The 60,961-nt window shown below is 44.4% G+C and overlaps 1 protein-coding gene and 3 gene segments (V, D, J or C); all 4 read right to left on the reverse strand.

The window, feature by feature from the left end:
- Positions 1-617, reverse strand: part of LOC115096365 (immunoglobulin kappa light chain-like) — an 87,948-nt gene extending 87,331 nt beyond the window's left edge. The window contains exons 1-2 of one of the 2 annotated variants that reach the window (XM_029610855.1): positions 514-617; positions 97-419 (exon numbers count right to left, since the gene is read on the reverse strand). In XM_029610855.1, the coding sequence (XP_029466715.1) occupies positions 97-419; positions 514-562 (372 nt within the window). In that variant the 5' untranslated portion in view covers positions 563-617. The remainder of the gene's footprint in view (positions 1-96; positions 420-513) is intronic. The other variant, XM_029610863.1, reaches the window with a different exon arrangement.
- A 2,151-nt stretch (positions 618-2,768) lies between these two features.
- LOC115097634 lies at positions 2,769-9,749 on the reverse strand. The segment is given in 4 exon segments: positions 2,769-2,826; positions 9,118-9,421; positions 9,514-9,609; positions 9,722-9,749. Coding segments are annotated over 4 exon segments (486 nt in total).
- A 3,461-nt stretch (positions 9,750-13,210) lies between these two features.
- LOC115097635 lies at positions 13,211-42,736 on the reverse strand. The segment is given in 4 exon segments: positions 13,211-13,268; positions 33,790-34,093; positions 34,536-34,631; positions 42,664-42,736. Coding segments are annotated over 4 exon segments (531 nt in total).
- A 3,317-nt stretch (positions 42,737-46,053) lies between these two features.
- Positions 46,054-46,597, reverse strand: LOC115097636. The segment is given in 2 exon segments: positions 46,054-46,415; positions 46,509-46,597. Coding segments are annotated over 2 exon segments (411 nt in total).
- Between the last annotated feature and the right edge of the window lie 14,364 nt (positions 46,598-60,961).

Raw genomic sequence — 60,961 nt, forward strand, 5'->3', positions numbered from 1 at the left:
AGCTCATCATGTCTAACACCTGCTCTGTGCTCTTCCTCTTTGTGTGACACTGACAGATCAGTCTGGGTTTTTGTCAGCCAATTTATCACAGTGGTATCCTGGGGGACTGTTATACCATTTCAGACAGTAATAGAGAGCGGTGTCTGTGACTTCTGCATTCTTTATGAGGAACTGATACTCTGTTCCAGCGCTGTTCACAGAGGCTGAGAAATGGGCTGATGATATTCCTGGCCCATACTTTGGTGCTGAGTAGGAGTGATGGTGATACAGCAGGAGCTTCGGTGCCTCTCCTGGGATCTGACTCAGGAAGAAAGTAGCATCTCCATCCTTTACTCCAACATTACAGGAAAAAGTTGCACTTTGCCCACGACTCACAGAGAGAACAGCAGGTGACAGCACAACTGTCTGAGACTGAACAGCTGGAAAACCAGAACAGAAAGAATTGTTAAATTAATATTTGCACCATTATTATTATGGGTAATTCAGTTTATAAATATCTCATGCCCCGCATACCTGCAATCCAGAGCAGGACAGAGAATAACAAGGTCTGTGGCAGCCTCATTGTGAGGGTGAAGTTCTCCTGCTCCCAGCTCTGATCTGTGCTGTAAATTGGCGGGAGCATAAATAGCAGCAGCAGGGAGACCCCCGGGGAGTGCACATGCACATAAGCAAATCATTATAGGTAATCATTACCATTCCTCTGTTACATATGAAATCAGAGTTAGTAAGATCCATGTCCCACCCTAGGCAGAGCTCTGCTGCCTCATTCTGTAGAGATTTTGTCTCTGAATTTTACTCCTGGGGGTTTGGGTTTCCATGTTCATTCTGTAGAGATTTTGTCCCTGAATTTTACTCCTGGGGGTTTGGGTTTCCATGTTCATTCTGTAGAGATTTTGTCCCTGAATTTTACTCCTGGAGGTTTGGGTTTCCATGTTCATTCTGTAGAGATTTTGTCCCTGAATTTTACTCCTGGGGGTTTGGGTTTCCATGTTCATTCTGTAGAGATTTTGTCCCTGAATTTTACTCCCTGGGGTTTGGGTTTCCCTGTTCATTCTGTAGAGATTTTGTCTCTGAATTTTACACCTGGGGGTTTGGGTTTCCATGTTCATTCTGTAGAGATTTTGTCTCTGAATTTTACTCCTGGGGTTTGGGTTTCCATGTTCATTCTGTAGAGATTTTGTCTCTGAATTTTACTCCTGGGCGTTTGGGTTTCCAGGTTCATTCTGTAGAGATTTTGTCCCTGAATTTTACTCCTGGGGGTTTGGGTTTCCATGTTCATTCTGTAGAGATTTTGTCTCTGAATTTTACTCCCGGGGGTTTGGGTTTCCACGTTCATTCTGTAGAGATTTTGTCCCTGTATTTTACTCCTGGGGTTTGGGTTTCCACGTTCATTCTGTAGAGATTTTGTCCCTGAATTTTACTCCTGGGCGTTTGGATTTCCATGTTCATTCTGTAGAGATTTTGTCCCTGAATTTTACTCCTGGGGGTTTGGGTTTCCATGTTCATTCTGTAGAGATTTTGTCTCTGAATTTTACTCCTGGGGTTTGGGTTTCCAGGTTCATTCTGTAGAGATTTTGTCCCTGAATTTTACTCCTGGGGGTTTGGGTTTCCAGGTTCATTCTGTAGAGATTTTGTCTCTGAATTTTACTCCTGGGGGTTTGGGTTTCCATGTTCATTCTGTAGAGATTTTGTCCCTGAATTTTACTCCTGGGGGTTTGGGTTTCCATGTTCATTCTGTAGAGATTTTGTCTCTGAATTTTACTCCTGGGGGTTTGGGTTTCCATGTTCATTCTGTAGAGATTTTGTACCTGAATTTTACCTCTGGGGGTTTGGGTTTCCAGGTTCATTCTGTAGAGATTTTGTCCCTGAATTTTACTCCTGGGGGTTTGGGTTTCCATGTTCATTCTGTAAGATTTTGTCCCTGAATTTTACTCCTGGGGTTTGGGTTTCCATGTTCATTCTGTAGAGATTTTGTTCCTGAATTTTACTCCTGGGGGTTTGGGTTTCCATGTTCATTCTGTAGAGATTTTGTCCCTGAATTTTACTCCTGGGGTTTGGGTTTCCAGGTTCATTCTGTAGAGATTTTGTCTCTGACTTTTACTCCTGGGGGTTTGGGTTTCCAGGTTCATTCTGTAGAGATTTTGTCTCTGAATTTTACTCCTGGGGGTTTGGGTTTCCATGTTCATTCTGTAGAGATTTTGTCCCTGAATTTTACTCCTGGGGTTTGGGTTTCCATGTTCATTCTGTAGAGATTTTGTCCCTGAATTTTACTCCCGGGGGTTTGGGTTTCCCTGTTCATTCTGTAGTGATTTTTGTCCCTGAATTTTACTCCTGGGGGTTTGGGTTTCCATGTTCATTCTGTAGAGATTTTGTCCCTGAATTTTACTCCTGGGGGATTGGGTTTCCATGTTCATTGTGTAGAGATTTTGTCCCTGAATTTTACTCCTGGGGGTTTGGGTTTCCATGTTCATTCTGTAGAGATTTTGTCCCTGAATTTTACTCCTGGGGGTTTGGGTTTCCATGTTCATTCTGCAGTGTTACTCTGCTTATCTTTCCCTGGTATCCTGAACATACTCATTATGCAGTGTTCCTCAGGCAATGTGCCCCGCATCATTCAGGATTTTCATTGTAAATTCCTGTGACACCCACCATAAGATAATCTGATAAGGTTTAGACCCACATGAAGTCTCCCTCCATCACTCAGTGCTTTCAGCTCATCATGTCTAACACCTGCTCTGTGCTCTTCCTCTTTGTGTGACACTGACAGATCAGTCTGGGTTTTTGTCAGCCAATTTATCACAGTGGTATCCTGGGGGACTGTTATACCATTTCAGACAGTAATAGAGAGCGGTGTCTGTGACTTCTGCATTCTTTATGAGGAACTGATACTTTGTTCCAGCGCTGTTCACAGAGGCTGAGAAATGGGCTGATGATATTCCCGGCCCATACTTTGGTGCTGAGTAGGAGTGATTGTGATACAGCAGGAGCTTCGGTGCCTCTCCTGGGATCTGACTCAGGAAGAAAGTAGCATCTCCATCCTTTACTCCAACATTACAGGAAAAAGTTGCACTTTGCCCACGACTCACAGAGAGAACAGCAGGTGACAGCACAACTGTCTGAGACTGAACAGCTGGAAAACCAGAACAGAAAGAATTGTTAAATTAATATTTGCACCATTATTATTATGGGTAATTCAGTTTATAAATATCTCATGCCCCGCATACCTGCAATCCAGAGCAGGACAGAGAATAACAAGGTCTGTGGCAGCCTCATTGTGAGGGTGAAGTTCTCCTGCTCCCAGCTCTGATCTGTGCTGTAAATTGGCGGGAGCATAAATAGCAGCAGCAGGGAGACCCCCGGGGAGTGCACATGCACATAAGCAAATCATTATAGGTAATCATTACCATTCCTCTGTTACATATGAAATCAGAGTTAGTAAGATCCATGTCCCACCCTAGGCAGAGCTCTGCTGCCTCATTCTGTAGAGATTTTGTCCCTGAATTTTACTCCTGGGGGTTTGGGTTTCCATGTTCATTCTGTAGAGATTTTGTCCCTGAATTTTACTCCTGGAGGTTTGGGTTTCCATGTTCATTCTGTAGAGATTTTGTCCCTGAATTTTACTCCTGGGGGTTTGGGTTTCCATGTTCATTCTGTAGAGATTTTGTCTCTGAATTTTACTCCTGGGGGTTTGGGTTTCCATGTTCATTCTGTAGAGATTTTGTCTCTGAATTTTACTCCTGGGGTTTGGGTTTCCATGTTCATTCTGTAGAGATTTTGTCCCTGAATTTTACTCCTGGGGGTTTGGGGTTCCAGGTTCATTCTGTAGAGATTTTGTCCCTGAATTTTACTCCTGGGGGTTTGGGTTTCCAGGTTCATTCTGTAGAGATTTTGTCCCAGAATTTTACTCCTGGGGGTTTGGGTTTCCAGGTTCATTCTGTAGAGATTTTGTCCCAGAATTTTACTCCTGGGGGTTTGGGTTTCCATGTTCATTCTGTAGAGATTTTGTCCCAGAATTTTACTCCTGGGGGTTTGGGTTTCCATGTTCATTCTGTAGAGATTTTGTCCCTCAATTTTACTCCTGGGGGTTTGGGTTTCCCTGTTCATTCTGTAGAGATTTTGTCTCTGAATTTTACTCCTGGGGGTTTGGGTTTCCCTGTTCATTCTGTAGAGATTTTGTCTCTGAATTTTACTCCTGGGGGTTTGGGTTTCCATGTTCATTCTGTAGAGATTTTGTCTCTGAATTTTACTCCTGGGGGTTTGGGTTTCCATGTTCATTCTCTAGAGATATTGTCCCTGAATTTTACTCCTGGGGGTTTGGGTTTCCATGTTCATTCTGTAGAGATTTTGTCCCTGAATTTTACTCCTGGGGTTTGGGTTTCCATGTTCATTCTGTAGAGATTTTGTCCCTGAATTTTACTCCTGGGGGTTTGGGTTTCCATGTTCATTCTGTAGAGATTTTGTCCCTGAATTTTACTCCTGGGGTTTGGGTTTCCATGTTCATTCTGTAGAGATTTTGTCTCTGAATTTTACTCCTGGGGGTTTGGGATTCCATGTTCATTCTGTAGAGATTTTGTCCCTGAATTTTACTCCTGGGGGTTTGGGTTTCCATGTTCATTCTGTAGAGATTTTGTCCCTGAATTTTACTCCTGGGGGTTTGGGTTTCCATGTTCATTCTGTAGAGATTTTGTCCCTGAATTTTACTCCTGGGGTTTGGGTTTCCATGTTCATTCTGTAGAGATTTTGTCCCTGAATTTTACTCCTGGGGGTTTGGGTTTCCATGTTCATTCTGTAGAGATTTTGTCCCTGAATTTTACTCCTGGGGGTTTGGGTTTCCAGGTTCATTCTGTAGAGATTTTGTCTCTGAATTTTACTCCTGGGGGTTTGGGTTTCCAGGTTCATTCTGTAGAGATTTTGTCCCTGAATTTTACTCCTGGGGGTTTCGGTTTCCAGGTTCATTCTGTAGAGATTTTGTCTCTGAATTTTACTCCTGGGGGTTTGGGTTTCCATGTTCATTCTGCAGAGATTTTGTCCCTGAATTTTACTCCTGGGGGTTTGGGTTTCCATGTTCATTCTGTAGAGATTTTGTCTCTGAATTTTACTCCTGGGGGTTTGGGTTTCCATGTTCATTCTGTAGAGATTTTGTCCCTGAATTTTACTCCTGGGGGTTTGGGTTTCCATGTGCATTCTTTAGAGATTTTGTCTCTGAATTTTACTCCTGGGGGTTTGGGTTTCCATGTTAATTCTGTAGAGATTTTGTCTCTGAATTTTACTCCTGGGGGTTTGGGTTTCCATGTTCATTCTGTAGAGATTTTGTCTCTGAATTTTACTCCTGGGGGTTTGGGTTTCCATGTTCATTCTGTAGAGATTTTGTCTCTGAATTTTACTCCTGGGGGTTTGGGTTTCCATGTTCATTCTGTAGAGATTTTGTCTCTGAATTTTACTCCTGGGGGTTTGGGTTTCCCGGTTCATTCTGTAGAGATTTTGTCCCTGAATTTTACTCCTGGGGGTTTGGGTTTCCAGGTTCATTCTGTAGAGATTTTGTCCCTGAATTTTACTCCTGGGGGTTTGGGTTTCCATGTTCATTCTGTAGAGATTTTGTCCCTGAATTTTACTCCTGGGGGTTTGGGTTTCCATGTTCATTCTGTAGAGATTTTGTCCCTGAATTTTACTCCTGGGGGTTTGGGTTTCCAGGTTCATTCTGTAGAGATTTTGTCCCTGAATTTTACTCCTGGGGGTTTGGGTTTCCATGTTCATTCTGTAGAGATTTTGTCCCTGAATTTTACTCCTGGGGGTTTGGGTTTCCAGGTTCATTCTGTAGAGATTTTGTCCCTGAATTTTACTCCTGGGGGTTTGGGTTTCCATGTTCATTCTGTAGAGATTTTGTCTCTGAATTTTACTCCTGGGGAGTTGGGTTTCCATGTTCATTCTGTAGAGATTTTGTCTCTGAATTTTACTTCAGGGGGTTTGAGTTTCCATTTTCATTCTGTAGAGATTTTGTCCCTGAATTTTACTCCTGGAGTTTGGGTTTCCCTGTTCATTCTGTAGAGATTTTGTCCCTGAATTTTACTCCTGGGAGTTTGGGTTTCCATGTTCATTCTGTAGAGATTTTGTCCCTGAATTTTACTCCTGGGAGTTTGGGTTTCCATGTTCATTCTGTAGAGATTTTGTCCCTGAATTTTACTCCTGGGGGTTTGGGTTTCCATGTTCATTCTGTAGAGAATTTGTCTCTGAATTTTACTCCTGGGGGTTTGGGTTTCCAGGTTCATTCTGTAGAGATTTTGTCCCTGAATTTTACTCCTGGGGGTTTGGTTTCCATGTGCATTCTGTAGAGATTTTGTCCCTCAATTTTACTCCTGGGGGTTTGGGTTTTCATGTTCAAGAAGTGTTGTGGGGGTGGCAGGACTTATCTCAGATGTAGGGATCTTCATTTTCAGTTTTTACTTTACTTGTCCTGGGGATTTTAATCTTATAACAAAAGAAATCAGTGTAAAAATGACTTTGTTATAACAAACATAATAAACATTAGTGGAAAAGTCATTCTCTTCTGTTTATTTTTTTGTTATTATACTGAAATTCCCAGGAAAAATAAAATAAAAGCTGAATACAGAGGCCCTTACTCTTGTGTAATGTCTGTCTTTTCCACGAGCCCTCCCAGGCAATTAACAGATGTTTACAATTGAGGTGCCATGCGTGGGACCCAGAGATTATAATAAGCGGGTGAGAGATCTCAAAACATAAATAATCCCAAGTTGAAATTTTGTGACTTCTGGCAGCCGATAACAATAGAAGCTGCTGGGTGCATAAACCGTATTTCACATGGTTTTGAAATGTTACTTCCAGACGTATCTGGTCAGAGAGAAACAGCTCAAGGTTTTTTGTTTGTCTTGTATCTGCTCTATTTATTGTGTGGTCAGTGTTGTTGCGAGCGCGAGGAGCGCGGTCGCCTCTAAAGCAGGTGTGGTGAGCCCTTGGGCCACGGCGAGACTCAGGGAGGAGCCCCAAGCCCCACCGTGGGAGGTGAACTGGTGCGAGCATGGAGAACCAGGCAAGGCATAGCTGAAGCAAGGAATAGGGAACAAGGTCTGACCCTCAGCCGGACCTGCACGCCCAAGACAACCAGCAACGCAATATTGATTGTTGGTCCTCCGCCTTTTCCAAGGCCTTTCGGAGCTGCCGCTGGGTAACGGCATTGGACGTCAGGCCGGACAGAGGACGAGGGCAGGCAGAGTCCTTTGAACACAGAAGACATCATAGACGAGGGCTGAAGCAAAGACATCACGGGCGAGGGCTGAAGCGAAGACATCACAGACGAGGGCTGAAGCGAGGACATCACAGACGAGACAGGAACTTGGGCAGAAGGACATTGGCACTGTCTCTCAGGCCGCCCTACTCAGCCCACCAACACGGGAGGACCCCATGGGCTGATCACGGACCACCCTGTCCCACTGTGCGCCCTACACAGGCCGAGGAGGCTGGTCACAGACCACGCTGAGAACGGGACGAGCGCAAGGAAGATAAGGTGCTGCAAAGGCAGTCTGAAAGGGGTTACTGCACTCCTGGCAGTCTGAAGCGGGTTGGGACATCAGGAACGGGAACTGGAACTGGAGCAGGAACAAATATCTAGGAACATCTGGAACCAACATCAAGGCAACAGGCAGAGACACAGGACAGGGAGCCATCTAGACAAGAGAAGACTACGGAGGACCTGGATCAATGAAGATGCACAGACGACTGTGAGACTCAATCCGAAGGCAAACAGAAACTGAAGTGAAGGTCCTTTTATGCTGCTGCATGCAGGCAACTCCCAGGGAGGAGCACACACGGACCGCCCCTCACTGGCCCTATAACTGAGGAGGAGTGCTGCGGGTCGGCCCCTAGGGAGAAGGGCCTGGCCCGAACCAGGAAGTCCAAGCAAACACAAACAGCCTCAGGCAGGCCCCAAGAACATAGAGGCCTCCAGGCCCGGGATCAAATCCTGGATTGATCGCAGGCGAGGCCCTGGCTTCGGAGCGGCCTCCAGAGGAAAAGGTGAGATGCCTCCTGTGGCACAGCAACAGGAGGGATTGTAACAAGTGTAACATTTTTTTTCAGTTTATTTTACTGTTGTATGAAAGATTTATGGAGGTGACATCATAACCCGCTCAGATGTTTCTCGATTGTGCAGGATAAAACTGTTTTAAATAAATAAAAATGATTCTGAAAATGCTACAGTTTATGCCATTGAATTGTCCATAGGATTTACCTGAATAAGTGCAATTTATGTGGGTGAATGGCTTTTGAAAATTGCTACAATAGTAGTTACATTTACACAAGTAAATCCTTCTGAAAATTACCCCCTAAATGGGGTGATCTAGAGGACGGTGAAAGTCCCTGAGCATCTACTGCCAATCCTTTAGTAGTGAAACAAGGAGATGTGTGACTGTCATGATTCGTAGTTTCCTGTTTTCATTCAGAAAGTCACAGAGGGTTAGAACCAGTAACCAATGGCAGGGCAGCTTTGAAAATGCTTGATGATATCACAGTCTGCTCTGACTTCCCTGAGATGTCAGCTTTACTGAACTCATCTGACCTGTCTGGCCTCTTTCCTTATTGGAAACTAATGTAAGATAGAAAGCAAGCAGTGAATCTGTGCTGGGGGCACATAAAACATGTGAACCGGGACATCACTGAATCTTCTACTACTTTTGGCAGCAAGTTGAATAAAATTGATTGAATTCTCTGACATTCAGGTTTTCTCCCTTGGATGCACATAGAGACTAGGGATGTGCATTTGTGTAAAACAAAACAGATAATTTCAACCACATTGTCTATTTTGTTTCATTTCATTGTAACCATGAAACAAAAGAAAAATGTAGAGATTTGGGGATTTTTAGTTTTGTGTCAGCATGTACTAAGTTCCATGGGATTTAGTGCACACTCAGTCTGGGTTGTGTGCACTAACAGAACTGAAAGGTGAATTTTAAAAGCAGCACAGCTCCCTCCCTCCTTCACTCTGTGCTTTCAGCTCATCATGTCTAACACCTGCTCTGTGCTCTTCCTCTTTGTGTGACACTGACAGATCAGTCTGGGTTTTTGTCAGGCGATTTATCACAGTGGTACGCTGAGATACTTGGATACCATTTCAGACAGTAATAGAGAGCGGTGTCTGTAACTTCTGCATTCTTTATGAGGAGCTGATACTCCATCCCAGTGCTGTTCACAGAGGCTGAGAAATGGGCTGAGGATATTCCCGGCCCATACTTTGGTGCTGAGTAGGAGTGATGGTGATACAGGAGGAGCTTCGGTGCCTCTCCTGGGATCTGGCTCAGGAAGGAGGTAATTCCGCTATCCTTTACTCCAACATCACAGGTAAAAGTTGCACTTTGCCCACGACTCACAGAGAGAACAGCAGGCGACAGCACAGGAGTCTGAGACTGAACAGCTGGAAAACAGAAGAAAAAAATAGTTAAATTAAAATTAACACTATTAATATTATGGGTAATTCAGTTTATAAATATCCAGTGCCTTACATACCTGCAATCCAGAGCAAGACAGAGAATAACAAAGTCTGGGGCAGCCTCATTGTGAGGGTGAAGTTCTCCTGCTCCCAGCTCTGATCTGTGCTGTAACCTGAAGGCAGACACTGGGTGGGAGCTTAAATACCAGAAACGGGGAGACCCCCGGGGAGTGCACATGCAAATATGCAAATAATTATAGGTAATTATTACCATTCCTCTCTTACATATGAAATCGGTATTAGTAAAATCCATCTCCCACTCTAGGCAGAGCTCTGCTGCCTCTTTCTGTAGAGATTTTGTCTCTGAATTTTACTCCTGGGGGTTTGGGTTTCCATGTTCATTCTGTAGAGATTTTGTCTCTGAATTTTACTCCTGGGGGTTTGGGTTTCCAGGTTCATTCTGTAGAGATTTTGTCTCTGAATTTTACTCCTGGGGGTTTTGGGTTTCCATGTTCATTCTGTAGAGATTTTGTCCCTGAATTTTACTCCTGGGGGTTTGGGTTTCCATGTTCATTCTGTAGAGATTTTGACTCTGAATTTTACTCCTGGGGGTTTGGGTTTCCATGTTCATTCTGTAGAGATTTTGTCCCTGAATTTTACTCCTGGGGGTTTGGGTTTCCATGTTCATTCTGTAGAGATTTTGTCTCTGAATTTTACTCCTGGGGGTTTGGGTTTCCATGTTCATTCTGTAGAGATTTTGTCCCTGAATTTTACTCCTGGGGGTTTGGGTTTCCATGTTCATTCTGTAGAGATTATGTCCCTGAATTTTACTCCTGGGGCTTTGGGTTTCCATGTTCATTCTGTAGAGATTTTGTCCCTGAATTTTACTCCTGGGGCTTTGGGTTTCCATATTCATTCTGTAGAGATTTTGTTTCTGAATTTTATTCTTGGTTATTTGGGTTTCCATGTTCATTCTGTAGAGATTTTGTCTCTGAATTTTACTCCCGGGGGTTTGGGTTTCCATGTTCATTCTGTAGAGATTTTGTCCCTGAATTTTACTCCTGGGGCTTTGGGTTTCCATATTCATTCTGTAGAGATTTTGTTTCTGAATTTTACTCTTGGTTATTTGGGTTTCCATGTTCATTCTGTAGAGATTTTGTCTCTGAATTTTACTCCCGGGGGTTTGGGTTTCCATGTTCATTCTGTAGAGATTTTGTCCCTGAATTTTACTCCCGGGGGTTTGGGTTTCCATGTTCATTCTGTAGAGATTTTGTCCCTGAATTTTACTCCTGGGGGTTTGGGTTTCCATGTTCATTCTGTAGAGATTTTGTCCCTGAATTTTACTCCTGGGGGTTTGGGTTTCCAGGTTCATTCTGTAGAGATTTTGTCTCTGAATTTTACTCCTGGGGGTTTGGGTTTCCATGTTCATTCTGTAGAGATTTTGTCCCTGAATTTTACTCCTGGGGTTTGGGTTTCCATGTTCATTCTGTAGAGATTTTGTCCCTGAATTTTACTCCTGGGGGTTTGGGTTTCCAGGTTCATTCTGTAGAGCTTTTGTCTCTGAATTTTACTCCTGGGGGTTTGGGTTTCCATGTTCATTCTGTAGAGATTTTGTCTCTGAATTTTACTCCTGGGGAGTTGGGTTTCCATGTTCATTCTGTAGAGATTTTGTCCCTGAATTTTACTCCTGGGGGTTTGGGTTTCCATGTTCATTCCGTAGAGATTTTGTCTCTGAATTTTACTCCTGGAGGTTTGGATTTCCATGTTCATTCTGTAGAGATTTTGTCCTTGAATTTTACTCCTGGGGGTTTGGGTTTCCATGTTCATTCTGTAGAGATTTTGTCCCTGAATCTTACTCCTGGGGTTTGGGTTTCCATGTTCATTCTGTAGAGATTTTGTCCCTGAATTTTACTCCCGGGGGTTTGGGTTTCCATGTTCATTCTGTAGAGATTTTGTCCCTGAATTTTACTCCCGGGGGTTTGGGTTTCCATGTTCATTCTGTAGAGATTTTGTCCCTGAATCTTACTCCTGGGGTTTGGGTTTCCATGTTCATTCTGTAGAGATTTTGTCCCTGAATTTTACTCCTGGGGGTTTGGGTTTCCATATTCATTCTGTAGAGATTTTGTCCCTGAATTTTACTCCTGGGGGTTTGGGTTTCCATGTTCATTCTGTAGAGATTATGTCCCTGAATTTTACTCCTGGGGGTTTGGGTTTCCAGGTTCATTCTGTAGAGATTTTGTCCCTGAATTTTACTCCTGGGGGTTTGGGTTTCCAGGTTCATTCTGTAGAGATTTTGTCCCTGAATTTTACTCCTGGGGGTTTGGGTTTCCATGTTCATTCTGTAGAGATTTTGTCCCTGAATTTTACTCCTGGGGGTTTGGGTTTCCAGGTTCATTCTGTAAAGATTTTGTCCCAGAATTTTACTCCTGGGGGTTTGGGTTTCCATGTTCATTCTGTAGAGATTTTGTCCCTGAATTTTACTCCTGGGGGTTTGGGTTTCCCTGTTCATTCTATAGAGATTTTGTCTCTGAATTTTACTCCTGGGGAGTTGGGTTTCCCTGTTCATTCTGTAGAGATTTTGTCTCTGAATTTTACTCCTGGGGGTTTGGGTTTCCATGTTCATTCTGTAGAGATTTTGTCTCTGAATTTTACTCCTGGGGGGTTTGGGTTTCCATGTTCATTCTGTAGAGATTTTGTCTCTGAATTTCACTCCTGGGGGTTTGGGTTTCCATGTTCATTCTGTAGAGATTTTGTCCCTCAATTTTACTCCTGGGGGTTTGGGTTTCCATGTTCATTCTGTAGAGATTTTGTCCCTGAATTTTACTCCTGGGGTTTGGGTTTCCATGTTCATTCTGTAGAGATTTTGTCCCTGAATTTTACTCCTGGGGGTTTGGGTTTCCATGTTCATTCTGTAGAGATTTTGTCCCTGAATTTTACTCCTGGGGTTTGGGTTTCCAAGTTCATTCTGTAGAGATTTTGTCTCTGAATTTTACTCCTGGGGGTTTGGGTTTCCATGTTCATTCTGTAGAGATTTTGTCTCTGAATTTTACTCCTGGGGGTTTGGGTTTCCATGTTCATTCTGTAGAGATTTTGTCCCTGAATTTTACTCCTGGGGGTTTGGGTTTCCATGTTCATTCTGTAGAGATTTTGTCTCTGAATTTTACTCCTGGAGGTTTGGGTTTCCATGTTCATTCTGTAGAGATTTTGTCCCTGAATTTTACTCCTGGGGGTTTGGGTTTCCATGTTCATTCTGTAGAGATTTTGTCTCTGAATTTTACTCCCGGGGGTTTGGGTTTCCCTGTTCATTCTGTAGAGATTTTGTCCCTGAATTTTACTCCTGGGAGTTTGGGTTTCCAGGTTCATTCTGTAGAGATTTTGTCCCTGAATTTTACTCCCGGGGGTTTGGGTTTCCCTGTTCATTCTGTAGTGATTTTGTCCCTGAATTTTACTCCTGGGGGTTTGGGTTTCCATGTTCATTCTGTAGAGATTTTGTCCCTGAATTTTACTCCTGGGGGTTTGGGTTTCCATGTTCATTCTGCAGTGTTACTCTGCTTATCTTTCCCTGGTACCCTGAACATACTCATTATGCAGTGTTCCTCAGGCAATGTGCCCCGCATCATTCAGGATTTTCATTGTAAATTCCTGTGACACCCACCATAAGATAATCTGATAAGGTTTAGACCCACATGAAGTCTCCCTCCATCACTCAGTGCTTTCAGCTCATCATGTCTAACACCTGCTCTGTGCTCTTCCTCTTTGTGTGACACTGACAGATCAGTCTGGGTTTTTGTCAGGCAATTTATCACAGTGGTATCCTGGGGGACTGTTATACCATTTCAGACAGTAATAGAGAGCGGTGTCTGTGACTTCTGCATTCTTTATGAGGAACTGATACTCTGTCCCAGCGCTGTTCACAGAGGCTGAGAAATGGGCTGATGATATTCCCGGCCCATACTTTGGTGCTGAGTAGGAGTGATGGTGATACAGCAGGAGCTTCGGTGCCTCTCCTGGGATCTGACTCAGGAAGAAAGTAGCATCTCCATCCTTTACTCCAACATTACAGGAAAAAGTTGCACTTTGCCCACGACTCACAGAGAGAACAGCAGGTGACAGCACAACTGTCTGAGACTGAACAGCTGGAAAACCAGAACAGAAAGAATTGTTAAATTAATATTTGCACCATTATTATTATGGGTAATTCAGTTTATAAATATCTCATGCCCCGCATACCTGCAATCCAGAGCAGGACAGAGAATAACAAGGTCTGTGGCAGCCTCATTGTGAGGGTGAAGTTCTCCTGCTCCCAGCTCTGATCTGTGCTGTAAATTGGCGGGAGCATAAATAGCAGCAGCAGGGAGACCCCCGGGGAGTGCACATGCAAATATGCAAATCATTATAGGTAATTATTACCATTCCTCTGTTACATATGAAATCGGTGTTAGTAAGATCCATCTCCCACTCTAGGCAGAGCTCTGCTGCCTCATTCTGTAGAGATTTTGTCTCTGAATTTTACTCCTGGGGGTTTGGGTTTCCATGTTCATTCTGTAGAGATTTTGTCTCTGAATTTTACTCCTGGGGGTTTGGGTTTCCATGTTCATTCTGTAGAGATTTTGTCCCTGAATTTTACTCCTGGAGGTTTGGGTTTCCATGTTCATTCTGTAGAGATTTTGTCCCTGAATTTTACTCCTGGGGGTTTGGGTTTCCATGTTCATTCTGTAGAGATTTTGGCTCTGAATTTTACTCCTGGGGGTTTGGGTTTCCAGGTTCATTCTGTAGAGATTTTGTCTCTGAATTTTACTCCTGGGGGTTTGGGTTTCCATGTTCATTCTGTAGAGATTTTGTCCCTGAATTTTACTCCTGGGGGTTTGGGTTTCAATGTTCATTCTGTAGAGATTTTGTCTCTGAATTTTACTCCTGGGGGTTTGGGTTTCCATGTTCATTCTGTAGAGATTTTGTCCCTGAATTTTACTCCTGGGGGTTTGGGTTTCCATGTTCATTCTGTAGAGATTTTGTCCCTGAATTTTACTCCTGGGGGTTTGGGTTTCCATGTTCATTCTGTAGAGATTTTGTCTCTGAATTTTACTCCTGGGGGTTTGGGTTTCCATGTTCATTCTGTAGAGATTTTGTCTCTGAATTTTACTCCTGGGGGTTTGGGTTTCCAGGTTCATTCTGTAGAGATTTTGTCCCTGAATTTTACTCCTGGGGCTTTGGGTTTCCATGTTCATTCTGTAGAGATTTTGTCCCTGAATTTTACTCCTGGGGGTTTGGGTTTCCATGTTCATTCTGTAGAGATTTTGGCTGTGAATTTTACTCCTGGGGGTTTGGGTTTCCAGGTTCATTCTGTAGAGATTTTGTCTCTGAATTTTACTCCTGGGGGTTTGGGTTTCCATGTTCATTCTGTAGAGATTTTGTCCCTGAATTTTACTCCTGGGGGTTTGGGTTTCAATGTTCATTCTGTAGAGATTTTGTCTCTGAATTTTACTCCTGGGGGTTTGGGTTTCCATGTTCATTCTGTAGAGATTTTGTCCCTGAATTTTACTCCTGGGGGTTTGGGTTTCCATGTTCATTCTGTAGAGATTTTGTCCCTGAATTTTACTCCTGGGGGTTTGGGTTTCCATGTTCATTCTGTAGAGATTTTGTCTCTGAATTTTACTCCTGGGGGTTTGGGTTTCCATGTTCATTATGTAGAGATTTTGTCTCTGAATTTTACTCCTGGGGGTTTGGGTTTCCAGGTTCATTCTGTAGAGATTTTGTCCCTGAATTTTACTCCTGGGGCTTTGGTTTTCCATGTTCATTCTGTAGAGATTTTGTCTCTGAATTTTACTCCTGGGGGTTTGGGTTTCCAGGTTCATTCTGTAGAGATTTTGTCCCTGAATTTTACTCCTGGGGGTTTGGGTTTCCATGTTCATTCTGTAGAGATTTTGTCCCTGAATTTTACTCCTGGGGGTTTGGGTTTCCATGTTCATTCTGTAGAGATTTTGTCTCTGAATTTTACTCCTGGGGTTTGGGTTTCCATGTTCATTCTGTAGAGATTTTGTCCCTGAATTTTACTCCTGGGGGTTTGGGGTTCCAGGTTCATTCTGTAGAGATTTTGTCCCTGAATTTTACTCCTGGGGGTTTGGGTTTCCAGGTTCATTCTGTAGAGATTTTGTCTCTGAATTTTACTCCTGGGGTTTGGGTTTCCATGTTCATTCTGTAGAGATTTTGTCTCTGAATTTTACTCCTGGGGGTTTGGGTTTCCATGTTCATTCTGTAGAGATTTTGTCCCTGAATTTTACTCCTGGGGGATTGGGTTTCCATGTTCATTCTGTAGAGATTTTGTCCCTGAATTTTACTCCTGGGGGTTTGGGTTTCCCTGTTCATTCTGTAGAGATTTTGTCTCTGAATTTTACTCCTGGGGGTTTGGGTTTCCCTGTTCATTCTGTAGAGATTTTGTCTCTGAATTTTACTCCTGGGGGTTTGGGTTTCCCTGTTCATTCTGTAGAGATTTTGTCTCTGAATTTTACTCCTGGGGGTTTTGGGTTTCCATGTTCATTCTGTAGAGATTTTGTCTCTGAATTTTACTCCTGGGGGTTTTGGGTTTCCATGTTCATTCTGTAGAGATTTTGTCTCTGAATTTTACTCCTGGGGGTTTGGGTTTCCATGTTCATTCTGTAGAGATTTTGTCCCTGAATTTTACTCCTGGGGGTTTGGCTTTCAGTTTATTTTACTGTTGTATGAAAGATTTATGGAGGTGACATCATAACCCGCTCAGATGTTTCTCGATTGTGCAGGATAAAACTGTTTTAAATAAATAAAAATGATTCTGAAAATGCTACAGTTTATGCCATTGAATTGTCCATAGGATTTAACTGAATAAGTGCAATTTATGTGGGTGAATGGCTTTTGAAAATTGCTACAATAGTAGTTACATTTACACAAGTAAATCCTTCTGAAAATTACCCCCTAAATGGGGTGATCTAGAGGACAGTGAAAGTCCCTGAGCATCTACTGCCAATCCTTTAGTAGTGAAACAAGGAGATGTGTGACTGTGTCATGATTCGTAGTTTCCTGTTTTCATTCAGAAAGTCACAGAGGGATAGAGCCAGTAACCAATGGCAGGGCAGCTTTGAAAATGCTTGATGATATCACAGTCTGCTCTGACTTCCCTGAGATGTCAGCTTTACTGAACTCATCTGACCTGTCTGGCCTCTTTCCTTATTGGAAACTAATGTAAGATAGGAAGCAAGCAGTGAATCTCTTTTGGGGGCACATAAAACATGTGAACCGGGACTTCACTGAATCTTCTACTACTTTTGGCAGCAAGTTGAATAAAATTGATTGAATTCTCTGACATTCAGGTTTTCTCCCTTGGATGCACATAGAGACTAGGGATGTGCATTTGTTTAAAACAAAATAGATAATGTCAGCTACATTGTCTACTTTGTTTCATTTCATTGTAACCATCAAACAAAAGAAAAATGCCGAAATTTCGTGTTTTTTTTAGTTTTGTGTCAGTATGTACTAAGTTCCATTGGATTTAGTGCACACTCAGTCTGGGTTGTGTGCACTAACAGAACTTAAAGGTGAATTTTAAAAACCCTGTGTGCGACAAAATGGGGAGATGCATGCACAAATCAGGCTCATGCGTGCCCACTGAATTTTAAAAGCCGCCCAGATGCGTGCAGATCTTCTATTGCGCACACATCTTATTCGATTTAATAGCAGCGAGGTCTAGGTGGGCATTGACATTTCAGGCTGTGGCTAAGCAATGTGCGTGTAAATACTTACGTCCCCAGCGCGTGCCCGGTGCTACTGCTGCGTAAATTTACTTCTACTGTGGAGGAGGTGTAAGTTGTAACCCTTCCCCCCCAAAAAAAAGCAGACATTTTGGAGGGGTTTAAAGGGTCTGGGGTAACTGAGGGAGTGCAGGCTATCAAACCAGGGGGGTGTGGGAGGACATAGCTCTTAACTGGGTGAATTGGTGGACAAACTGGCAAAGCTGACAAGGTGGATATGTGCCAGTTATAAAATACCCTGATTTATGCGATAGACTCGGGATTTGTGCACCCATTTAAGATGAGCTGCACATGTGTGCATGCTCAGGCCATGTTATAAGAGGTGCACATAACTTACCCCGGAGTACTCAACTTCGACGAAGGAAGTTTATTTCGATGAGGGCTGAAGTTCTTGGAAGAGGAGCTAAGTTTACACTCAAGTTTCCTTGTCGTCTGATTTTATATCAGAACACTAGGTATTAGAGATGTGAATCGTGTGCCAGATCGTCTTAACGATCAGATTCGGCTGGGGGGGGGGGGGGGGAAAACCTGATCGTTAAGATATGTGAATTGGAATCGTTTCCGATTCCAATTCACATCGCGAATTGTTTTTTTAGGGAGGCCCGCGCCGCTAAAAAAAAACAACCCACCCGACCCTTTAAATCGACCCCCCCCTCCTGACCCCCACAAAACCTTTTAAAATTACCTGGTGGTCCGGGGGGCCTCGGGGAGAGGAGAGATCCAGGGGGGCCTCGGGGAGAGATTTCCCGTTCCCAGGCATCAGCTGTTCTAAAAACAAATGGCGCCGATGCCCCTTTGCCCTTACCATGTGACAGGGTATCCGTGCCATTGTTTTTAACCTCCCGGAACAGTTGAGATTATATCTAGATTCCCACTCTTGAGAACCCCATAGGTTTGGAAAAAAGAAAATTAGGAGATGAGGAGATAACTAGGTTGTTTCTATGATTACCTAACTCTCTGCTCTAAGTGAAATACCTGCAGTGTCTCAAAGTGTTTTCCTTATGTTTAGGTATTAGTATAAAGAAGGAGTTTGTTGAATCCTTGGTTGTTGGTTAATAAAAAACGATTGCAATACCCTCTTGTATACTGTCTTACTGTATCCTGTAAAAATATGAAAAGTTCAATAAAAATTAAAAAAAGAAATGCACATATGTGTGCGCTAGTTAAGTAATTGCCGCGTCCCTGGGCATGAGCAGACGTACACGCGCCAATGTGCGCCTGCATGCCGCTTTGAAAGTTACTGTCCCTGTGCACACTAACCACGAAATTAGGGAAAAAGGAAAAAAAACAAAAGCAATGAACCTTTTTTAAAAATTAAATAAAGCAAAAAAACAAACAAACCAAAAACCAAACAAACCACGAAAACCATTAAATACATAAATATCTGGCATCTTTTGATTTCCCAGAAATTCTCTGGATTTGGGTCTCATACATACACGCAGGCTCTCTCGCATACACGTGAAGGCTCTCATGCACACATGCAAGTGCACTCTCTCTCTCTCATCCACATGCAGGTGCTCTCTCTCATACACATATGCATGGTCTCACTTCCTCCTGCACACAGGCAAGTGCTCTCTCATACACACATAGGGACTCACATGCACATATGCAATCGCTCTCTCTCTCTCATACACACATGCAGGCTCTCACTCCTTCATGCACACAGGCAGGTGCTCTCTCATATACATGGAGGGACTCTCCTGCACGTATGCAGGCTCCGTCTCTTTCATACAGACATGCAGGCTCTCACTTCCTCCTGCACACATGCAGGTTCTTTCTCTTTTACAAACACACACACACCTCTCTAAGGCATCCTCCTTTCTTCTGGGCCTTGTCTAGACCCAGGATGCTTCTTTTTTAGTGCAGGCGGGGAAGTGGGAAGAGGCAGCCCTGCTATCGCCAATCCTGGGCTATAGTCTTTATTCTGGCTGCGGTGGATTGGGCTCCACCATGGAGCTGCTGAGATCTCCTTCGGGCTGCGATGGGTTGGATTCTGGCTAGGGACGATGAAAATGAGAACAGAAAAAGCTGGACCCGGCACTGGAGCTCAGGTGCATTAACAGAAGGCATCAGCAACTGGGAAGAAAGGATGAGCAGATCAGACACTATCAGAGGGGGTTGTGAGGGAAGGATGCATCATCAGCAGGGCTGTTAGAGGTTGGAAGGTGAGGTGCATGGGCAGATCAGACACTATCAGAGGGGGCTGTGAGGGAAGGATGCATCATCAGCAAGGCTGTTAGAGGTTGGAAGGTGAGGGGCATGGGCAGATCAGACACTATCAGAGGGGGCTGTGAGGGAAGGATGCATCATCAGCAGGGCTGTTAGAGGTTGGAAGGTGAGGGGCATGGGCAGATCAGACACTATCAGAGGGGGCTGTGAGGGAAGGATGCATCATCAGCAGGGCTGTTAGAGGTTGGAAGGTGAGGTGCATGGGCAGATCAGACACTATCAGAGGGGGATGTGGGGGAAGGATGCATCATCAGCAGGGCTGTTAGAGGTTGGAAGGTGAGGGGCATTGGCAGATCAGACACTATCAGAGGGGGCTGTGAGGGAAGGATGCATCATCAGCAGGGCTGTTAGAGGTTGGAAGGTGAGGGGCATGAAATTCTGAAGCTGTCAGCACATCCTAGAACCTTGCACAATCCCTGTTTCAGACGCTTACTCTCTCCCCCAGCCCATCTTCCCATTTCAGCCTCTTAGATCACAATTCAGTCCCTCCAACCCCATCTTCCTTCTTAGAGCTGCCTGACCCCGCAGGCTCCATCACAAAGCAAAGGTCTCTGGTGTAGCCAAGTAGCAGAAAGAATAGCATCTCTGAAATGAAGCTTAGAAGATGGGAGGAAGGGCATCGCAGGGCAGGGAGCATGAGAATGAGACACAGATCGGGCTCAGAGCTGCTTCCCCAGGATAAACACTGTGCAGTCTTACTCTGCTTATCCGTCCCTGGTACCCTCATCATACTCATTATGCAGTGTTACTCTGCTTATCCGTCCCTGGTACCCTCAGCATACTCATTATGCAGTGTTACTCTGCTTATTCGTCCCTGGTACCCTCAGCATACTCATTATGCAGTGTTACTCTGCTTATCCCTCCCTGGTACCCTCAGCATACTCATTATGCAGTGTTACTCTGCTTATCCGTCCCTGGTACCCTCAGCATACTCATTATGCAGTGTTACTCTGCTTATCCGTCCCTGGTACCCTCAGCATACTCATTATGCAGTGTTACTCTGCTCATCCGTCCCTGGTACCCTCAGCATACTCATTATGCAGTGTTACTCTGCTTATCCGTCCCTGGTACCCTCAGCATACTCATTATGCAGTGTTACTCTGCTTATCTATCCCTGGTACCCTCAGCATACTCATTATGCAGTGTTACTCTGCTTATCCCTCCCTGGTACCCTCAGCATACTCATTATGCAGTGTTACTCTGCTTATTCGTCCCTGGTACCCTCAGCATACTCATTATGCAGTGTTCCTCTGCTTATCCGTCCCTGGGACCCTCAGCCTACTCATTATGCAGTGTTACTCTGCTTATCCGTCCCTGGGACCCTCAGCATACTCATTATGCAGTGTTACTCTGCTTATCCGTCCCTGGTACCCTCAGCATACTCATTATGCAGTGTTCCTCAGGCAATGTGCCCTGCATCATTCAGGATTCTCATTGTAAATTCCTGTGGCACCCACCATAAGATAATCCTTGATAAGGTGTAGACCCACATGAAGTCTCCCTCCATCTCTCAGTGCTTTCAGCTCATCATGTCTAACACCTGCTCTGTGCTCTTCCTCTTTGTGTGACACTGACAGATCAGTCTGGGTTTTTGTCAGGCGCTGTATCACAGTGGTGCGCTGAGACACTTGAATACCATTTATAACAGTAATAGAGAGCGGTGTCTGTAACTTCTGCATTCTTTATGAGGAACTGATACTCTGTCCCAGCGCTGTTCACAGAGGCTGAGAAATGGGCTGAGGATATTCCCGACCCATATATTGGTGCTGAGAAAGTGTGATGGTGAAACAGAAGGAGCTTCGGTGCCTCTCCCGGGATCTGCCTCTGAAAAGCTATACCATCGTCATCCTTTACTCCAATATCACAGGTGAAAGTTGCAGTTTGTCCGAGACTCACAGAGAGAACAGGAGGCGACAGCACAGGAGGCTGAGACTGAACATCTGGAGAACAGAACAGAAAGAATTGTTAAATTGATATTTGCACCATTATTATTATGGGTAATTCAGTTTATAAATATCCAGTGCCTTACATACCTGCAATGCAGAGCAGGACAGAGAATAACAAGGTCTGGGGCAGCCTCATTGTGAGGGTGAAGTTCTCCTGCTCCCAGCTCTGATCTGTGCTGTAAATTGGCGGGAGCATAAATACCAGCAGCAGGGAGACCCCCGGGGGAGTGCACATGCAAATATGCAAATCATTATAGGTAATTATTACCATTCCTCTGTTACATATGAAATCGGTGTTAGTAAAATCCATCTCCCACTCTAGGCAGAGCTCTGCTGCCTCATTCTGTAGAGATGTAGATGCGTGCGGATCTTCCATTGCGCACACATCTTATTCGATTTAATAGCAGCGTGGGTCTAGGTGGGCATTGACATTTCAGGGTGTGGCTAAGCGATGTGCGTGCAAATACTTAAGTGACCTAATGCGTGCCCAAGACTACTGCTGCGTACATTTACTTCTACTGTGGAGCAGGTGTAAGTTATAACCCCTCCCCCGAAAACCCCCCCAGATATTTTGGAGGGGTTTAAAGGGTCTGGGGTATCTGGGGGAGTGCAGGCTATCAAACCAGGGGGGTTTGGAGGACATAGCTCTTACCTGGAGGACAAACTGATAAAGCTGTTAATGGTGTGGATAAGAACCAGTTATAAAATACCCTGATTTATGCGATAGACTCGGGATTTGTGCACCCATTTAAGATGAGCTGCACGTGTGTGCATGCTCAGGCCATGTTATAAGAGGTGCACATATGTGCGCGCTAGTTAAGTCATTCCTGCATCCCTGGGCATGAGCCGATGTACGCGCGCCAACGTGCGCCTGCATGCCGCTTTGAAAGTTACCGTCCCTGTGCACACTAACCACCAAATTAGGGAAAAAGGAAAAAAAAGCAAAAGCAATGAACCATTTTTAAAAATTAAATCAAGCAAAAAAAAAAAAAAAACCAAACAAACAAACCACGAAAACCACATGAAAAAAGCCAAAACACTGCACACAGCTAATAGAGACTACAAGGTCTCCTTTCACCTGAGTCTGAATTTAGCTTTATTAGACACTTACATTACAGACAGACTGATAAGCATTAGGTAACTAAAAGCTCCTCTCATGGAAACCTCCTGACATTAAACAGTTTCCAGACTGTAGAAGAGCTGAGGGCAGTCAGACTCCCCGACTCTCAGCTAAGAGCAGGAGAGATCAGGCTAGGCTGGCTCAATGTGGAATCAATCATTATTCCAGAGGAAGCTTTCCCTAGATCTTCCTCCATCGCTGACTGCTTCATTTTATCAGTACAGCACTCAGCATTCAAAGGGTTTGTCCTGCTAACTTTTGGAGCAAGCTGGATAAGCCCCGGTGTTTAAAATCCCCCCTCCCCCATTAACCGGGTAAATTCTGTCTGGGGTAATCGTTGATAACTTCTAATACCCTGTCCAGGAGCCACTATAAACTGTCCGTGCATGCTTGGGCGTTATTGCCTCAGAAGTTACCTGAGAGCAGTGATTGTATTTATCAGTGTCTCCCAGCTAATCTCAGCCTGAAGCAGCCTCTGCCACACGTCTGCCCATCCTTGGTGCAGGTCATTTGCATGAGAAGTTACCTGAGAGCAGTGATTGTATTTATCAGTGTCTCCCAGCTAATCTCAGCCTGAAGCAGCCTCTGCCACACGTCTGCCCATCCTTGGTGCATGTCATTTGCATGAGAAGTTACCTGAGAGAGTGATTGTATTTATCAGTGTCTCCCAGCTAATCTCAGCCTGAAGCAGCCTCTGCCACACGTCTGGCCATCCTTGGTGCATGTCATTTGCATGAGAAGTTACCTGAGAGAGTGATTGTATTTATCAGTGACTCCCAGCTAATCTCAGCCTGAAGCAGCCTCTGCCACACTTCTGCCAATCCTTGGTGCATGTCATTTGCATGAGAAGTTACCTGAGAGCAGTGATTGTATTTATCAGTGTCTCCCAGCTAATCTCAGCCTGAAGCAGCCTCTGCCACACGTCTGCCCATCCTTGGTGCATGTCATTTGCATGAGAAGTTACCTGAGAGAGTGATTGTATTTATCAGTGACTCCCAGCTAATCTCAGCCTGAAGCAGCCTCTGCCACACTTCTGGCCATCCTTGGTGCAGGTCATTTGCATGAGAAGTTACCTGAGAGCAGTGATTGTATTTATCAGTGTCTCCCAGCTAATCTCAGCCTGAAGCAGCCTCTGCTACACGTCTGGCCATCCTTGGTGCATGTCATTTGCATGAGAAGTTACCTGAGAGAGTGATTGTATTTATCAGTGACTCCCAGCTAATCTCAGCCTGAAGCAGCCTCTGCCACACGTCTGCCCATCCTTGGTGCAGGTCATTTGCATGAGAAGTTACCTGAGAGCAGTGATTGTATTTATCAGTGTCTCCCAGCTAATCTCAGCCTGAAGCAGCCTCTGCCACACTTCTGCCCATCCTTGGTGCAGGTCATTTGCATGAGAAGTTACCTGAGAGCAGTGATTGTATTTATCAGTGTCTCCCAGCTAATCTCAGCCTGAAGCAGCCTCTGCCACACGTCTGCCCATCCTTGGTGCAGGTCATTTGCATGAGAAGTTACCTGAGAGCAGTGATTGTATTTATCAGTGTCTCCCAGCTAATCTCAGCCTGAAGCAGCCTCTGCCACACTTCTGCCCATCCTTGGTGCAGGTCATTTGCATGAGAAGTTACCTGAGAGCAGTGATTGTATTTATCAGTGTCTCCCAGCTAATCTCAGCCTGAAGCAGCCTCTGCCACACGTCTGCCAATCCTTGGTGCATGTCATTTGCATGAGAAGTTACCTGAGAGAGTGATTGTATTTATCAGTGTCTCCCAGCTAATCTCAGCCTGAAGCAGCCTCTGCCACACGTCTGCCCATCCTTGGTGCAGGTCATTTGCATGAGAAGTTACCTGAGAGCAGTGATTGTATTTATCAGTGTCTCCCAGCTAATCTCAGCCTGAAGCAGCCTCTGCCACACGTCTGCCCATCCTTGGTGCAGGTCATTTGCATGAGAAGTTACCTGAGAGCAGTGATTGTATTTATCAGTGTCTCCCAGCTAATCTCAGCCTGAAGCAGCCTCTGCCACACGTCTGCCCATCCTTGGTGCAGGTCATTTGCATGAGAAGTTACCTGAGAGCAGTGATTGTATTTATCAGTGTCTCCCAGCTAATCTCAGCCTGAAGCAGCCTCTGCCACACGTCTGCCAATCCTTGGTGCATGTCATTTGCATGAGAAGTTACCTGAGAGAGTGATTGTATTTATCAGTGTCTCCCAGCTAATCTCAGCCTGAAGCAGCCTCTGCTACACGTCTGGCCATCTTTGGTGCAGGTCATTTGCATGAGTAGTGAAGCATAATTCAGAAGAATGAGGCTTCTCATGAAATCTAAGTGTTAATTAAATTGATAAAAATTACAAAAAGATGCATACACGGATTTAAAGTGCAAAGCGAAGAAGAAGAAGAATTTTTGAAATAAAGCATTGAAGTATAGGAAGGTTGGAGGTTTTTGACCTATGATTATAAATGAGCAGATGCCTTTTGTTCAATTTCCAACAAGCAGGCATCAGCGCATTCTGAGGTCTTTTACTTTTATTGAACGCATTTGGGGTTATGGTCACAGGCACTGGTCCGTCAGTTTAAAGTGAAGAATATTTTCTTTTTGCTCTACTTTTTATTCCTTCACGTGCCTGTTTTTGATTAATTTATCAGTAGTGTGTGGATCCCCTGGTCGCCCACTAGATGGCTCCAGATCAGTGCCCAAGTTTTTCCACCTTAGTGGGAGAGACCATTTCTAAGCAGCACCTCCCCTTCAGGATGGCTGGAAATCGTTTCCCTTTAGTCCTCTTGGCGGGGCTAGGAGTAGGAGTAGTATGATTATATTGGTTAAGCATCTGAAGAGTGAGGAGCTATTTTTGCTTTTCCTTATTTGAGTGAGGCCTACCCACTTCACTCGATGTTTTGTCACTGAGGAGAATCCAAGCTGTGCACTCCCTGTCTATGAGATCTCCCTCATTTGCATGGAGACTGTGTTAAGGTTTTTTGCTATTTTTATAAGGTTTGACTGCTGTGAACCCTGCACCCATTTGGTGATGGTCTTCCCTGGATCCAGAGACCAGGGAGCTGAAGATCTCTCCAGAGAAGAAGCTGCAGTGACAGAGTGAGAGTTTTGGCTTTGAAGATTGTTTCTCCTGTGTTGTAAGGAGGTTTTTTTGATCCACCCTTCCTCCCAGAGAAGCTGGGCTGTGATAGCTGGCTTTCTGCTCACATCAGACTTGTCCTTCAGAGAAGTCACCACCATCAGAAGGTCGGGAAGAAGGAGCAAGATCTGGAGATCCCCAATTGGATCTCCAGCCCAAAGGACCAGGTCACAGACTGAGTTCAAGAGATGGAACATTTAGATTTGGGTAAGAGTTTTCCAAGATTTAGGGGTCTCCCCATCACTAGAATTTCCTTGGCCCACTGGGACAACTTAAGCACTCAGTAGAGGAGTGATAAGCCTCATCCCAGGAGCCTGAGAGACAGGACACATACCCAGAGCAAAAGAGAGCCGGGTAAACTGAGACAACTGTAAATCTCACATTTTGGATTGATTATTGGACATTGATCTCACTGTGAAGAATCAGTATATCTATTCTGAACACCCACATCTGTCTCCAGCCTGTCTATCCCTACAGCGGTACATCACAAAAGTCACCAGAGATACACACACACCAGGAGGAATTCACCTCACCGCCTGGGCCATGAAAGTTTGCCTTCACCCCACACCTTTGGGACCAGGACCTGGGGAAGGGAAATAGTGAAGGAAGTCCCAGAGACATAACTGGGATCTATTAAACCCAGGTCCTTCCTCCTCAGCGACAAGACAGAGGTTTGGGGTCAGTAGCAACTTAAGCAGATTCACAAGGCAAACACACAGTTCAGTCCAGTCCAGAGCAGCTTAAACAAGGCACAGATACACTTTCCTTATCTCTTCACCTGGCAGTTCTTCCTCCTGCTCCTTTGCACTTCCAGCTTAGTCAGACCCAGGGCTTGGATCTGGCACCATGAGCCTTCATTCACAAGGATCCAGTGCTTCAGTTTCCTTATTTTATACCCCCTCCCAGCTCACTTTTTGACCAGTCACTGTGTTTGGTCCGCGCCTGCTTCAGGAACGCTACAATCACGGGCCCTGAATTTGGCCACCAGGTGTTACCCTTAAGGGATGACTGAAAGGTGTCTGGACTTTTTTCTGGACAGTACTGATTTTTGCATCAATGTCCAAAAGCTAGAGCTAGCACTAAAAACCTAGAAATTGTCTGAATTTAAATCCTCTGAGTCCCGCTCTGACTGTAGGCTGCAGCCAGCAAATTTCTCCTCCTCCTCCTCCAATCCCAAACCCACTCCTCCCCAGCTTTGAACTGCTCAGTTAAGTCAATTTGTAGATTATTCCTTGATAACGGGAGGAGACTTTAATTCAATTATTAATGTCATTCCAGATGCTAAACCTTCTGCAAAGTATTCTGGACTGAGCATTTTAATGAAAGAGTTACGGCTGCTGGACGTTTGCCTAATCTCACACCCTGAAGAGCTTAATTTTACTCTTCCTTCCCAACCACATAAACGTTGCTTTCGCAGAGATTAGTTTTTAATATCCTCCTCCTTATTTAATAAAGTGTAGGACGTTGATACTGGTACATGCCCCATGTTTGTTACAGTTGCTCCTTGGTGAGGTTCAAAGTCATGCTTGTACATGGTGGCTTCATCCCTCTTTCTCTCATGATGAACAGTGTGAAGAAAACCTCTGTGAGAAATGGGAGGAATATTTAGCCATTAGTGACTCTGTAAAATCATTCTGCTGCCACGCTATGGGCAGATGGTAAAGCGGTCAGGAGAGAAGAGGTCATTGCTTAGGTTACAAGGAAGCACAAAGCCCAGGGCAGAGAAACATTCAAGCTCCGGGTAGAAGCGGGGAACTGACGGGACAATACGTGCCAATTCATGGGGAATTGTAAAAGCCCGATGCGCGCCTTAATTAGGGGACGCACGGATAGGTCGGGCTCACGCGCGCTGAGTGGATGCTGAAAGTCGCCCGGGTATGCGCACTCACATCTTGGAGGTTTTTTTAAAAAGGGGCGGGAATGGGCGTGGAATAGGCGGGGCTTGGGCGTTTCGGGGCACGAGGCTGAGATGTGCGCATGAATACTTACGCGACCCGGCGCGCGGCGAGGCCTCCTGCTGCCTAACTTTACTTCTGCTGTGGATGCCCTGTAAGTCATAAAATAAAGATCAATAGGCAGATCGGTGGGGTTTTACGGATCGGGGATACCTGGAGGGAGTGAAGGCTCTTAAACCAGGGGGGGGGGGGGGTTTGGAAGACCTCTTTCTTAACTGGGTGAACTGGAGACTAACTGGTAAAACTGGAAAAGGTGTTGGTGCGCGATCCTTTCCAAATCCTCTGATTTACATGATAGAAGCGCATTTGCACGCACTCGCTCGCACCCACATGTGCGCGTGGCCAGGCTATTTTATAAAATGCACGCCTAGATGTGCGCAAGTTATTAAATAGCCGTGTCCCTGGGTGCGGGCCGACGCCCATGCGCACCTGTCAGCCCACACGCTGGTTTGAAAGTGACTGTCTTTATGTTTCCTGCCATTAAATCGAAATCTGAGGATATGAAATACACATTAAATCAGTTAGTACAGCTGAGAGCCCTAAGAACCATGCGGAATTTCAGAAGTGAATTGTTTTGTGAGGGTAATAAAGCTGGTGAGCTTCTAGCTCAGATGGCTAGGAGTGCTAAATCTAGATGATATCTTACTTCCATCAAAGATCATCTTGGTGAGGAAGATACGAGTAGTTACGTGTGCTGTTTGACAACCAGTGACAACAGATATTTTTTTGAAACATTACTCTCAGCTGTACTCTCTATTTTAGTCTCCATTAACAATATGGGAGTGTTTTTTTCCAAGACACATCTCTTCCTCAGGATTCGGACTCTCAAAAAGAAATTTTACACCTACCTGTAACAGAATTGGAAATTGATTTTGCTATTAAAAATTTGAAATTGGGAAAGACTCCAGGCCTAGATGGCTTGGGGTCTGAATACTATAAGATATTGAGATCATCCATTTCTAAACCTCTGTTACAATATTATAAGTGCATATATTATATAGGGGCCTTCTTACCTGGGGATAATCAAGCCCTGATGTCATGCAAAAAAAGGTAAAGATTCTTAATATCTGACCTCTTGTCTTCCTATATCTTTATTGTAACACCCACTTGACCACTTACCTCGTGGGGCATTCCTGAGTCTGGCACCAACCTGGCGGGAGCCCTCCTAGGGCAGACTCCGTCGGTCCTCGCGTTCTTGGCACCTAATGCCTCTGCCTGGGGAAGGTGATTTCCCTCCCTTCACCCTAGGAAATCAAATGGGACTGTGATCAAGGTTGGTAGTATGTACAAATATATACAGGTATACTAGACTATATAAGTATATACATTTCTACATGACTGTGTACATCACTAATAGGATGTCAAACAGCACACTTATCTACTCGTGGTCAATAGTCTCAGGCCACACAGCTATATACATTTTTATAAGGTAGCAAAGACACTTAATATTTGACAATTTGGGATTGTTGGCCCCCACATATACCACCATATAGAAGGGACATGTTGCATTCCCGCTTAATAAAGTATTATTCTTATCCTCCCCCTTTTATTCCAAGTCTCACCCATGTGAAAAGATGCAACTGGGCTGATGGGCAGTGTTGGCCTAGGGGGTCAATTGTTTCTAAACCACTGCCAGCTCCTCGGTGCTGCTTCCGCATAGCTGATAGGTATGTGTCAATGCTGGAGTCAGTGCACACCCTTCTGGCGACCTGACTACACCTCATAAGAACATAAGAAAATGCCATACTGGGTCAGACCAAGGGTCCATCAAGCCCAGCATCCTGTTTCCAACAGCGCCAATCCAGGCCATAAGAACCTGGCAAGTACCCAAAAACTAAGTCTATTCCATGTTACCATTGCTAATGGCAGTGGCTATTCTCTAAGTGAACTTAATAGCAGGTAATGAACTTCTCCTCCAAGAACATATCCAATCCTTTTTTAAACACAGCTATACTAACTGCACTAACCACATTCTCTGGCAACAAATTCCAGAGTTTAATTGTGCGTTGAGTAAAAAAGAACTTTCTCCGATTAGTTTTAAATGTGCCCCATGCTAACTTCATGGAGTGCCCCCTAGTCTTTCTACTATCCGAAAGAGTAAATAACCGATTCACATCTACCCGTTCTAGACCTCTCATGATTTTAAACACCTCTATCATATCCCCCCTCAGCCGTCTCTTCTCCAAGCTGAAAAGTCCTAACCTCTTTAGTCTTTCCTCATAGGGGAGCTGTTCCATTCCCCTTATTTTGGTAGCCCTTCTCTGTACCTTCTCCATCACAACTATATCTTTTTTGAGATGCGGCGACCAGAATTGTACACAGTATTCAAGGTGCGGTCTCACCATGGAGCGATATAGAGGCATTATGACATTTTCCGTTTTATTCACCATTCCCTTTCTAATAATTCCCAACATTCTGTTTGCTTTTTTGACTGCCGCAGCACACTGAGCCGACGATTTCAATGTATTATCCACTATGATGCCTAGATCTCTTTCTTGGGTTGTAGCACCTAATAAGGAACCCAACATTGTGTAATTATAGCATGGGTTATTTTTCACTATATGCATCACCTTGCAGTTATCCACATTAAATTTCATCTGCCGTTTGGATGCCCAATTTTCCAGTCTCACAAGGTCTTCCTGCAATTTATCACAATCTGCTTGTGATTTAACTACTCTGAACAATTTTGTGTCATCTGCAAATTTGATTATCTCACTCGTCGTATTTCTTTCCAGATCATTTATAAATATATTGAAAAGTAAGGGTCCCAATACAGATCCCTGAGGCACTCCACTGTCCACTCCCTTCCACTGAGAAAATTTTCCATTTAATCCTACTCTCTGTTTCCTGTCTTTTAGGCAGTTTGCAATTCTTGCAATGTCAAAGATTCAAAGCTGCAAAAATCAATAGTTCACCTCCAAGATGTACATTGGCTGAAGTGGCATTCCCAAAGCTTGAATTAGAGGAGCAGCTTCGTGACGGGTGGTAAGGGCCCAAAGAAGCGATGGACCTGGAGGGCAGCAAAGGATTCCTGCAGACATCTACGGAAGGTCTCTGCTCTTTACCCATCCATAATAGCCTTCACTTCCGAAGGAGTTTAGAGGGTCCTGAGTAGGAAGACCGCTGACAAGCAGGGCAGGGAAAGTGAAGCTTAAGAAGATGGCAGACACATCCTTCAATTTGATTGGTGAGTAAAGATACTGTATCCCATAAACTCCTCTGGAGGAAAAGTAGCTATTGATGATGGGGTCACAAGATTGGTACTGATAGGTTTCACTTAAGGGAGATGCAGAGAAACGGACAGTGTTAGCCTTTCAAGGCAAGATGGAGATGCTGTTATTTAAGTCCATTGGCTGTCAGTGGGGAGAGCACTAGTTGCCATGATAATAAAACTGGAAGATTGATTTGTTTCCTAATCAGGTTTCAAAGTCGCGCCAACTCAGGAAAGGGTCCAAGAGGATGGGTGCTGAAAGGTGGTAGAATGGGAATAGCGGTAGTGAAAGTTCTTATAAGTTTAGAGAAAACTCTCCACATTGGTGTCCTGGAAAAGGTGATTGATGCTCTGCTGTGCTCTTGAAAAGATGGAATCCCAATTCTAGGACCCTTTAGAGCTGAGGTCCAGTAGAGTGAGCCATAAGCACTATTAATCCAGAGGTACCACTAGTTTTACTTCCTACCAAACCAGGAGCAGAAGACTGGGTTGAGCTGAAGAAATAAAACCAGGCCTTGAGTACAGGCGCCTCCTGCAGGTCTAGAAGAAAACCAGAGGACCTTGAACAGCTGTGGAACTTGAACACCATTAGATGCAGGCGCCCCCTGCAGGTCAACGGTACTATGATGAAGAGAGAATCAGGAGACTTGGAATAGCTATAGAAGTTGAAACCTGGGTGCAGGCACCTTCTGCAGGTCATAAGGATCCCAGGAACAAATGCAGACGCCTCCTGTGGGTTGTATGAAAATGTTCCAGGAAAGTTTGCAGGTGCTTCCTGCAGGTCAAAAGACGTTCCAGGAACAGACTGAAGAGCTTGAAATGAATCTTGGATGCAGGTGCCTCCTGAGGGTTGTCAAAAAAGAAAATTCAAACCCAAACATGCTTAGTAGGAGTTCTTGACTTGGAACAAGACACAAAAGTCCAGGAAACACGGGCCTGTCACAAGACACGCTCACCAAATTCATGGCCTTTGCAACCTGTTATGAGTGCAAGGTGTAGTCACTTGCTCGAGAGACTGAGCCCTTGGATCATTGCACAACCTCTCGGTGAGGCTTCAAGGAAGACATCATGGGAGGTGAATGTATCCAGGCTCAGGCTGGACGTGGAACATAGCTCTCAGACCTCTGCTGAATCTGCGTGCACAGAGTGACTCCCAGCAACGCAAGGCTGGTCTCTAGGGTAGTGTCCGGCCACTCAATAGTCCTTTTGAACCTGCCACTTGGAATGGCCAGTGCATGGACGAAGGCTCTGGAGACGAGGAACTTAGACAAAGGCTCCGATTCAGGTTAGAGTTCAGTATCCTTGGGCAGTGCATCTCAGCGTGCCCTACACACCCTGCTCTACCACCCCAGTTCCACTGATTTTTTGTCTGCAAATTAAGGCCCCTGAATTACCCCCTTTCATCCTCAACTTTCTCTGTTCCACCCCCTCCCTGCTAATCCACACTCTCTCTCCCACACCATCCCCCAGGGATGACCCCGGCTCTCTGTGCTCTCGCCCCCTTAGGAGTCACAGCTCCCAGGCTTGTGCACCCTTACTCTACCCCCAGAGCTGCCTGCAGGGAGTGCCCCAGGCTCCCTCCTCCCCCTACCTGCAGCCTCACTCAAGGGGAGTGGCGGGAGCAGTAAACAGAGGGACCCTGAGCTTTTCACTCTTTCCCTGGAGACCGGCAAGTGATGCAAATTTCCTGAGTCTCTGGGGTGAATCCAGAGAGTTCCCACTCCCAGCTCTGCTTATGAACCCCTGAGGAGCAAGCCCGCTCCTCAAGGGAGGAGTTCTAGGCCTGGGCTTGGGGAGCAAGCAAACGCTTTTTGTCTTCTCATCTTCCCTTCCATATGGCCATTAGGTGGCTCAGAGGCAAGGCCCCTGCCTCTCGCCCTGGCACTTTGAGACGGAGTTAAACTGTTTTTGCCCTGAACTCTGTAATTGCAGTTTCTATACAAGGAGGGTGGAGTAAACGGCACACACATGTAGACAACATACAATGAAAAATAATGTGTGTGGCAAACAATATACCCAACAATATCTCTTAACAATATAGAAATTTTAATTGTACATACAATCAGCAATGTAGTCTATATTTGTAAGTGCACAGTCACAGAAAATATAAAACATATAAAGCACAAAACATAAAACACAAACTATATGTGTGTTTTATAATTTCTGTGACTGTGTACTTACAAATATATACTACATTGCTGATTGTATGTACAATTAAAGTTTCTATATTGTTAAAGAGATATTGATGAGTGTATTGTTTGCCACACATTATTTTTCAGTGCAGTTTCTATGCCTTTCTGCCTCCCCCCTGCAATCTCTGCAGCTCTTATGCCAAGCGTTCTTAGTTAAGGCTGCAGCTTCTGATCGCACTGCTACAAGCCCTTTATTCAGAGGGTGTATAAGCCACAGAATGGCCCGGCCATCAGGTGGACTGTACCCTGTACTACAGGGGGCTGCGATGCTTCCTGAAAGAGTTCAGACTACATCGTATCATGCTGGCCAAGGGCCATCTGCAAGCTGAACTGCCCAAAGCACACCGTGCAACCTGCCACCCCACCCCACTGCTCCCCCAATCTCTCGGTGATGTGAAACGCCTCTTGCAGCTTTGGACCTCTGGTTTAGAGTCTGTGACTTAGGCTGGGCATTGGGGGTGGGATAGGGATAGCAGCAGAAATCAGTGACCCAGACTGTGCCTGCGGCTGGAATTATACAGACCCTGCAGTCAGTGACCCAGGCTATGCTCTGGGGATAGGATACGGGGTAGTTTCCTTCCCAAAGATCTCACTGAAATGTGACTCCTGGAAGAGGAGGAAGGACAAGGAAGCAGCAGGGAGGAGCAGTACAGCTCCCTCCCTCCATCTCTCAGTGCTTTCAGCTCATCATGTCTAACACCTGCTCTGTGCTCTTCCTCTTTGTGTGCCAGTAAGAGATCAGTCTGGGTTTTTGTCAGGCGATTTATCACAGTGGTTGGCTGAGATACTTGGATACCATTTCAGACAGTAATAGAGAGCGGTGTCTGTAACTTCTGCATTCTTTATGAGGAGCTGATACTCCGTCCCAGCGCTGTTCACAGAGGCTGAGAAATGGGCTGAGGATATTCCCGGCCCATACTGTGGTGCTGAGTAGGTGTGATGGTGATGCAGGAGGAACTTCGGTGCCTCTCCTGGGATCTGACTCAGGAAGTAAGTAACATATTGATCCTTTACTCCAACATCACAGGTAAAAGTTGCACTTTGCCCACGACTCACAGAGAGAACAGCAGGTGACAGCACAGGAGTCTGAGACTGAACATCTGGAATCCAGAACAGAAAATGTTAAAATAATATTTGCACTAACTAATATCACCTCATTCGTCAAAAAATTTTGTATGACTTATATTTTACTGATGTTGAAGACAATCCTCACAGCCTGCTAATACACATTACTTACCAAAAACATTTTTTTAGGATGGAGTGGAATGTTTCATACTTTCTTATGTTTCCTCTGGCACTGGAAATTCAACTTCTAATCATTAATGATGCACAGCCAACCACTTTATATATATATATGTACAGATTTTTTTTGCATGCAAAAAATTTTAAAAATCTCAAACAACTGTGTCCACCTAGAATTTATTTGCTTCAAACAATCATTAACTTCTAAATTTCTACTTCTTCAAGCTGAACGTTAACTTAATATTTGTGAAATTGTTATTATGAGTATTTCAGCTGATAAATATCCAGCGCCTTACATACCTGCAATCCAGAGCAGGACAGAGAATAACAAGGTCTGGGGCAGCCTCATTGTGAGGGTGAAGTTCTCCTGGTCCCAGCTCTGATCTGTGCTGTAACCTGAAGGCAGACACTGGGTGGGAGCATAAATACCAGCAGCAGGAAGACCCCCTCCTCTCACCTCCCTCCCCCCTTCCCCTGGGAGTGTATATGCAAATATGAAAAAAACATTAGTAATGATACACTGTGGACATAACAGGGGAGAAAGATTGATACTTCACACATATCCAGCATAGCTCTCTGTTTCAACAGTAGGGGAAATTAAGAAAAGGGGATCTATATACAGACAACAACCAACAAGGACTGAATTACATAGTCTGGGTAAACAAATAAGCATGGGGGTAGCTTGCTTATTGCAGCGGTTACTACCCCTAACTAATTAAGCTAGATATTTCACTTAGATCCAGTTCCAGCACTGCTCTCTACATTAATGGTGGGGGTGGAAGGGAAATAGAACCAAAAGGTTACTAAGAGCCAAGAGAAACAGATAAGTATGAGGAAAAAAAAAATGTGTGAAGCTTGCTGGGCAGACTAGATGGGCCATTTGGTCTTCTTCTGCCGTCATTTCTATGTTTCTATAATCACACAATTACACATTTGCTTGCTTTCTCAATTACATAGGCTCTCAATCACACAATTATATACACGCTCTCTCCCTCATTTACTGGCTGATACAGTACAGCACGCTCCGATGGAGCACACTGTTAACCCGCCATTGAATTCGCGTTTTCGACGCGCTAGTGTAAACCGCCTCTCTCGTGGGGTAAGAAGACCGTCGTGGCCGGTATTGATGTAAATTATATTAAGAATGTAGTCGTCTTAATTAGGCAGCAAATTCTTAGATGTTACCCATGAGAGAGTACAGTGCAAAGCCTTCCTCCCAACTAGGTCACCTTTAGGAATGGGGTGTATAGGGATTCGAATAACTATCGCCCACCCAGTAATGTCTCTTGCCGGTAAAGAGGGGAGGCGAGGATAAATAGTACAATATTGTATTTTTTTACATTGTATTTTTTTTTTATTTTATTTAAAACACTAAAGAAAATATGCTGTTTCTTTATAACAGTGTACACATATAAACAACAACTTCTCCAAATAATCTCTTCTATTTCCTACAGAAGGTATAATCTATAACTACACAAGAAATTACAAATAAAAAAATTACTCAAGTATCCAGTTGCTTCTATCTTGCCCACTTATCAGATAAGTGTTACCCTTTCATTCTCTCTTTTAACTCTGTACTAAAGTTAATACTACATATATTGTTTCTTTTGACTAAAAAGAATTGATTCTCTGTATTTCCTTTTTATTTTAAGTCCAGTATTCTTACTTCTTTCCTTGTCATTCAGGTAAGTGTTATTCTTTCAACATAGTCTTTTCTTTTCTCTCTTTATCTCAGTTTTTATTCTTTCGCTGTATTTTCCTGTGTTTTATCCTTAGAAACACATTATTGATGTTTATAAGTGCTCAGGCCTGGCTCAAGTACAAAAGTGTTCTTTAGGTATGAAAACTTATCTGTTTCTTCATCTGTCGATGCTGGCCAGTTTTCTTTTCTTTACTTCTTCTTCTTCTTTTTCTTCTTCTTCCTACTAACTTATTCTTTAAATGAAATCAACAAAAGAAACTTTCTCCCTAAATTCGCTCCAGATCTTCCGTAAGCTGGTCAGTGTGTTCCCTCAATGTGGATGTATTTGCAGCTTATTGTTACTTGTGCATCTAGCTAGTGTAAACCAAAAGATAATTACAATGTCCCTACTTTTCTTTTTATATGAAAGAACAACTTCACAAAATAATAAAATTACCTTGGTGACTCAAGCATTCATTCTTTGGTTCCTGTCCCATGAAATTAAGATATTACTTGCATCCGGTTTGAACTTTGGCTTCTCTTATTCTGTATATCAGTGCATATAATACTTGGCTTTGTCAAGTATTATTATTACTGTTGCAATCAACAGATTCTCTGTCATTTGACTGTGTCTTTAACAACTTTTCAGCATAGAGTGTATATCCTGTGACCTTTACTTCATTTGATGAACCAGTCTGAATTTTCAATTTTTTAGTGTTCCTCAGGGTTAGAGATCACCAACACTCACATTCCATCATTAATCCTATTAATTGCTGTACTAATACACGAAACAGCATTAACATTATATTTAATCTCTCCTTACTATTACCTTACCTTTATCAGGAACCTACCCTTATACATTCACTCATTCATCTCTACTAGTGTGAATGTTCTTTCATTACTTATTTATGCTTTATATTACTTTTTATGGGCCTAGAAGTCAGAGGACCTCGACAGCACCTCTGCTCACTTAGACTTCAGCAGTGACTGTGATTGTAATCAGCTGATCCTTCACATGCTGCTTTCCTTCCTCACTCCTGTGCCATTCGGAACTGCAGCACTGCCCCAGACAGCACAGCTCTTCTCTCATTGTTTACTTCCTGATTGTATCTTGTTCAGTGCTCTACTCTTTTGCCTGACTCTTTGATTCAGACCTGACTGAGCGCTGCCCATCACAATAAAGAGAACAAAACAGATGTCTGGCTGTCAGCATCCTCTCTCTCAACTATTCTTCTTGCCTTCAGATCGCATCACTGGCCAAAAATACTGGTTCCCAGTGCTTCCTGCTTTCAGGTAACATTTTATTTATTTACACTATTTAAATATTCCCCCCTACTTAAAAATTAATGTTGTCCTCAACATTCCACTATGCTATTATCATTCCCTCTGCTTTTCATTCATACCTGGTTCCTGATCAGGTAAGTTTGCAATATGTATTTTTAGCATAAAGCAAAATTACTTACAACTAATTCTTGTTAAATACATTTTTCATTCAATATTAGATGTTATTCAGAGAAAGAAAGATATATATATATATATATATATATATATATATGTTTCCCATTAATACACAACATAGTTCTCAGTTAAATACTTAGGTATTTGTCCTTTATTTATCCTTGTAGATTGTTTAATATATATGGGTTAGCTCTTATCCCTATCTAAATCTTCAGGAGATTCAGTACTTGAACTATACTCTCTTATTGGTGGTCTTATTATTTCTATTCTGTGTTTCTTATCATACTGTTTTTTCGTATCATAAACGTTTTCTCAGCTTCTTCTCTAGCAATTTTCTTCTGTTTCTCTGCCTCCTTTCTTTTCCACCTTTCTTCTTTTCTGCGCTTCCTTTTTTTTTTTCTCTTGCAGATGTTTTTCCTCTGGTTCTCGCCATCTCCTCTCTTCTCTGCTTCCCTGCTTTTCTAATTTCTTGTTTTTAATGTATTTCAAAAGAAGTGTAGTTCTTTGGGTTATAAGCTCTCTTGTCTTGGGTTCTATGTCTCCCAACAGAGTCTCAGGATTGTCACAGATGTTCTCTTCATCAGCACAATAGCTTTCTAAAAAATTTCTATATTCTGAATCTTCTTCAATGCTCCTCGCTTTTGCATCTTTTTGTATAAAATTCGTAAATGCTGGCAATGTTACGGTTGGCAACGTTATGGTGTCTGTTGGTGCAATCACTAATGACATTATAGGCAAGGCTTGTATTTTAAAACATTTTACTTCTACTACTTTTTCAGTCAAAGGTGGCAGTGTAACTCTTTTATTCCTTATCAATTTAACAAATCCTGACCTATCTGATTCCTTACTTTGTATTGCAGTCCAGATTTTATATATCCCATGTTTTTTTATAATCTCCTGCTGCTAGTTGTAATAATTCTTTAAATATTCCTCCTAGTTCTTGTAATATATTAATTCCTAGAATAACAGGTATCCTTTCTGTAGTTCCTTCATTTGTCCATTTACAATCAGGTACTATGAAAATGCATTTTTGGGTGATGTTTTGTCCTAGGCAAGTAATATCCGCTTCCATACAACCTTTTACTGGTAAATCTAGTCCATTGATAGCCACTAATCTAACCCAACGTGCATCAACCAAATCAGTCATACTCTCAAAATGTTCTTTGAAAAATGATTCTGGTATTATTGTGACATCTGAACCTATATCTACATAGTATTTGACTTTAATACCCTTTATTAATATTTCTAGAATTGGACTTTTACCAAAAGCTTTTCTTTTGTGTAAACTGGATTCAGCTGATTCTTCCATCATTCTTTCTGAATTTAAGCTTTGTTGTACTTTAACACTACTAGTAAAATCTGTTGTAGTCATTGGTTGTATTGACCTCAAGTTGGTATTATTGTTTCTATCTTGTATTCTATCTCTTTCCACTAGTTGAGTATTTCTACATCTCCCACTGGATGTAGATTTTTTTTCAGATCTGCAGTATCTTGCTATATGTCCTGGCTCTTGACAATTTTAACAAATGTATTGTCCTCTTTCATTTTTTATAGGAAGCCTTTGTTTCTCATTTGTTGTAGTATAGTTATATGTAGTTCTATTTCCTGGGGCTGTGTTCGTCTAAATGGGCTCTTTCTTGTTCCACATTTCATAAGTCACATCCTGTAATTGCCTTGTCAAATATTCCTGTTGTTTCTTTAAATTATCTTGCTGTGTACACATATTTGTCACTAAAGTAGTTAATGTATTCACATTTCTCGTCAATTCACTAGTATTCTCTATCTCTACATTAATCCCACTTATACAGACTTCCCCTCTGTTATGGGTCAGTAATTTTGGCATTTTCTCTTTTTCTATTTGGAGTTCCTCATCTTTCCCTGCCCAAATTATTGCCTCTTGTATGAGTTCTGGATATTTGATTATATGGATGATTATTCAATCTTTTCTTCATTTCTCTCCTGAGTCCAGGGTCTCTAATACCTATTACAAATCTTTCTTTAAGCCTCTGTTTTGCATTACCCATGCATTATGGGTCGTGATTAATTGCTTTGTTCATTTTTTCTTGTAAACTATATGCAAAGGTTCTCAGATCTTCATCCACTAATTGTTTCTTTCATAAAATTCTTGTACTCTAACACTTACGGGTACTTTATCTCCATATACAATTTTCAATTGATCAAATAAATCTTCGATGTTTCTTAATTGATCAGTTGCCATAAATTTAACTGTGTCTCCTGCTTGATCAATCAGATGGTCTTTTACTAGCTCTATTTGATCTTCGGCTGGTATTCTTAACACTTTGAGTGCTGCCTTTGTTTTATCTATCCATTCTTCCAATGTTAAATCACCTTGTTTTCTTGGAATGCCTGAAAAATCAAGTATCTTTTTGTCCCTAGGAATAAACATGGAAACAGTTCTATGTCCTTCACCATGTTGAAATCTTTGCTTTTCATGTACTCTTCTCCAGCCTTCTTCCATCACCCTTACTCTCTCTTTTAATTGTTCTAGTGTTTCTTCCATTCTCTGTTTCTCTTGTAAGTATTATTACGTATAATAGAAGTCTTCTTCGAATCCTGCCAACTACGCCAAATATGTAAACCGCCTCTCTCATGGGGTAAGAAGACCGTCGTGGCTCGTATTGATGTAAATTATATTAAGAATGTAGTCGTTTTAATTAGGCAGCAAAGTTTTAGATGTTACCCATGAGAGAGTATAGTACAAAGCCTTCCTCCCAACTAGGTCACCTTTAGGAATGGGGTGTATAGGGATTCGAATAACTATCACCCACCCAGTAATGTCTCTTGCCGGTAAAGAGGGGAGGCAAGGATAAATAGTACAATATTGTATTTTTTTACATTGTATTTTTTTTATTTTATTTAAAACACTAAAGAAAATATGCTGTTTCTTTATAACAGTTTAAACAACAACTTCCTCAAATAACCTTAATACATTTCTCTTCTATTTCCTACAGAAGGTATAATCTATAACTAAACAAGAAATTACAAATAAATAATTATTCAAGTATCCAGTTGCTTCTATCTTGCCCACTTATCAGATAAGTGTTACCCTTTCATTCTCTCTTTTAACTCTGTACTAAAGTTAATACTACATATATTGTTTCTTTTGACTAAAAAGAATTGATTCTCTGTATTTCCTTTTTATTCTAAGTCCAGTATTCTTATTTCTTTCCTTGTCATTCAGGTAAGTGTTATTCTTTCAACATAGTCTTTTCTTTTCTTTCTTTATCTCAGGTTTTATTCTTTCGCTGTATTTTCCTGAGTTTTATCTTTAGAAACACACTGTTGATGTTTATAAGTGCTCAGGCCTGGCTCAAGTACAAAAGTGTTCTTTAGGTATGAAAACTTATCTGTTTCTTCATCTGCTGGTGCTGGCCAGATTTCTTTTCTTTACTTCTTCTTCTTCTTTTTCTTCTTCTTCCTACTAACTTATTCTTTAAATGAAATCAACAAAAGAAACTTTCTCCCTAAAACCGCTCCAGATCTTCCGTAAGCTGGTCAGTGTGTTCCCTCAATGTGGATGTATTTGCAGCTTATTGTTACTTGTTCATCTAGCTAGTGTAAACCAAAAGATAATTACAATGGGCCTAATTTTCCAATATCGCACAGTATCGCATGCAATACCAAAAAGGGGTGTTACCTTATGCTAATAAGCATTTGTATTGCGATAAATAGCTATGCAACATGCTCTTAGCACAAATCACACTATTAACCCAATTTGGGCTACATTGCAAGTATATATCGCAGTTCACAATGTTTCCAGACAGCGCGTGAGAGAGAGAGAGAGAGAGAGAGAGAGAGAGAGAGAGAGAGAGAGAGAGAGAGAGAGAGAGAGAGAGAGAGAGAGAGAGAGAGAGAGAGAGAGAGAGAGAGACTTGCTATAGTGTCTCTTCCCTAGACAGGTATTTGTATCCCTATGAGAGGCCCACCTAGTAACTCGAGGTGGGGATTAGGTATTAGTGTAGGGGGTTGGGGGCCACTTTCACATTCAACATGAGACGTATGAACAGAACAGTGGTCTCTTGAGAATTTTTGATGGCCTTCGGAGTGAGGAAACTCACACCAAGATGAGATTTGGTGGTGGAGATGAGTCTGGTGGATTTTATGGAAGGAGGAATAAGAGTTCCATGGAGAGAGGAGCGGGTGGGTCTTGTGGAGGTACGAGGGAGGAAAGGTGGGTTTAGCCAGTTGTAATGTTCGTTAGTAATACTTTTGTGGATGAGGGTAAGGGTCTTGTATATAATTCGTGAGTGAATGGGAAGCCAGTGGAGATTGATGAGGGTGGGAGTAATGTGGTCTTTCTTATTGACATTAGTGAGGATGCGTGCAGTAGCGTTTTGAAGGAGTTGTAGAGGTTTGATGTGGGTAGCAGGGAGTCCAAGTAGGAGTGCGTTACAGTAATCAATTTTTGAAAAAATTATAGATTGGAGTACTGTGCGGGAATCAGAGAAATAGAGAAGGGGATTACCATATACAACTATAAGACCACTCCAAATATTACAAAACTCTGCCGCAAGAATACTTACAGGTAAAAGGAATTACACTGGCTACCCATAGAACATAGAATACAATACAAAGTCCTATACACAATACATAAATTAATTAATGACGAAAAAGCGGAGTGGCTGAACACAGCACTGCATGTACATGTCCCACAGAGAAATCTTAGATCAGCTAACAAAGCCCTCCTAACCGTCCCTTCTGTTAGGACAGCAAGACTTACCCAAGTCAGAGAACGGGCTTTATGCTTATCAGGACCCATTCTATGGAACACTATGCCCCTTGAGATCAGATTACAGAGAAATTTCAAACTTTTCAAAAAAAGTTTAAAAACCTGGCTTTTTAAAGAGAACAGAGAATAGGAAAGTAATTAAAGCAGGCATCAGAACACCAGCACACAGCACTTAATTCAATTTGTGCAGAGTTGTTGTTTTATTTTCACCACTAACATTAGATAATATACAGTACAAAAGAGTTTTACATGTAAATTAAGACTGTAACATGTATAAAAGGACAAGATTTTTGACATTCATCAAATAGTCTCTTTTTGATGTGATGGATTCAGAAGTGTAAATCCTTACCTTGTGTACATAAGTCCCAACCACAGTTTTGAAAATTTACCCAATAAATAGAAATAAGATGCAGAAAATAGCAAGGAGGTCAATATTCAGAAGCCATTTAGATGGTTAACTCACAAGTTAGCCGTATAAATGGCTAATGCAGCATATTCAGCCACTTATCCAGTTAAATTATGGCTGAAAATCTACTTACCCAGTGACAGAGCCATAGTGGGCTTATGGCCAATATAGCCACGGCCATACGCACAGCTACCAAAAGGCGCCATAGCGCCACCACCATGAGGGTCCTCAGTAAATGGAAAAGCAGAGCATCCCACTAACAACACCGATGATTCTGGCGGAGCCGCACTGCTTTTCCACTCATAGGTGTTGGAATGGGGGTGCAGCCCAAAACGGAAGAAGCCTCATTGGTGTCAGTGGGACGATGCATGATTTCTTGAACACTGCTCACCCCCGCGGGGTACTACCGCGATCCCCTCAGTCACCTCCCTGCTCCTGAAGAATGGAAGGACTGCGGACTTGCAGCGTGGCTGCTTCCTCCACCTGATGATGTCATTCAGGAACCAGTAGACGGGAAGGAGGAAGCAGCCCGTGCTGCAAGTCTGCGATCCCTCCATTCTTCAGGAGCAGGGAGGTGACTGAGGGGATCGTGGTAGCACCCCGCAGGGGTGAGCAGCATTAAGGAAATCATGCACCTGCCACCTGCAGTGAGTGAGGGGATTGTGGGTGGGGAGGGCCCTGTTGAGCAAGACTGCTGGGGAGTGGGTTTCTGGGATGGGAGAGGCATCTGTAAAGCAAGACTGCTGAGGAGTGGGGGGTGGGTGGGGAGAGGGGGCGGGAGATTAAGATTTCTGGCAGCGGCGGATTCCCGAGGAAGACTGGCCCGGGGTTTCGCCGCCCAGGCCGGCCTAGGACACATCACGTGGGCTGCCGAGCTCGGCTCCGTCACAGCCGCATGCGCCAGACCACGTGACTGGAGTGACCGGCCCACCGGGGGATGCCCGATCCCCGATAGGCCAATCCGCCCCTGATTCCTGGGGAGTAGGGTGTCTTGAGAGGAGAGGGGACCAAGAGTGCTGGGGAGTGGGGGGGAAGGGGAGCAAGACTGTCTGGAAGAGTGAGAGAGCGAGCATGCATGTGGGAGACAGAGAGAGCAGGAGTGTATGTGTGTAGGGGAGAGAGAGAAAGCATGCATGTGTGCATTTATGTGGGAGAGAGAGAGAGTAGATTGACCCCACTTCCTCTCTGCCTGCTAATCCATGACATTTTTAGGATTTCTGGAAATCAAAGGTTTCCAGATATGGATAGCGGGCAATTTTTTAAAATCCTTATTAATTCTAAGCCGCACATTTTACTTTCAGAAATTAGCGCCGACCCAAAGGTAGGCGCTAGTTTCTGCTGGCACCGGGAAAGTGCACAGAAAAGCAGTAAAAACTGCTTTTCTGTGCACCCTCTGACTTAATATCATGGCGATATTAAGTCGAAGGTCCCGAAGAGTAAAAAAAGTTAAAAAAGAAAAAAAAATTGGAAGTCGGCCGGCGGCTGACGGGTCGAAAACCGGACGCTCAATTTTGCCGGTGTCCGGTTTCCGAGCCTGTGGCTGTCAGTGGGCTCGAGAACCGATGCCGGCAAAATTGAGCGTCAGCTGTCAAACCCGCTGAAGGCCGCCGTTCCTGTCAAAAAGGAGGCACTAGGGATGCGCTAGTGTCACAAGCGCCTCCTTTAGCCCGTTTTTACCGCCGGGCCTAATTTAAATACTGAATTGCGCGCACCGGCAGGCGAATAAAGCAGAGAATTATTAGGAAAGCAATGGAGAATAAAGCAGAGAATGTCATAATGCCTCTGCATCATAAGAACATAAGAAATTGCCATGCTGGGTCAAACCAAGTGTCCATCAAGCCCGCGGACTTTACTGAATTGGCCTGATAGTTGGTTAGTTAGGTTTTTTTTAGTTATCAAGCTATATGCAGCCAGATAACTTTAGGCTGGAATATTCAGCAGGAGTCAGTAACCCAGGCTATGCAGTGAGGGTGAGATACAGACAGAGCCTGGAGCCAGTGACCCAGATTATGCACAGGAGTCAGTAACCCAGGCTGTGCAGTGAGGGTGAGATACAGACAGAGCCTGGGGCCAGTGACCCAGATTATGCACAGGAGTCAGTAACCCCGACCGTGCAGTGAGGGTGAGATACAGACAGAGCCTGGGGCCAGTGACCCAGATTATGCACAGGAGTCAGTAACCCAGACTGTGCAGTGAGAGTTAGATACAGACAGAGCCTGGGGCCAGTGACCCAGATTATGCACAGGAGTCAGTAACCCAGACTGTGCAGTGAGAGTTAGATACAGAGAGAGCCTGGGGCCAGTGACCCAGATTATGCACAGGAGTCAGTAACCCAGACTGTTCAGTGAGGATGAGATACAGACAGAGCCTGGGGCCAGTGACCCAGATTATGCACAGGAGTCAGTAACCCAGACTGTGCAGTGAGAGTTAGATACAGACAGAGCCTGGGGCCAGTGACCCAGATTATGCACAGGAGTCAGTAACCCAGACTGTTCAGTGAGGATGAGATACAGACAGAGCCTGGGGCCAGTGACCCAGATTATGCACAGGAGTCAGTAACCCAGGCTGTGCAGTGAGGGTGAGATACAGACAGAGCCTGGGGCCAGTGACTCAGATTATGCACAGGAGTCAGTAACCCAGACTGTGCAGTGAGGGTGAGATACAGACAGAGCCTGGGGCCAGTGACCCAGATTATGCACAGGAGTCAGTAACCCAGACTGTGCAGGGAGGGTGAGATACAGACAGAGCCTGGGGCCAGTGACCCAGATTATGCACAGGAATCAGTAACCCAGACTGTGCAGTGAGGGTGAGATACAGACAGAACCTGGGGCCAGTGATCCAGATTATGCACAGGAGCCAGTAACCCAGGCTGTGCAGTGAGGGTGAGATACAGACAGAGCCTGGGGCCAGTGACCCAGATTATGCACAGGAGTCAGTAACCCAGACTGTGCAGTGAGGGTGAGATACAGACAGAGCCTGGGGCCAGTGACCCAGATTATGCACAGGAATCAGTAACCCAGACTGTGCAGTGAGGGTGAGATACAGACAGAACCTGGGGCCAGTGATCCAGATTATGCACAGGAGCCAGTAACCCAGGCTGTGCAGTGAGGGTGAGATACAGACAGAGCCTGGGGCCAGTGACCCAGATTATACACAGGAGTCAGTAACCCAGACTGTGCAGTGAGGGTGAGACACAGACAGAGCCTGGGGCCAGTGACACAGATTATACACAGGAGTCAGTAACCCAGACTGTGCAGTCAGGGTGAGACACAGACAGAGCCTGGGGCCAGTGCCCCAGATTATGCACAGGAGTCAGTAACCCAGGCTGTGCAATGAGGGTGAGATACAGACAGAGCCTGGGGCCAGTGATCCAGATTACGCACAGGAGTCAGTAACCCAGGCTGTGCAGTGAGGGTGAGATACAGACAGAGCCTGGGGCCAGTGATCCAGATTATGCACAGGAGTCAGTAACCCAGGCTGTGCACCTGCTCTGTGCTCTTCCTCTTTGTGTGACAGTGACAGATCAGTCTGGGTTTTTGTCAGGTGCTTTATCACAGTGGTATCCTGGGGGACTGTTATACCATTTATAACAGTAATAGAGAGCGGTGTCTGTAACTTCTGCATTCTTTATGAGGAGCTGATACTCCATCCCAGCGCTGTTCACAGAGGCTGAGAAATGGGCTGAGGATATTCCCGGCCCATACTTTGGTGCTGTCCAGGAGTGATGGTGAGATAGGAGAAGCTTCGGTGCCTCTCCTGGGATCTGGCTCAGGAAGAGTGTAGCACTTCCATCCTTTACTCCAACATCACAGGTAAAAGTTGCACTTTGTCCGAGGCTCACAGAGAGAACAGCAGGCGACAGCACAGGAGTCTGAGACTGAACAGCTTGAAAACAGAACAGAAAGAATTGTTAAATTAATATTTGCACCATGGTTATTATGAGTATTTCAGCTGATAAATATCGAGTGCCTTACATACCTGCAATGCAGAGCAGGACAGAGAATAACAAGGTCTGGGGCAGCCTCATTGTGAGGGTGAAGTTCTCCTACTCCCAGCTCTGATCTGTGCTGTAACCTGAAGGCAGACACTTGGTGGGAGCTTAAATACCAGAAACGGGGAGACCCCTGGGGGGTGTACATGCAAATTGCAGATCACTATTAGTATTGTTACAACCAGGATTATTTGTATCTGCTCTATCCAACCAGGATTACGCATGCACACATGTAAATCACTATTACATACGGTAGCACTAAAACCAATGTTACAGAGGCAAATATTCAATATTATATTTGCAAATAAGTAAATCATTATTAATAATGACATCCCCAGGATTACATATATATATATATATGGAAATAAAAGTTAACAAACAAAAAAGATAATAGGTGAAATCTTTTTTGTATTGGACTAACAATATACTTCTTGATTAGTTTTCGGGAGATAACAAAAGCTGACATTTGCCAGGAAACACAAGTGAGTGATAAATGAAGTGTTGGACTGATTAGAAGGAGACAGGCACTGGAATTTAGTGAGTTAAACAGCCCTGGTCTCTCTGGAGTCCTTTCTTGTCAGTTCTGAAGTGTCTGATTAGTTTAACTTCATGTATCTTACATTCATGGATTGTTTTTTAATGTACCTTTTAATATCTTGCTCATAAGGTCTTTGATGCAGTGGCTTGGGCTGTACCTTGGCATGAACGGAGTCAGGAGAACACCCAACAAGATAAACGCAGGTCAGAGACCAAACACAGTACAATGGATTTCTACAACTCTACCTTAATAATGGCAGATGAAATTTAATGTGGATAAGTGCAAGGTGATGCATATAGGGAAAAGTAACCCATGCTATAGTTACACAATGTTAGGTTCCATATTAGGTGCTACAACCCAAGAAAGAGATCTAAGAACATAAGAAAATGCCATACTGGGTCAGACCAAGGGTCCATCAAGCCCAGCATCCTGTTTCCAACAGTGGCCAATCCAGGCCATAAGAACCTGGCAAGAACCCAAAAAACTAAGTCTATTCCATGTAACCATTGCTAATGGCAGTGGCTATTCTCTAAGTGAACTTAATAGCAGGTAATGGACTTCTCCTCCAAGAACTTATCCAGTCCTTTTTTAAACCCAGCTATATTAACTGCACTAACCACATCCTCTGGCAACAAATTCCAGAGTTTAATTGTGCGTTGAGTAAAAAAGAACTTTCTCCGATTAGTTTTAAATGTGCCCCATGCTAACTTCATGGAGTGCCCCCTAGTCTTTCTACTATCCGAAAGAGTAAATAACCGATTCACATCTACCCATTCTAGACCTCTCATGATTTTAAACACCTCTATCATATCCCCCCTCAGCCGTCTCTTCTCCAAGCTGAAAAGTCCTAACCTCTTTAGTCTTGCTTTGCTAGGCCAAGGCTCCTGCCTTCGGTTTAAATGCCTAGATCTCCAGGCACAGTTCAAGGCTTTTATCTCCGGTTTAAATCCCTAAATCTCCAGGCACAGTTCAAGGCTTTCATCTCCTGTTTAAACCTTTAAATCTCCAGGCACAGTTCAAGGCTTTTATCGCCGGTTTAAACCCTTAAATCTCCAGGCACAGTTCAAGGCTTTTATCTCCGGTTTAAACCCCTAAATCTCCAGGCACAGTTCAAGGCTTTTATCGCCGGTTTAAACCCCTAAATCTCCAGGCACAGTTCAAGGCTTTTATCTCCGGTTTAAACCCCTAAATCTCCAGGCACAGTTCAAGGCTTTTATCTCCGGTTTAAACCCCTAAATCTCCAGGCACAGTTGTTGTGTCCATAGGTGCCCAACGCCCTCTCTCTGTCCTCCTTACTTCTCTGGTGCCTCCCTCTCTGTCCGTGGGAAGACTGGCTACTGCGGCGTTCTCCTGCCACTTGTCCTCGGGTGCTCCCGGACCGGCTCGATGCTGCAAATGCCATGTTTGCTGGAGGCCTAGGGGTGTGCGCACAGCGCGGCCCCGATTGAAGTACCGGCATTGGCGCGAATCTCGGGGGCATCCCCCGAAGATGACGTCACCCACGACGGATATTTAAGGTCTTGGAATTTGCTAACATATCGAGTTAGCAAGGATTGACAATGGACTTGCCTTGTCTGTCTAAGCTACTCTGCCTCCTCGGACTTACCAGAGGTACCCGCTCCTCGGGGGCCTGGCTCTCTCCTTGTCTTTTTCAGGTTACAGTCTGGAACTGGTACTCGCTCCTCGAGGGCCCTCATCCCAGACTTACTTCGTATACTCTTCTGCTTGGAAGTCTTCACTACCAACTATCTAACTATCACAGCTACATCAGTGAGTTACCATCGTTCTCTCTGAGCTTTCCCTGGAGCCAGGTGCTCGCTCCTCGAGGCCCTATACCTTCCAGCTCCTGGGCTTCATTGGGACATTGTGTGAGTGTTACATCTGCATAACCTGCCTACTCACTATATCTCAGTCTCTCTTCAGCTCAGCCTCCAGGGATCGCTGTTCCAGTATCTGAGGGACTGCAGCCCAGCTGGGCTTGCCAGCTCACTACTGCCATCTCTGGTGGTTCAGTATACTGTCTAATAAACAACTAGTGTGTGTTTGTCTCCTAACTCTGAGCCTGACCGGTGGTCCCTCTTGGGATCATTCCCCGGGGGCATGGTCATCTGCCACTGGTCCAAGGATCCACCCTCAACTATCTGATTGCTCCTCCCATCAGGCATCAGATCAATAACAGATTGCTAACTCCTAGCATCAGATCGCTAATAGATTGCTAACTCCAAGCAGACTGTTAACTCCGAACAATAACAGATTTTTAACTCCATGGATCCGGCACAACTCAGTGCTTTGCAGGCCATACCGGGCCTGACCCAACGCATTGTGGAGCAGCAAAACGCTTTGGAGAAGCTTATTTCAGCGTTTCATCAACTACACACACAGAAGGTTCAAGGAACAACCTCCAACCAAGAAGGTCAGTTACCGGAGGTAACTTTGAAGACTGCTGTACCACTGGCGGCTCCAATCCGCTTTTCCGGAGAAATCCTGAAGACCCGGAGCTTTTTGAACCAGTGCTGCATGCACTTTGCCTTACAGCCGTCTCTATTTCCTACCACTCTCTCCAAGACTCTCTACATCATTTCATACCTGGATGGTAGGGCTTTGTCTTGGTCATCTACCTTGTGGGAACGCAAGAACTCCATTTTGCAGGACATAGAAGGATTTATGGACTTATTTAAATCCATTTTCGATGACCCTGCTCAAATGTCTGTAGCCGGTTCTGCTTTAGTGGATTTGAAGCAAGGCAGCAGATGATTGGCTGAATTTGCCATAGAGTTCAAAACTCTTGCGGCAGAACTTTGCTGGGACCACAAATGTCTTAAGACTCTCTTCTGCAGGGGCCTGGATAACCATTTGAAGGATGAGCTGGCCGCTCGCCAGACACCTGACTCACTGGACGAATTAATAGCCTTAGCTACTCGGATTGATCTACGACTCCGGGACAAGGTGAAGGAAATCCGGCCTAGGGTGGTACCCGGGTTGAAACAGGCCAGTGCTACCTCTGCACCTCGAATGGTTCAAGTAACCCCTGCTGCTGATACAGATGAACATATGCAACTGGGTCACGGTCGCTTGACCTCCAAAGAGAGAAGATTTCGGAAGAAGCGAGGCCTTTGCATGTACTGTGGTCAGTTCGGCCACAATGTCTCCACATGCTCCATTCATCCGAAAAATGGGCGGGCCGAAGTCCTGCAGGAAGACTGTTCATAGGCCATACCACGACATCTCATCCGCTCTATCTCCCAGTCTCGTTGACTTACGGACCAATCACGGTTCAGCCTCCTGCCCTAGTGCACTCAGGGGCAGGAGGCAACTTCATTCTCCGACGTCTAGTGGAAGACTTGAAAATTCCCCTCATCAAGTTGAAAGATCCACTACAGTGTCATCTTTTGAAGTGGACTTTGGACATTCCCCAACTTCACCACTTCCACTGAAGATCTCAGTGACGACCCCAGCAACTCATCCATCGCTGCTGATAACAACTCATACTCAGTGAATTCTTCCAAGACTCAAGATCCACCTGTCATCAATGCAGAAGACGACTTGGAATACAAGGTCGAAGAAGTCCTGGATGTTCGTAAGAGAGGCAAGACTTTTGATTACCTTCTAAAATGGGAAGCCTTCGACCCCGAAGAAAACTCTTGGGAGCCTCAGACCAATATCCTGGACAAAGAGATGCTTCGTCAGTTCCAACTTGCGCATCCTTCAAAACCTAAGCCTGGCACCTGAAGAAGTCGCCCTTTGAAGGGGGGTACTTTTGTGTCCGTCGGTGCCCGACGCCCTCTCTCCACCCTCCATACTTCTCTGGTGCCTCCCTCTCTGTCCACAGGAAGACTGGCTACCGCGGCGTTCTAATGCCACTTGTCTTCGGGCGCTCCCGGACCTGCTCGACGCTGCAACCATGTTTCCTGGAGGCCTAGGAGCGTGCGCACGGCGCAGCCCAGATTGAAGTACCAGCATTGGCGCGAACCTCGCGGGCGTCCCCCGAAGATGATGTCACTCGCGACGGATATTTAAGGTCTTGGAATTTGCTAACATATCGAGTTAGCAAGGACATGGATTGACAAGAGACTTGCCTTGTCTGTCTAAGCTACTCTGCCTCCTCGAACTTACCACAGGTACCCGCTCCTCAGGGACCTCGCTCTCTCCTTGTTTTTCAGGTGACAATAACAAATCAACAAGATTATGATGCAGGAAGTAGTCCAGCAATGAGAGGGAGGCTTTCAGCCCCCCTTCAGGAAGCCTGCAGGGAATGGGAGAGGAGGAGCTGGAGAATGGAGCAGAGCAATTGTTTTCTGTTTTCCAGTGTCTGCTCCAATCTTATCTCCCTTCCTTTCCTCAGGAAGCCTGCAGGGAATGGGAGGACAGGCGTTGGAGAAGGGAGCAGAGCAATTGTTTTCTGTTTTCCAGTATCTGCTCCAATCTGCTCCCGTCCTTTCCTCAGGAATCTGCAGGGGAAGGGGGCGAGCCTGGAGCACTCACTTCAGGCAATGCACATGGAAAAGCTGGAGGAGAGGGGCTGGAACAGGCACAGCTCAGTCTGCAGCTGGGATTCCAGGGCTCAGGACTTGGCTGAGGGCAGAGTGTGCTGTGACTTGTGGCGGGTGTGGGAGGAAAGAGAGTGCTGGGTCAGGGAAGGCGGAAAGGGGAAAAGTGGTGGTGGTGTGGGTGGAGAGAGAGAGTGTGGGGTATGGAAAAGACAGAATTGATAGATCTTCCTCCTCTTCTCCTCCCCATTCTTCTAATTGACAGCAATGTCGAGATGAACACAGCTCAAAAGCTGCCAGGCTCCCAGGGATGAAAATGTTATCAATACTGTACTGTATCTAATCTATATTTGTGCTTAACTGACTCTAACATTTGTCTTAATTATTTTGAAACTCAGTTGAAACCAAAGGAATACTATTTCACACTCTATGGACAAATTAGTAGACCAGTAGTTTGTGCAACTGCTCTATAATGACTTTTGCTGTCCAAAATTATTCTGGTGTTTTACGTTTATTATTAGTTCACTGATGTAGTTATCTGCTTAAGGTGTCTTTTAAATTATTTGTATTCTCACTAAGTGGTGTTTAGACGGGGACTAAGTGAGCACCGTGTCCGTATTGCTGCTGTGTTAAGGTAACTTATAATCTCCCGCAGGCCTGTCCTGTGACCTGTCCGAGGCTACTTAAGTCTGCTTTAGATCGGTTTCCATCCATCGCCACCTGCTGGTGGTACCAGATCAATACATCAGCTCTGAGATTCAGAGTATAACCAGCAAACAAGGCCTGCAAATCAAAAATGAGATACAGTGCAGAAGAGAAAAACAAGGAACTGGCGTAGAAACCAAGATCCTACTCATCTACAAAACTACAAAGCCCTACTCCACAAGTATCGTAAAACCACAGATGAAGCAAAGAAAAACTATTACACAGCAAGAATACATCAATACCAGTTCAACCCCCGGGCCCTCTTCCAATATGTGTCAAGCTTAATTACCCCCCCGATAAACATTAACCCAAATGACGAGAACGAAAACAAATGTGAAAAGTTAGCTAGCTACTTTCATGACAAGGTTGCTAACATCATGGCCCGCTTTTCTACTCCCGCGCCATCAGGATCACTACGTTCCACTATCACATTGACCACTTCGGCCACTCTCTCAAATTTCGAAACAACAACTGCTTCAGAAATTGAAGGGATCCTAAAAAGAATTAAACCAGCTATGCACCTGATTGACATAATGCCAACAAAAACACTACTCTCCATCCCTACAAGGATTGCCTCTCCCATTACTAGCATCATCAACAAATCCATATCCTCGGGTGTATTTCCGATTCAACTCAAGCACGCTATCATAAAGCCTACCCTCAAAAAGTCGGACTTGGATCCATCTGAACCGACCAACTATCGTCCAGTCTCTAACCTCCCATTCTTATCTAAAATCCTTGAGAAAATCATCAATAAGCAACTCACTAACTTCCTAGACGAAAAACTACTACTCTTCCCATCCCAATATGGTTTCCGTAAGAATCACAGTACAGAAACCCTTCTAACAACACTCTCTGATACGATTCTAAAAGCCCTTGACTCCGGTCACTCTTACCTACTGGCACTTCTTGATATTTCTTCAGCATTCGACATGGTCAACCACAATACCCTCCTATGCCGCCTAGCATAATTGGAATTACAGGCACTGCCTTATCCTGGCTCCAATCATTTCTCTCGGACAGAACTTTCAGTGTTAAAACTGACAGCAATATATCGAAACCCAGAAAACTAGCTCAAGGTGTTCCTCAAGGATCCTCGCTCTCGTCTACTCTCTTCAATATATACCTTTCTCCTCTCTGTCAGCTGCTGGAGAAACTGGATCTTCCACACTTCATTTACGCAGACGATGTGCAGATCCTAATCCCCATCAACGACTCTCTACCTAATGCGCTAAAAATCTGGGACACAGCGCTGGGGGAAATAAAAAATCTACTTACGGAAAACTACCTTGCAATAAATACAACCAAGACAGAGCTCCTCCTCATCTCCTCACACAATAACCCCTACTCTAAATCTACCCCACATGCATTATCAGACTCCTTCAATTTACAACAAGTCCGCAGCCTTGGCGTTATCATAGACAATCAATTCTCATTAAAGAAATTCATCACTACCACAATTAAAAACGGATTCTTTAAGCTACACACACTAAAAAGAATCAAACCCCTTCTTCATCCATACGACTTCCGAACAGTATTACAAGCAACTATTTTGTCAAAAATCGATTACTGCAATGCCATCCTACTAGGTCTCCCTAAAAACACCATACAACCATTACAGATGCTTCAAAATGCAGCTGCTCGATTACTTACTAATACCCACCGCCATGAACACATCACACCTGTGCTCATGTACCTTCACTGGCTGCCGGTAGCATCAAGGATTCTTTTCAAAGTTCTCTCCCTCATCCATAAGTCAATTTACAACCAAGATATGCAATGGTTCTCTGATCAATTCCTATTCCACATGTCAAAGAGACCAATAAGAAAAATACACCAAGCTAAACTTGCGTCCGCTTCACTTAAACACATCAAACTCGTTTCTACAAGAGACCGCGCTTTCACTATTGCGGGAACCAATATCTGGAACAAAATGCCCACTGATCTGCGTCTTGAACCCTGCCACAAAAAATTCAAGCAGAACCTCAAAACTTGGCTGTTTGAACAAGCATACTTACAATGATCTTCTCCATTTTCTCAAATACCCATTACTTGTACTGCTTCGCCAATAGATCTTTGGGATTTTATTTGCTTCCCTAAAAGATCAGTTGGGATTATATTATCATTATTTTCAACAAATTATGATTATCTTTAAGTTAAGTTGCTTAATGCCTAACTCTTTCTTGAAATTTGTTCTCAATTGATTTATTATGTACCCACGAGTTTATGCTCTTTTGATTGTAAAGCTTGTTGCTAATTTACTGTTGATTGTGAACCGAGGTGATGTTATTAACGTGCCGCGGTATATAAAAAACTTCGAAATAAATAAATAAATACATATTGCAGAGTAGAACAAAATTCTCTGGGTGGTCAGGAAGTGAGCAGAGCAGGCTATTCCGTGCCCATTGGCTGGCAAACGCATGCACTGAGCCATCGCCCGGAGCAGGACCTCACAGGCCGAGGCTGCCTCCTGATCTTGGCCCGTCACTAACATTATCAGGAAAGGGCTCCTTTTGCATTGTGGAGCTCCTGCCTTTCCTTTATCTCCCATCTTTGCCTCACAGTGGAGGTGGCCCAGGGAGGAGATTTTGGAGATTTACAGATTTTGCTACTTTTGGACTTTTAGAGTGGAAAGGGAAGGCCCCCGAAGTCTAGAGGGCCTGGGTTCTGGTTTTTTTCTTTTAACCTTTGCTAAAAAGTCACCAGCAAGGGTGAAGGAAACTGAAATTGTTGGACATTCTGGCAGGAGTCTGAGGATCCATTGGGTTCTGAGGGATAATTTCTGATCAGGAGGTTTTGCCACTTTCTCACAGTGTTTGGATGTTGAAACCACAGCAAGGCTGTCCTACCCTGCAGGGGAGATGGAAGCTGGTGCAGGGAGAGAAGGTCAAGGAAACATTGAGTCTCCTAATGCTGTTTCTTACCTTTTCAGTTCTTGCAAGGATCTTGATTTTGAAACTGAAGGAAAACCTTTGTGACTTTTGCTTTTCCTTTGCCTTGGACACCAGGGCCGAGTGTGAGAGGGTCACTGTGCCCTCCTTTTGCCCCCTTCTTCCTGTTGGAGGACTTCCTCTGCCCAGGAACTGGTACATGTGAATGACCATGGGCACAGCCACACCAAGGTCGCAGGAGGTCAAGCCATCCCCCGCCAGATGGACCACAGCATTGTAGCTCCCCGGGTGCAGCCAGCAAGCCAACTGGGGGTCCTGCTACATTCGTAAGAGACAGAAGGGGTCAGGACAGAGTGATCCTGGCTGAAATGAGTCAATGCCCAGTACTACTTGTTTGGGGCAGTGCTGAGAATAAGGCTGAGGTCACTGGGGCAAGTGGGATTTGGACCCCAGACTTTACCATCATCACTAGGAAATTCAGAATCTCACTCCTCTTTACCAAGATTATTGCATTTGGGATGAGACAGAGATAGAGCCCGGAGTCAGTGACCCAGACTGTGTCCTGGAGTAGGATAAGGGAGTTTCCCTCCCGCAGATCTTGCTGTGATGTGGATCCTGGACTATGGCGGAGGGAAGGAGAAGGAAGCAACACACCCTCTCCCTCCATCTCTCAGTGCTTTCAGCTCATCATGTCTAACACCTGCTCTGTGCTCTTCCTCTTTGTGTGACACTGACAGATCAGTCTGGGTTTTTGTCAGGCGCTGTATCACAGTGGGATGCTGAGATACTTGGATACCATTTATCACAGTAATAGAGAGCGGTGTCTGTAGCTTCTGCATTCTTTATGAGGAGCTGATACTCCGTCCCAGCGCTGTTCACAGAGGCTGAGAAATGGGCTGAGGATATTCCCGGCCCATACTTTGGTGCTGTCCAGGAATGATGGTGAGATAGGAGAAGCTTCGGTGCCTCTCCTGGGATCTGTCTTAAGAAGAATGTATAATCTCCATCCTTTACTCCAACATCACAGGTAAAAGTTGCACTTTGTCCGAGACTCACAGAGAGAACAGCAGGCGACAGCACAGGAGTCTCAGACTGAACAGCTGGAGAACAGAACAGAAAGAATTGTTTAATTAATATTTGCACCATTATGTTTATGGATAATCCAGTTTATAGATATTTCAGTTTCATGCCATACATACCTGAAATCCAAACTAAGATCCAGAACAGCAAAGTCTGTGGCAGCCTCATTGTAAGGATGACGTTCTCTTGGTTCCAGCTCTGATCTGTACTGTAGAGATAGAAGCATAAATACCAGTAACAGGGAAATTCAGAATATTTTATTTGGATATATGCAAATCATTATTGATCCCCAGGATTAAACATTCACATATGGAAATCAGTGCTTGTAAAACCTGCCTCATACCCTACAAGCAGAGGAGATCTGTGCTCTTCTGCTTTCACACATTTCACTCTGGGGTGCAACAGACTCTGGTTAGTTTTTATTAAAAAGAAGACCAAAGGTCCAGCTTCTTTCTGACTCCTCTCTCTCTGGGGGTAATGCAGGGGAAGGCAACGCCCTCCCTGAGCATCTGTAGCCAGTTCTGTAGCAGTGAAAAAAGAGATTTGAACTTGGTCATGGTTCAGAGATTTGTAGTTTTCTAAATGTTTGATAGTCACAATCCTATCGAAGCTCCCTGAGATTTCAGCTGACCTGAACCGGCCCATTTCTGTATAGGAAACTAAGAGGATAGCTTTCAAGCCACTCCACGCTGCCACATATACGGGCCTGTTTTGAAAAGCAGGCGCGAGCCAGTGCCGGGAGATGTGTACGTGGCTGTGGGCATTTTCAGATGTATCTCCCTGTACGCGCGGAAGACCGGCTCGCTAAGATAGTGGTGGGCCACGGACGGGGTCTGGCTGGGGTCTTGGTGGGGCGGGGGCCGGCCGGGACAGTATCATTAGGCACTGTCCCAGTAAAGTGCACATCGGCACCCAGCCGGCGCGCGCTACTTACTACTGCTCTGGAGAGCAGGTAAGTATAGAAAAAACCCTCTTACAGGGGATTTAGAGATCAGGAGGGAGAGAGGGGAAGAGGCAGCAGATTGGGAGGGAATTGGGGAAAGGCCCAGTTCGTCACCAAGCACATTTTATAAAATGACCCCCCACCCAGTGCGCGGAATTGAAATCAGCAGTTTGGCAATACCTCCACCAGTCCTCCTCCAGGTCCTCCAGACCCTTTTAGCTCTTCACTCCCCCAAGTTCCCCCAGGCCTCCCTTCCCATCAATAGCAGGTAACAGACATTACTTAATGTATTCACGTTCATCTCTTATATAGTAACAATGCGAGCTTGATTCCTTGGTCTCACACTGGAACATCCCTAGACTTCTTTTTTTGTGCATGTATATGTGCGAGAAATAAAAAATACAGAAGTACGTTTGATGTTTATATAATATCATGTACACGAGTACAAGCTACTGATGTGCGTATATGCTAACTTTACATGCGTAAAAGGTTTAAAAAAAAAAAATCACACTGAATCTAAGTGTCAGGAGACTGGATACCCTGCTACCTGTGACAGCAATCTCAATCAAACTGGATGACTGGGTTGGTCTGCTGCCTGAGTGGCAAGTGCTAAGCATTGGTCTACAACTCAGTTCTTCCACTAACTAAAAGGAGGTGCAGTGGCTAAGGAAAGAATCTGCTCTAAAAGAAGTCACTTGGGACTTATGGTACCAAGAACCATCTACAAGTTGATCCACCAAAGGAACCTGTAATCAACCTATTGGAAACCCCATGGCAGAACATCGCATCCAGGAGACTGACACACAAGCTCAGGCATCCGGTTGTACAGCTGAAATGAAAAGCCTTCACCTGTTCTGAGATGGCCCTTTTGCACAGGACTTACTGAGGGCTATGGACAGCGAATTCAGAGGTCCGAGGAAATACTGTATGTAACACACCAGTCAAGGTTAAATTGACTGTTCCTAAAGACACACAGGCACCATCCAAGATACACAAGGTTCAATGGCATGTTGCTAAAGATGCACAGGCACCATCCAAAATACCCAAGGTTCAATGGCATGTTCCTAAAGATACACAGGCACCATCCAAGATACACAAGGTTCAATGGAATGTTCCTAAAGACACACAGGCACCATCCAAGATACACAAGGTTCAATGGAATGTTCCTAAAGACACACAGGCACCAACCAAGATACACAAGGTTCAATGGAATGTTCCTAAAGACACACAGGCACCATCCAAGATACACAAGGTTCAATGGACTGTTCCTAAAGCACACAGGCACCATCCAAGATACACAAGGTTCAATGGAATGTTCCTAAAGATACACAGGCACCATCCAAGATACACAAGGTTCAATGGAATGTTCCTAAAGACACACAGGCACCAACCAAGATACACAAGGTTCAATGGACTGTTCCTAAAGCACACAGGCACCATCCAAGATACAGAAGGTTCAATGGACAGTTCCTAAAGACGCACAGGCACCATCCAAGATACACAAGGTTCAATGGACTGTTCCTAAAGACACACAGTAACCATCCAAGATACACAAGGTTCAATGGACTGTTCCTATAGATCAGGGGTCGGGAACCCATGGCTCGCGAGCCAGATATGGCTCTTTTGAGGGCTGCATCTGGCTCGCAGACAGTCGCCACACTTTCCCGCTGACCCAGCTGCTCCCCGGTCCTCCTCTGCCCGGGCTTAAATGCTGTCAGCCCGGGCGGAACGCGGCAGGACAGCTGGAGTCAGCGGCACCGGCGTGCTCTCTTCTTCCCGCCCCCCCCCCCCCGTGGCCCGGAAGAGGAAGTGGAGAGTATCGGGTGCGTTCGCGGCAAGAAGAGGCCACGCTGGTGCGCTCGGCATCGGCCCGAAGAAAAGAAGACTGCAGCGCGGCTCGGAGGAAATTGAAGAGGTTCAGCCGCGGCCGATGGGACTCCGCCTCCGCGAAGGCTGAAAATGAAGAGGTTAGCGTTGGGAGGAGGCTGCTGCTGCCACGCGTTCCCGGGGTGGGGGAGAGAGAGAGTGAATGAGCGAGCAAACACACATGCTTGCTTGCTCATTCACTCTCTCTCTCCCCCACCCCCACCCCGGGAATGCGCGGCAGCAGCAGCCTCCTCCCAACGCTAACCTCTTCATTTTCAGCCTTCGCGGAGGCGGAGTCCCATCGGCCGCGGCTGAACCTCTTCAATTTCCTCCGAGCCGCGCTGCAGTCTTCTTTTCTTCGGGCCGATGCCGAGCGCACCAGCGTGGCCTCTTCTTGCCGCGCAGGCACCCGATACTCTCCACTTCCTCTTCCGGGCCGCGGCGGGGGGGGGGCAGTGTGTGTGTGTGTGTGTGAGATTGCATGTATGTGAATGATTGAGAGCCTGTACATGTGAAAGAGAGTATGTCTGTGATTGAGAGCCTGCCTGTGAGAGAGAGAGAGAGCATGAATGTAAGTTTACCATTGGGAACCTGTATGTGAAAGTTTGTGATTGAAAACCTGTTTGTGTGAAAGAGTATGTGTGTATGATTGAGATCCTTTGTGTGTGAGAGAAATCATGTATATGTATGATTAAGAGCCTGTGTGTATAAGTAAGAGAGAGATCATGTGTGTCTGTGTGTGACTGAGAGCTGGTTTAGGTGATGGAGCATGTGAGTATGTGATTGAGAGCCTGTGTGTAAATGAGAGAGAGAGACCATGTGTGTTTGTGTGTGATTGCGAGCTGATTTAGGTGAGGGAGCATGTGAGTATGTGATTGAGAGCCTGTGTGTAAATGAGAGAGAGAGACCATGTGTGTTTGTGTGTGATTGCGAGCTGATTTAGGTGAGGGAGCATGTGAGTATGTGATTGAGAGCCTGTGTGTAAATGAGAGAAAGAGAGGACATGTTTGTAAGCATGTGAATGAGAGTCTGTGTGTTAGAGAAAAAGACAGCATGTATTTATGTGATTGAAAGCCTGTGTGTGTGTGTGTGTAAGCGTGAAAAGATAGACAGCATGTGTGTAAATGTGTAATTAAGAGCCTATATAAGTGAGAGAGAAAAAGCATGTGTATATGTGAGTACTGAGAGCATGTGTGTATAGGTGTGTCATTGAGAGCCAGTGTGAGAGAGAGCGCTGGTATGTGACTGAGAGAGGAGAAAGTTCCAAGCAAACCACCCCACCTCCTGCTAATTCAGAACAATCTCAGGACACCTGGATATCAAACGTTCCCAGGTATGCAGAGCAAAAAAATGTTTGTATCCTTATTATTTTTCATTACTGGGTCTTTGTGTCTATTTTAAAATATTTTGTTGGTATCTGGAAATGTTTTATATGAGTTTTTAATTATTGGATATTCCACTCATCAGCTGTTTCGAAATATGTTCTTTTTGTTAGTACAGTTTTACTGCTGATGATTTTATATTTCTTGATTTGTTTTATAAGGATGGGTGATGTTTCTTTTTTCCTTTGTTACACTGCATACAGAGACTCTGGCTTGTTGCAGTTTCCAATTCAGTTTTTGTCTGCAGGCTTCTTGTTATGCGTTTTGGTCTCTTTATTCTATGTTAGGTGAGGGACAGCACGTGATTCAGGTGAGGTTTTCTGCTGGCGTGTAGTTTCTGTGTAGGACTCTATAGCAGCCTGACTTGGTCCGTTTTCCTAAAAGGAGATGTATTGGTGTCTCAAGGCCTGGTGTAATATTTTCAGAGACTTATTGTACTTTAAAAGTGTGATCTTACATAAAATGCACACATTTACTTGTATTTAGTTTTAAACATATTGTATGGCTCTCATGGAATTACATTTTAAAATATGTGGCGTTTATGGCTC

This window comes from Rhinatrema bivittatum, chromosome 8 (genome assembly GCF_901001135.1).
Source record: "Rhinatrema bivittatum chromosome 8, aRhiBiv1.1, whole genome shotgun sequence".
Lineage (NCBI taxonomy): Eukaryota > Metazoa > Chordata > Amphibia > Gymnophiona > Rhinatrematidae > Rhinatrema > Rhinatrema bivittatum.